This window comes from Echiichthys vipera (assembly GCF_963691815.1).
Source record: "Echiichthys vipera genome assembly, chromosome: 18".
NCBI lineage: Eukaryota > Metazoa > Chordata > Actinopteri > Perciformes > Trachinidae > Echiichthys > Echiichthys vipera.
Window position 1 is genome coordinate 18,197,610 of NC_139843.1, and position 72,089 is coordinate 18,269,698.

At 41.7% G+C, this 72,089-nt stretch overlaps 1 protein-coding gene across 1 annotated transcript; it reads right to left on the bottom strand.

The window, feature by feature from the left end:
* Window positions 1-25,143: 25,143 nt before the first annotated feature.
* LOC310961102 (protein Tob1-like) lies at window positions 25,144-28,534 on the bottom strand. Its single transcript, XM_083933061.1, has 2 exons — window positions 28,319-28,534; window positions 25,144-27,281 (listed from the first exon to the last, which is right to left on the bottom strand). Exon 2 carries the CDS (start codon window positions 27,114-27,116, stop codon window positions 26,100-26,102), a length of 1,017 nt encoding a protein of 338 aa, XP_083789187.1. The 5' UTR covers window positions 27,117-27,281; window positions 28,319-28,534; the 3' UTR covers window positions 25,144-26,099.
* Window positions 28,535-72,089: the final 43,555 nt, after the last annotated feature.

Consider the following 72,089-nt stretch of genomic DNA (forward strand, 5'->3'; position numbering starts at 1 on the left):
TCTGGTTTCCCTCCTGTTCACTTGAAACCGGCTGTCAGTCACTGCACAAGGAACACACACATGCATGATCCCCATATGTCCCGCTGGTGAGGAGGCCGCTCTCATTCATTCCACTTGGACTGTAACCTCAACCTCCGTCACATCCTCCTTGCTCCAAAACAAGAGATCAGCTTACGTTCTATATTTCTGACTCTTTATCACAGCCATATAGGGCCTCCACAGGCTGGATTAGTAGGGAGACAAATCGAAATATGAGCTCATGGAAGTGTTAAATTTTCTTTTTTCAATATTCAATAATAATAATAATAATACATAGGACTTATATTATATAACTGTGGAACAAAAAAATAAATAAATAAAGTTTTATTAGAGACAGTAAGACAAAATGAAAGGTAAGAAAATGTTGAGAAATGTTGGAAATAAAAACAAGGGGGTTAGCTGGGGAAGGCAGAGTCGGGTGGGTTTCAAGGGCTGTTTTGAATGATGGCAGTGTGGGAGCACAGAGAGGGGTTGCAACTGAAGAGGTGCTATCACCCTAGGTCCGGAGCTGATATTAATATCTCAGGCTTTAAGCTGTCAGGCTTCAAGTAATGAATTTGTGTTCAGAGCAAAGGTGAACCAGCCAATCAGCATCCTGTGAGGAGCTACTGGCAGTTGAGAGAGGAGCTGGGGGTGACGAAGACAAGGAGAGGCAAATTTTCATTCAAAAGAAAAACGGTGCCTCCTAAATTATCAGCAGCAGCATCAGCTATATCAGAACTGCAGAGTATTTCTTCATTTAAAGAAGAGAAAAGAACGGCACTAAAGGCTTTTCTCGATGGAAAACATAGATGGTTCATCCAATAACCTGCCAGGTATGTTTTGAAAGGGCCCTTTTCCAAACAGTTGGCTATGTCATGAGATCTTAGCAGAGATGTGATTGGATCATCTATGGTAGATCAAAGGTCAGTTTTACGTCAACATTACTGACGATCAATTATAAGGCTGGTTCCCAACCAGCTCTCTGAAATTCAGCCACTTTGGAAGTCATGACAAAGTTATCTTAGACTTTGTTTTTTAGAATTACTGAATGTACGGAAAAATTGTTGTCCAAAAAAGCCAATAATGGATGTGCAATTATTCAATTATTCAATTTCGGCTGGAAATCTAATGAATTAGCCACTACAGAGATTGCTCTACAGCACAAAACAGGTTAGGAAGCTTTTCTAGTACAATAAACAATAAATAAATAAAGATTATTCTAGAAACATTCACTGTTGGAAGGAGAAAATAGATGATGTTGAGTCCAACTACGAAACAATCAGTTCAAATATGCTCAATCTCTGACAGTGACAATTGATGAAATACTAATGTAAACAATGCTAGTGGGTTAGCAGTAAGTAGTGAAGTGTGTGAGCAGTTTACTCCAGGCTGAGCTCAGCAGAACGATTGAATTAGCAGCAGTGAGAGGCTGAGTGGGGCTAATTGGGAGCGACAGGGCCTGGTCAGTGTATTAGGGTCCAGCTGACTGGAGTAGCTCAGGTCAGCTACACAAGCAATCTTTACAGTTCACCTTCCTCACAGTGTAGTGCATTCCACTGTAGCAGGGCTTACTGATATTATCGTACCAATTCTATTTTAAAACACTCAGCTGATCTATAACTTTTGTGTTTCATTCATTGTAAATATCTTTTCTACTTTTTAAAATGTCCATTTTTTTCTCTCAGGCAACTCAATTGACGTAGTATTCAAACTTATATATATATATATATTATATATATATATATATATTTATATATATATATATTTATATATATATATATATATATTATTCAATATATTAGATATTTATATATATTTTAACCAGTTTTACGTTGGCCTTGAAGGTAAAAAAAAACCAAAACATTTCACAAAACACGTCATTCCAGGAAATACAAAAGCAGAGTTGAGTTATTCTGTGGAGCCCGTGGTGTGTGTGAGTCTAACATTAAAATAAACTAGCTAGAGAGACTCCAAAGCTGCAGTTGGCAAGTCTTCAGATCGAGCTGACAACTTACAACTCTCACGCCCCTCCCCCGCTATCACCGAGCTCCTCTGTTCTCTAACATCGAGTTCTCGTAAGTGCATGTGCACCAGACTCCTGTGAACGCACCCGTGTCTTCTCTCATTGATAAACGGCACGGAGTACACGCTACATGGCTGGCTAACTTACTCATAGATAGCAACTGCTGACGTCATTTAGCGCATGCCTAGCTTGAAGCCTATGATATTGTAACATGCGAAAGCGGGGCGGGGGGAATCTGTGTTGTGTGGGCACGAACTGTGCCTGAGAGTCAGCTCTGCGCTTAGTGGACAGGATGATACGGGCGCTGTAGATTTTTGCAAAACAAACAACAGGCTCTACGTGCACGTAGAGGCGCATTTTTTTTTTTTTCAAAATCGGATGATTTATGTTGTTCTATTGGATGATTTCTTGGAAAGTAGTATTGCTTTAATTGAAGGGTATGGTCTAAACCTCTGTGTGAAAAGTTTTATGAGATCATTTTTGTTTTGATTTAGAGCTTATTTAAAAAATGACTTGCTATAACTGCTATTTCAGTTACTTTAAGTGTTTTTACTGTGACTATGTGTTTGAATTATTTTAAACAGAAATATTTTCAGCAGCAAGCAAATATTCTTCAAAAACCTTTTTCTGTTATGAGACTTGTCTGTTACCAACCCTTAAAAACATGACAAAAAACAATCCATATGTACAGTGTAAAGAAGCATCGGCATGACATTGAGCTAAAGTACAACGGACAAGGCTAGTGATCGATACTCAGAATGTTGTGAGGCTGTAGGCATTAGGCAGAGCTTGGTACTTTGTTGGCATTTTGTCCATTAGGTGACTCATATATCAATTTAAGGTCAGGCTGCAGAACTGGCCTAATAGGACCTATGCAGACATTTTTAGCTCACGCCATAAAACTCCATCTGTTAATTGAGCTAAGAATAAACTCAGCGACAGAGAGCTACATAACCTTAATACATTCAACCTCACAACATAATGGTTTGTTGACATCTCTTGTTTTTCGGATTACTTCCTTTTCCTACATTTGACCATGCTCACTACCTGTAACCCCTCTGCTCCACTGGCTACATGCTGGGCCAGAATGCTAATGCGTTGCTGTTCAGTGTGAGAAAGCGGAAGTGGAGCTGAATGCGATCATTAATTGCGAGCCACAATGGTGTCCATATGGAGAGGGCATGGCTGTGCATAAGAACCTCAGTGCACAATGGGCTAAACATCTCTCACAATCAAAGCCTGCCGGGGGGGTGCGGAGAGAACTCTCTACTGTAATGTGCAGCATGACAGATTAGGCAACAAATCACACATTAACAAAATAACATTGTGTGGAAAAAGAAGGAGAGGAAGAGGGGGAGGGAGCGGATACTTTGACCTGGAGAAGAGAAGGGGAGCAATCCAGTTTAGTGTGTAAATCATTCAGGTTGAATGGCTGCCAGGTAGGAGGGCAGCTTCTCATGCACCCAAATACAGGAGGACACATGCAGAAGGAGCTTAATATCATCAAGTAAGAAGGGAAGGCGGCGCAAACAGTCCTCTTTTTTACCACAAATGCGAGTAAAACACTGATCCTAACCCATTTCGTTATCTAAAGGAACTCTCCTTGGCAAGAAGCATCCCTCTGAGGATCAGAGTTTGGAGTCAGCATGGAAACAAATCATTCCCTGGCTAACGGGTAGAGGTTCAATTAGATGCACTGCCTCGAACGGACTAGAATTCAATTATGTAAAGAACGAGTTACGGTTGAGGGGTGGAAATAAACAAGGTGCTCTGATGTTTTATTCATCCCACACCCCAAAATACCTCCTGCATTAAACAAGAGCAGCAGCCAGAGTCTGGAGTCTTTTTTTCCAGAGCTGTTTGCCTTTTAGGGCTCTAATTAGAGGAGTAACAATTTTCATATTTGCAGAGATTGGTGTGATTTTAATTATTTTACTGCAAGAAGCAAATTGAGCTACACGGTGACTGCAACATTCTGATAAGTGAACATGTTTTCTAAAACGATTAACCCACACAATAATTCAATACAGCGACAGCTTTGAGTAAAGGGATTCTCTCTGCAGTATTTATCAACCGTAATGACCAAGGCATACACTGGCAATGGCTCTTGTAAGTTAGATATAGTTATTTAAGTTAATTTATAGTTTATAAACAGAAAATTGGCATTTAAAACATGGTTCATAACACACTACAATTACACCATGATATTGTTATAAGAAGATCAATTTCTGGTGACTGCTTCACAATGAAAGTCACCCCATGTTTCGCAAGTTAGTCATTTTATTTTGAAGGAACAATAGCAGGAAAATGAGGCTGATATATAATAATATAATAATAATAATAATAATAATAATAATAATAATATATAATTAGATAAAATTAAAAACAGTACCAAACACTTTCATACTGCACTGTTCCACTCCGCCACTTTAAACGCTAATTGAAAACTATTAGTAACTAGTAACTACAGAATGGAAATACATTCTAACGGCTACTGATGAATAATGTTGAAAATAAATAGGGTTTTTAAAATGTGGTTAAATTTCATGGAAATCTAAAGGATTATAATTTAATTGTAATATTCATCACCAAATGCAACTGACGTATGAACAATGAACAAATAAAGAATGATTGAAGAAATATTACAGTTGTGACATATAAAATTATATATGAAATATGAAACATCTATTTGTTATATGTAGTCATTGTTTACTATCTTATTAAATTTACTTATTTATTTAAAAACAGAGCAGACTCCATTCATTGGACATTGAGTTAACATTTCTTCATGAGCTTTGTGTGTACATGATTACAATCGAATACAGGCCATGGCCATAAGACTTGGCATTATGTGTTCACAACTATATCATAGTGTCTCATAAACCCTTTAGTTAGTGTTTCCCTTTGTTTAGAAGTGCAGGGGTTGTTTTGAAGTGCGCAGCTTGGAGTTGACAGAAGTCAAGCTTCTCCTTTCAACCATGGCGTCCTTTTCCTGAGCTTAGTGCATGCTGACCCTCACAGCCTGCGGTGTCAGTTTAGCATGCAGAGCAGCAGCTCTCCAAACGCCCACCACCAATGAATCATGCATACTCTTACACACACACACGCACACACACACACACACGCACACGCACACACACACACACACACGCACACACACACACACACACACGCACACGCACACAGACACACACACACACACACACATAAATACAACATTTAATCTCATCCGCATAGCCGACAGCTCATTAATTTTACACTCCGTGAAGGCGTGAAGAGCATTGCATCAATATCTAACACAATCACTTTGCTGAGACCAGCAGATAAAAACACACACACACACAGAAGTAAATACAGTAGTTCATCATCATAAATGGTGTGTGCTGCGTGTTGTAAATTCTCACATTTGTAAGTACGAACAGTATGTACACCTGCAGTCTGGTTAAGCTTGAACCTCAATAACGTAGAGGAAGTAAATGAACCACACTGTCAAACATGTTCTCTGTGTAAGCGTGACGCAGGTGATTTCCAGAACAATTGGAGCAGCCAATGATAATTAAACATTTCCTGCTAAACACTCAGCAGGTTGATCAGGTCCTGCAGAGACTAAAACCAGTAAAAATAAAGGAACATTTCTGCTATGAGGAAGTGAAAAGCCACATCCTTCTCCAGAGGTACCGTGGGATTTGTTGTTTTTTCACCCGTGACCTGTATTTTAATGATAATATCTATTTTCTTACTCTTAATACTTAAAAAATACAATACAGTGTAGTATAGTACACTGCATTGAAATCTGGTAACTGTGGAAGCTATAGCATCTGATGCACATCATTTTATAGTCATTTGACCATTCAGTGACCTATAGTCTGCTTACAGGCACATAGGTGCATATCAGACATGTGACTAAAGTCATTTGATCAAGTCTCAAGCAAGTCCCAAGTCCTATTTTCTCAAGTCAAGTCACAGGTTATGTAGAATAACATAAATAACTCTAGTGTGCAAAATACCCGGGCGCAATCAGGGGGTCCCCTAAATCTTAAACTGAAATTATACTTTCGAGTCCACTTGTCCACATGGCAGCAAGGGTCCCTGGACCACGGACCTTGTCATGTGTGGAACACATTCTTTTGTCCACAGCTGTCCATGTACAATACTGTCAACAAGGCCACTCACAGTGGCAATGTAAGAGGAAACACCACCACAACATTTTTCTGCATTCATATTTTTGAATATGTTTTGCAGTGTCAATAATGAACACTGCTTGACATTTTCAACGAGATTTATAGTGACAATTGCAAGTGACAAATCGTTTTTTAAGTTTTTTTTTACAGGAACCCCCCAAAGTGTTGCTGTTTATGTTGTTCTGCCAATGATTAGTGATGTCAGTCGTTATCAGGCTAACGTTAGCTACCATCGGTCCTCATAGACACAGGGTAAAGTTACACACACTTGTGAAGTCAACATTGACGAACGTTGAACATTGAAATTTTTTCTTATTTAATATTTAAACTGAAAACAAAATGAACACAAGTCATTATATCTCAAGTCACAAGTTTTTAACTTTCAGGTTGAGTCTCAAATATTTGATTTTCTATAAAGTCCACATCTCTGGTAAATGTATATCAAAAGACAAATTAATAAGCTCCAGAGAAAAAAGGGTAGATAGGAGCTTTTTATTGACAAACATCAAGACAACATATTCTCAGCTGTAGCTTCTCACTTTCGGCCTTGGCAATCCAAGTGTAACATTTAGTTGGATTGCCAAGTCAACCTCCTTAATAGCAACTCAATAAAGTTTAAGAAGACCTATTATGCTTTCCCGTCTTTTCTGACATACGAATGTAGTTACAATGTTTAATAGTCATGTTTAATAATTCCAAAGCGTCAAATAATGAAGTACTTGTATTTAGACGTGAGCCCTGTCGACCATCTGGGTTGGCTGTGCTCAGCTCTGAAATCTAGGGTGTCGGTCGCTATTAGTGATTTCTTCGAATTTCTGGAATTTGTCTACGTAGAAGCATCCTGACATCCCCGTTGTTCATGCTGATACACACAGGCTCAAACTGTAAGCTGTGAGTTCGGCCACTTTTATGCTTTTTTGGTGTTTATTTGGGAGGTTAACCTGTTAAAGCTAATGTTAGCATGTTGCGCAGCTAAGGTGGCTAGCTTCCATATAGAAGTCAGTCTTCAGCTGCTGAGGTCAGTGTTTCTGTATATCGTGAGGGGCGTAACATTTCCCTTTATAAACAGTTGACCAATCGCAGCAGAGCGGACCAGACGACCAATCACAGCACAGTGGGCTTTTTGAGTATTATAGTAGTATATTGAGTATTTTTGGAGTTTTTGCCTTTTAGTATGAAATAAAGTTTTGATGTTGACATCCACACCTTTGATTTTGCCTCTTTGTAAGAACGGGAGTTTGATCCAGCCAGATAGATGGGCTTCTAACGGATGAGTCTTGATTGAAAACCTACAGTTGGCAGAATCATGAGAGAATTGACCTTATCTTGGTGCTCTCTGTACCTCAAAGGCATCTTAGCAGCCGTCACTGCAAATGATTCATTGGTTCATAAAGTGAGACCAACACACACACACGAATGAAGAACCAAGCCAAGCTGAGCGCGTCATCTCATAAGGTCAGTGCATGGAAAGATGGAAGGTGACACCTCCTGACACAAGCCCCGCCCTCTCGTCACCGCTCTGTATTCCTTACTCACAAAAGAGCTTTACAATGAGGTCAATGACGAGGTACAGAGCACACACAACCTAGAATGAGTCCAGGTCAGTAGCCACATGTCATCCCAACATGCAATCCTGTCTCCATTACATCGTCGGGCAGATGTAAGTAGCTGTGCACAGAGCTTCACAGTTTCCCACTGATCCACGCGGGCAGAATGTAACTCTATTGATTTGCTATAGCAGAAACTGTAGGCTGTTAAAAAGAGAAAATATCCCCGCCCTTTGAAAAGGCCAGCACACGCGAGGACAAGGAGGGGAGGAAAAAAAACACTAATTTGATGCAAACAGTTGATATGCAACGTGATCTCACCAAGTTGCTGATGAAAAGCCTACTAATGAGAGGCAGAGCTGCCTGAGTGCACAAAGCAGGCGCAAACGCTCTTCCACCACTGAGTAAATAATAGAATCACAGTGTTGTATTTAAAATGCTTCTCAGCTGGTGTTTGGTACGCAGCTCTGTTCTTTACTGGCAACAATTTTTGAGGGAACATAATGCATGAACGCAGACTTGTGTGCTCATCCCTACCAATGTGGTTACCTAAACTAGTCTTCACCCAGTGTTCTGTCCGCCGTTCAACTACCTCTTGTACTCTCTACGGGGTTTCCCTCTTCCTCCTCACCTCATATTCCTCCCTCATCCCTCCTTCCACTATGCTGTGTCCCTCCACTCCCCTCTGATCTCCTGCTTCTCCTCTCCCTCCATCAAATGGTAGTATATATCTTCTCGCCCACTGCCGTTGGCTAGGGCGGCGCTTTGAACCCAAGGATGAAAGAGCTGATCCTGTAGTGAGAATCTTAATGCCGAGAAACAGTTTGGCTCTAACACACACATACACACACACACACACACACACACACACACACACACACACACACACACACACACACACACACACTCACTCACTCACAGACACAGATACACACTTGCAGGCTTTGAAAAAAAGTGAATTTTACAGTGCTACTCTGCTCACAGCCCCGGCTGCATGTCTAATGCGAGCTATTTTGAAATTCTGCTGCCGCATGAAAGTTGAGTTAAAGTGGTTATGCAATTCCAAAGCATCACTCTCGCTTGTGGCGGATGGATTGCATGCGTATATTTAGATGACAGAACTGGCCTTTTTACAGAAGTAAACAACTGACATGGGTGTAATCGATGCCTGGAAACTTGTAAACCTTCTCCACACTCATTAGGCATGACGATATCCACTCACATGTTCTATTAATTTAGCCTCGAGCACACACAGACAGCAGTGAAGGTACTGCAAAAGATGCACAAGGATTGGTTAGAGTTGGTTTTGGTATCATTTTTCATAAATGATACATAGTGTGTCTGACCAACAAGAAGAACTCCTGTTTTTCAAGGTCATGAAACCTTAAAGGACAATTCTGGTGTATATCAACTCGGATCTTGTTTGGTAATCCTGTCAGTAATAATAGCATTGTACCCCCACCAAGGCAAGATTTGGGTATATGGTGACATCACTTTGAAGGAGTCTGGGGCAAGAATCATGGTCGAATGTGTTTTAAACAAACCCTCATGTTAGTCAAACTGTTTTAGTAACAAATATCTCGTTCAACGTATTTGCCGTGGTTGCACATGAAAAGTTTTCCGGAGCATCTGTGAAACAGGGTACTGTTTTTACTCCCAACACCCACCCCTTCCCTCCGTACAGAGAAATACCAATGATATAGGGATTAATGACCATGCATGCCTTAACATATATAAAGACATACTGTATGTATTCAACTCATAGATGCTCATATTGTTACATAGACACAAATAGAACAATTATAACATAACACTATGATGTATATCGAGGTTGTCTAGACTTCAATGTCTATTTGAAGAGTTTTGACATGATCTAGGAATTGTTGCCATATTTTATCGAATTTCTGATCTGAGATATGCGGAGAGTATTTAGTCTTCTCCAATCTCATAAAATTTTCCCCCGCGGCAGAATGGCACGTCTTGCTAACAGTGTGAGGAAGGCAACAAAATTGGACGGTAGTGAGAGGCCAGTGGGTAGGACACCAAACAGGGCGAGTAACGGCGAGGGTTGGATGTTGGCCGATGTGACGGGCGAGAGGGAGTCAAAAATATGAATCCAAAAAGGAGCAACGGTAGGGCAAGACCAGAACGTGTGACTGAGATAAGCTGGTCCTTGGTTAAACTTGTCAAAGTTTGGATCAATGTCAGGGTAGATACCTGCCAGTTTACTTTTAAACCAATAAACTCTGTGAACCAGCCTGTGAATATTCTCATTTGTCCAGGTCATCGTTATCCCCAAAGAAATTTAAGTTAAAAGCAACTAGTCTTCCCAGACAAACAACCAAGTCCAGTTGCTTCTGATTTCTTTTGGGATAACTCTGTGAACCACTTTGCACTGAAAGACTCCATGGCAAGCACAGATTGATGATGAGTGAACCCAATTCAGGACATGGACCCAGGCGGCAGGATCTATATCCTCACCAAGCTCTGCACACCAAGCATTACGTAAAGCATCAGAGGCTGTTGTCTGGCTTTTGAAAAGAGTATTGTACAGTGTTGAAATTGAACCTTTGAGATTGGGGTTAACACCAAATATAGTATCAGCGAGAGTGTGGGGGGGCAGGGAAGCCGGGAAAATGAGTCCGAACTAAATTTCTAACTTGCAAATATCTAAAGAAATGAGTGGGCTGCAAATTGAATGACTGAGTCAGCTGGTCAAAGGAAGCAAATATGCCAGTAATGCAAAGCTGTTTTATTGACACAATCCCTAGGTCTTTTTCAGATTACAAAAGCCTTGTGACTGACGGAGTAAACAGAGGGTTAGAATGTACTGGGGCCAAGACAGGTATTGCCTGTAGCCCAAAGTGCCGCCTGAACTGATTCCAGATTTTAAGACAGTTTTTCAGCACAACACTACGGGAGTGTGCAGTTGGTGACAAAGTTGGGGGGAGGAACAACTGGGACATCAGAGAAGGGACTACATGAGGCTTTCTCAACCTGAAGCCATAGTGGAGATCAGCTATTGGTGGGGCACCAATGTTCTAATGTTTGCAGCCCAATAGTAAAGCAAAACATTGGGGGAGAGCAAGGCCGTCCAACTGTTTAGACTATTGTAAAAAAATATATATATATTTTTATTTAATGTGATTCTAAGGGGGCTTTTGTTCCATATAAATTGTGAGATTAAGCTATCAAGAGAGTGGAAAAACCGTTTAGAGAGGCAAAGGTATACACTGGAATAGATATAAGAACTTGGGCAGTACATTCATTTTAATACAGTTTATCCAACCAGCGAGAGACAGAGGCAAGAGGGACCAACGCTAGATGTCTTGGGACAGCCTAGCTAAAAGAGGAGAAAAGCTGCATTTAAATAGTTCCGAATAGTTTTTAGTTACACAGACACCCAAATATTTACTCCACTCCACACGGTCAAAAGCCTTTTCGACATCCATAGATATGACCAGCTCAGGATCGTCAGAGGTTGTGGGTGAATACAGAATATCAAACAGTCATCTGACATTATGAAAGGAGTGTCTGTTCTTTATAAACCCTGTTTGGTCTGCAGAGATAATAGTTGGCAGGACACACTCAAGTTGCCTAGCCAGCATTTCAGCCAGTATTTTAACATCTGCACAGAGCAGAGAGATTGGGCAATAATTACTAGAGAACAGTGGGTCTTTATCCTTTTTCAATATAAAAGAAATAGTAGCCTGACGTAGAGTGAGAGGAAGTGAGCCCTTTTGTAGTGATTCATTAAACATGTTAAGTAGAAGTGGGGACAGTGAATCCGAGAATGTTTTAAAGAATGCAGCCGGGAAGCCGCCAGGGCCGAGGCATTTCCCATTCTGCATAAGCATTAAAACACTCCTACGTTTTTTTTTGTAAATGGTGCATTCAGACTAGATGCCACTTCAGGGTTAATGGAAGGGATATCTAAGGAGCTAAAGAAGTGTTCGTACTGTGATTTGTTATCTGTTCAAGTCTTTGGACTAATTGTTAATGGATTGAGGGTCAATTGTTGGTCCGATATCTGTGTTAATCTGGGTGATGTGCGTTGACGAGGCCGATTGCCAATTTGGTGAGCAAGCAATTTACATAGTTTATCTCCAAATTCATAGTAATTATGGTGTATTTTTAACAGGGACTGTGCTGTTTCATTTGAGACCAGAATGTCATATTCTGCCTTGTTTGTGAATAATTCTTTGAAAAGATCAGAATCACGTGTGTCTACAGATTTTGACTGCCATTCTGCTATCTCCTTGGAGGGAGAGAACTTTTTTTTACATAGCCATCTTTCACTGATAAGCAGAGTAAGATGTTACTTCTCCTCTTAAGTAAGCTTTACATGACTCCCATATGGCTGCTGCAGATACATCTGGATTGACATTGGTAGATATGAAAAGATCAATATGACTGTTAATTGGGCTAATAAAGTTAGTGTCATAAGGTAACAATGAATTATAGCGCCAGGGAGAGCGGGAGAGAGATCTGCCTGGGAAAGAGACATCCATGACGACGATTGCATGCTCTGAAATTAGAATGGGATTGTAGGAATACGATATGACAGAGGAGAAGAGTTTATTATCAATAAGAAAGAAATCTATTCGTGAGAACGTTCCATGAACAGGAGATAAAAATGAGAACTGCTTGGTGCTCGGATTAAAAAAAGCGCCAGGCATCTGAGACGGCATTCTGTTCCATAATTAGCTGGATTACTTTAGATGATTTAGATGGAGCACAAGGCTTGTTAGATGGGCGATCAAGCAAGGGGTCAAGACAGCAGTTGAAGTCACCACCAAGGATAAGCTGGTGAGAGTTTAGGTCAAGAGGAGAGAAAAAGAAAACTTTAAAAAAAGTTCTCATTATCCCAATTCGGCCCATACATATTTTTCAACACCAGGTTATTAGCTCCAATTCTACCTGTAACAATTATAAAACGTCCATTAGGGTCTGAAATAACAGTCGACAATGAAAAGGGGATTCATTTATGAATTAGAATTACCACCTGCGCGCCTTGCTTGAAAATGAGGAGTGATAAAGTTGGCCCACCCAAACTCTGTGAAGTTTAACATGATCTAATGGCTTAAGGTGAGTCTTTTGTAAAAAGGCTATTTTAGTGTTTAGGGATTTAAGATGGTAAATCACTTTGTTACACCCTACAGGAGAGTGCAGGCCTTTAACATTCCAACTAGTGAATCGCACTGCACCACACAGGAAAGGAGACTGTACTAGCCATCATATGATGAGATTGACGATTGGAGACATGTCCTCCATGAATGTCCCGGCCCATCCAGAATTTTTTTTTTATCCAACCCGTGCTCATCCTACCTCATCACATATGACCGTTTTGTCAGGACCCTTTGGGCCATACCGCAATTTTTAGCGCCCTCAAATCTATTGTTGTTAAGGTAAATAGAGGGGAAAGGGGCGCTAAAACACAGGAGCGATTGTAACACGGGTGCGACATCTGCGCCCTGAGTTCAACAAAGATCAACTTTTGGAACAAAGCAGCACCTGGCCGAGTCTTGGGTTTTCAAGACGTAGCCTATGTACCCCCTCTTTGGCTTCCCTTGTTGTTGCACTGGGTATGTGTGTAAAACTATGACAACTGCGGTCACAAGGAACATGTGGTTAACATTGTGAACTGAAACAAAACTATGTGATTGGGTTTAGGCAATAAACCCACTTGGTTTGGGCTATGAAAAGATTGTGGGTGAGGTTAAATTAACATTAATAACATTTATAAAGTAACTACAGTGATGCACAGGACAAATTGGACATGAACATGACATGAACTGCTGTCTCCTGGGAGTCCTGTGTTTGTTTTTGATCCATCCATCACCCTGACCTCCGCCCTACACAGCCTTTTTCATGCCTTGAGCACTGCTCTGAGTGTGTAATAATGTCGTGGAACGGGTTTACAGTTGAAAGCTCGGTGCATCTCTTACAGACGCTCAAGGGTGCCTCGTTCTTCAGTATCAGTTGTCGAGGGCTGTGCCAAAATGCCAGAATTTGACGCCCGGGGAATGAGGACGGGCTGATTCACCACCTATGGTAATGTCATCGTGTCGCAGCAGTGACTATACACGATGTTACTAACTGATCATTATGAAAATGAGATCCAAGGTATGAAGTGGAATTAGTACACATACACTTGTTGCACATAAACCTTTAGTTATTTTCTCTCTCACATCCTTTTTCACTCCTGTATAATAATGTCCCTTGTGGTTCCCAGCAGCAGTCAAACATTGTGCGGTTGCTGAAAGGTCCTAATCCAGACCAAGTGGGAGGAGAAGTGAGTGTTGGCCTTGAATGTGTGTCATCTTTTGAGTGTGTCAAACCATCAGGTTTCAGGAATCAGAAGAATACAGGAGTGCAAAATAGGATGAGTAGTAACCAGCGCACTTAGAGTCAAGGAGTGCACGTCATTGCCTTTGAATCTGAGCTTCTGTGTTTCTATCCTCAAATAAGATGGATACTGAAGTATGACACTGAACCCTTTTTAAAACATGTGCACAGTCATGGTCAGTACAAGCAACTCACAACATGATGATGTATCCAATGTGACAACAACGTTAAATATGTGAAATCATGTTACAAAGTTAAAAACTAAAGAGCAGGATTTTTGTACATCTTCAGGGCCAGAAGTCTAAGAAGACATCAGATGGGTCGATACTGCTGAAAGGCTTGGAGTTGGAGTAGTGGAATGAAAGCTGTATCGACCCGTAGAGCAATGATCTGAGGCTGATGTTACTCCAGCCGACAGATTTCCCAGCAGCACTTGCTCTTGAGGAGTCCTAAAAACGGCACAGATGTGAATCTTTCCATTCCACCTTGACCTTTCGCTGAATATCGTGTAGCGTATCAGAATGCCATTTGCTCTCTCGGCTAGTAAAATATTTAAACCGTGGGAGAGGGCTGCTTAAAGTGCAGTGCCGACTCCTCGCTCCTCTTTTCTGAAGAAATATGACAGAGGCAGGAGCCAACTGTGCTGCAAATATTTGGATGTGAGCCATAAAATAAACATGGTAGTGGGGCGATGGAGCCTCAACATGGACAAACAAAGAGCATTTTAGTAAAGTCTTTACCTTTATGATTTACTGCCACTGCAATCAGAACTCAAACAACCTCACCTGCTCCATTCCGAGAGCAAACACTGATATGTTTGGAAGCAGGCAGCTTTCACATCTGTTCTATGACTATGTGCGCTCCTAATCACTTCTCATTCCATCAGCAGTTACAATCATGAGAAAAAGGAGAAGCACAGGCAGAAGGAATAGTGATGGATGGTTTTCTTAATAGTCCTTGGAGCCACTGACCGACAATTTAACTGGCCTCTATCTATCAGAGAGAGGAATTCTCCAATGGTGAGTCATCTTTGGGTGGTTCGCTCCCTGTCTATAATCTCACGTCACATATAGAAACACATGGCAACCAGCACACAAGACTGAAATGAATCAAAGCTCAAGAACTGACCGTTGACTAAAGCCTGCCACACTTAGATACTCCTGCTACGCCTGTAAAGCTTTCGCTGCATTGTGCAAGGTTTACTCCATGGAAATAAAATGGATAGAAAGGACATTCCGATTTCTATTTAAAGCAACCTAGCAGAATGGTCAGAGCAGTGGCTGTTTTTATCGATTTCTTTTTTATTTCTATGTGTACCGCTGCAATCACAACAGACAAATAACTGTGTAAACCAAATCAACCGATTTGCAGCAAGTTGCAGAGGTGAGGTTTTTCAGTAACAACCAAACGAGCTGTGAAGTAATAGCATTATGAAGCATAGAGGGCCAACGACTAAATTAATCAAAATATCAACTTCATCCATCCACTCTTTTAACAGCGTAGTAAAGCACATTGTTATCGCCAGATGACTGACAACTTTGTTTGGCGACCGATGTGACATGGAGAATGGTGACGTTTGCAAGCTAGCTAACTAGCCAGCCTTCTGCTGGTTGGTTTGCTGATTCCACCGGGCTGGGTCTGCCGTGCTTCTGTGCTAACTGGCCGCTGAATCACTGCCGTTGGAATCACGTCTCCCGAGCTGCATCGGTTAACTCTACTCCCAGTGAGCTGTTTCACACTTTATGGCTTCACTGATGTGTGTTGTCAGCATGACAACTGCAATTTTGTATTGTAGTGGTCAAATGACCACAGCAATGTTTTTTCTATTAAGTTAATTTCTAGCTAGCTAATTAGAGCTAACTCCATGAGTTGGCCCAGAACTCTGAAACTCCCAAACCCCTGTCTCCGTCTGACCAGTTGTTTCTGTAAAGGGGTTTTAAATGTACAGTTGATGGCTGCTTATATGATATTATGCTAGAGGATTTAGGCTAAGCATTGTTCTGTTCTTGTATTGCTGTGAGTATTATGGTGCTGTATTATAAATGAAAATGTAATGAAAGTGTTATTTTTCGTTCAAATATTAACAGCTGATGTTCTATTTGGCATCAGAAATTTGTTCACTGTAGATTTTAAGATAGTTACGTAGTGAGTTAGCTAACTTTAGCTGTTTTTGCTACAGCTGACAAAACACTGTTAAATCATTGCTTATCATTGCTTACAGTAAAATCTTGCTCTTTTGATATTTATTTTGGAAAGGCGATAGGATGCCATCCAACAGAGCCCAATATGGTCAAATCCAGAGATTTGCGGGCACGCAGTCTCTGTTTGTGGTCGGGTTTAGCGAAATAGGGAACAGGAAGTTTAAACCTTCCAAAATGTGATTTGCTTCAGCACATAACTTATGCAACTTTGGGGGGAGCAGTCTTTCTAATTTCGTATTTTCACCGTCTTATGCTTCAACAGTGTTACGACGAACTGCAACTTTCTTGACTTGCAAAATGATCTTTTAAATTGATCAACATCATGGCATGATTTGGGACACAGAGGGACTTCGCCTCTCTATCACCATGGATGCTGTTTATATATTTGCATTTATAACTTTTTTTTCCCTCCTTTGTTCAGTTCGCCCAGTTCCATGTAAGACCATGAGGAAAGACATGTTTAAATATTTCCCAAAGAGGCCATGGCTGAGTGTGGGAAGTAGGCTGCTCCACACATATGAAAGAGCTTTGACAGCCAACAGAGCCACTTCTTAACTGTTCAATCAGTTAGATTTCTTTCTCATGTCTTAATGCTTTACTTAACACTGGTACCATGTAAAAATGTGTGTCAGTCTCCTGATAGCACACACAATAGAAAGCCTACGCAGCGAAAGCAAAGTTGCACTAAACTTGAATGGCTTAAGGGTCTAGTATTTATATTAACCACCCTCCATACCTCCCTCATTCTTCCCAGATTTGGTATCACTAAAGCTATTTGTGAGTGAAAGTTAGCCTGGCCAAAACAAATGCCGTCTTATCTCTACAGTGCAGAGCACTTACACACAAAAATCCAAACGCAGGCAGAGATTAGAGAGGAGACTGTTCCTGGGCTTCCTATTATTAGAGCAGAGGTTTATGGTCGTAGAGAGCTGCAGGGAATCACTGAGATTAAATTACACAGACAGTGAACATCAAATACAGGAGAAACTTCCCAGGCTCTGGAGAGAATGATGGGGTTTGGATGAGTCAGGAATAGAGATAGAGAGATTATGGTATTACACCAAGCCCATCTCCATCATCTACTCTAAGCTTGGTTGTCGTCAAACACACCAAAAGGAAAGGGGTAATGGAGCCATGGAAACCATACAACTATGGCTCATTACAATAGATAACACCCTGTGGTTGGAATGATACTGAAGCAGTCTCTAAAATGTCTTAAAGGCTAATTGGTTGGTTAACCTGAAAGTGTGTTACAACTGGGCCTACAATTTAATACTTCCACTATTGGCTAACTTATCAATTATCAATATCATCCATCATCATCCATCATCTTTGACTGCTTGTCTCTAATGGGGTCGCAGGGGGCTGGAGCTGATCCCAGCTAACATTGGGCATGAGGCAGGGTACACCCTGGACAGGACGCCAGTCTATCACAGGGCACATAGAGACAAACAGAGACAGACAACCATTCACACTCACACCTACGAGCAATTTAGAGTCATCAATTAACCAAACACCTGCAGAACGCGGAGAGGACCCACGCAGACACAAGGAGAACATGCAAACTCCACACATTTGATGAGCTGGATTAAAGATTAATTGATGATAAAAATGTATTTTTGATACATTTTCTGATGACCAATTGATTAATTAACTAGTCATTTCAACACTGGACTTTTTGCATCCTCTGTGCCCGTTTTCCCAATCAGTAATTGATATCAGATAATTGTAAAGTTGCTGTAAAATACCACCTGACCTTTTTTTTCTTTCTCAAATTAATGGAAACAATAGAGATGAAACAAACTGAGTGCTCACAGCTCAAACATAGCTGCAGTACAGATAACTGTGGAAACTCCTGACGTTGCCATTTCCTGCTGATTATTGTATAGGAGTCAATACCATAGGGACCCTAATGTGTTTTCTCAATCTCTCACAAGGTTATTCCTATGAAGGCAAGACATTTCCAGTGCATTTATTTGCCTTTGGTGAATAGCCTGGGCCTTATTCAACAGCTAGTGCACTCCTTTCTGCTTCAGCAAGCCATTATCAGCATGAAAAGGTGAAGGAAATGTGTTTCCATGACTACATGCTTTGCCATAAATAATGTCCCTCCTTTGTCTCACAACTTTCTTCTGCAGACCTGCCTGATTTTCCAGCTTCTCTTCATGCCTCTGACTTAAGAGGGCAGGGTACCCTACATAACTCTAAGGCAGGACCCACCCAGGTTCTTTAGTAAGGTATTCATTCCTCTTCAGGTGTGACGTTGGCGCAGGTTATGATGCAGGTGTGGGGGGAAAGAATTGTTCCGTACATGCAAGTAGTCCCTGCCGTGAAGTCAGGCATGGTTGGCTGGTGGGTGGAGGAGGAGGAGGGAGAAGGGGTGGTATGAGGCGAGGATTCTCCTACAGTGACGCAGAAACCCTGCAAGGTCTATTTTTAAACCTATTGAAGTGTGCAACACCCTTTCGATACTGTAACCTTCAACTGCGCCTTCAAACCAAAACAAACAGAGAAGGAGAGGCGGGGGAGGAGAGAGAAAGAGCAATTGCAACAATTCTTCCAGCTCTTTCTTTTTTCCTCTCAAGCTTATAGAGCCACAATGAAATATGGATTATGACTCAATATTGCTTAGATGTGGTTCTTTTAGGTTGAATGATTGTCTGGCTTGGAATCAGAATAGGGTCAAATGGATGATCCCCACTCAAATGACTTGGCAGCACTTAAAAGCAAGGCTGACGAAGGTTCTGTCCTGGCCAAACACAGCACAGCCTGTATTCATTAAAGTCTCAGCTTCGGGTTTATCATCGAATAACACAGACTAGATGGGCCTTTTTTTTATCCCCTTTATCTTTTCCTCTCTCTGCTCTTTTTTTTCTATTTCAATCAAGTGAAATGCTGAGCTTCCTTGAATTACAGATGTGATTCCTGCTGCGTGGAGGTATCTCTGGCCCACAAGCCTCTGAAATGTCACCGCCAGGCTGTACATGCCAAATTCAATAACCAGGAACAGGTGCTAACCTCACTTCCTAACAGTCATGAAGGCAACACCTCTGAACAAGGCCTTAATATAGAAGTGTGAGTGTTGGTCAAGGTCAAAACCAACCAGCACCTATTGACATGAAATGACAGGATGGGACATGTGTAATTTTCTTCATGATTTTACACCAGATTACATGATTCACTTACTGATCTAAAATCCTCATCTGGTATCAACTATAATCCAAAACCTGCTGGATTCCTCTATGTTCCCTGGCGTGGTGCTGAATACTTGGACCCATCTGTCTTTGCTGGAAGCCTTGTGATACACAGCACTGTGTTGAAACACAATTGAAATGTATCATGTGCACTTTAAGATGACTCACTCCGGCTTGCCCTTTGCCTCGTAAACACTGTGTTTACAGCTCATCAGCCGTCTGTATCTATCTTCAAATGGGGGGGCTTAAAATGTGGTCTTATCTGAACAAGTGAAAAAAGTTTGCCAATGCGGCAACATAATCCAGCTTAAATTCTATCAATTGCAGTTTGCTTCAGTAATTGTAAGCAGCTACATTTTGAGTGTACAGATTTGAGAGTGATATCAATCTTCCTCAGTCTGGGCAAGCAAGAAAAGTGTTTTTCCAAACTGTTGAACTATTGACCAGTGGGTCATTTCAAGTTGTGCTTTTTAAAAATGTTGATATTAAGAAGGCTATTATTTTTTAAAGTTAATAGATTGAGTCACAAAATATCTGCCTGGGAACCAGACAAATCTGCAAATCCGTTTTATTTTCTCTGGCAGATGCGTCTGGTTCCCCTCGTCTGTGGACGGATTTCCAGTGGCTGTATATACCCCCTAATTAGAAGATGGCAGTATAAAACTGTGGGCTGGGGATTAAAGGAGGTGAGAAACACACTGGTGTTATCAGATTTTAAAATGTAATTGCTAAATGGGTGAAAGTGCTAGAGTCCATATTTGACAGTGCCCTCAGTTGGTGCCACATGACAGCTGAGGTCAAGAGCTTTCTTTAACAGCTGGTCCTATGTCTGTAGCCCCTCCTGTGGCTGAAACATGCACCAGGTTCAAGATTCAGAGGTCAGTAATTCAAAGCAGGTGCCATGTATCATCTTCAGACTGACATTATGTCACTCTTAAGGTTATGACCTTTCCAATGATGCACTCGGTTTGGTCCTATGACAAAGATTTAAATTTCAACAAATTAAACTTCATTTGGGCATAGCTTCACAGAACATTTTGAAAGTTTGATGGTCCTACATAGTTTTATTCATTTTTTTTCTGTTTTTGTTGTGTGAATAAAATAATGACAAAAAAGATTTATGTCACAGGCTCGATAAAAAATCCTTGAGCACTAATTCAACAACTGAGAAATGCACGGGCAGAACCGAGTGAGAATCAAACCATAGGGACAAGCAAAGACTGGCAGCTGTGTCCACAGAGAAGCCCTGTGCATGAGAGAGTGTCTGCTTGGCGAGCACTGGAGGGCATACATGCTCTCACAGGTTAACTCTGATCGCAAAGTTGATTTCTGTTCACGCTAACTGACCGGACTTTTGAAAATATGGGGGTTGGAGACCAAGGGAGGCACTGCTTCTATTGTTATTGGTCACTTTTAACGATCACACACACATGGACGTCCTTGTACCTTGATTGACAGTCAAGTTGATGATATAGTAAGCCCGGAGTTGATGCTTATTGCGCTGCGGATGGATATATTAAAGGGAATAAATGACCGGAGCAGTTGCTCTGAGCATCTAATATTGCTGCGGATGGGTTCACATTTGAGTTAGTTGTTCTAACTCGCAGAAAGAGATCAAATAAAAAAAAATTCCAAAACATTTCAAATTTTAATTTCAACATTGTGATTCTGTAATTCATAAAATTCAAGGTATTAGGCCTGTCTTTGCTTCCATAGTTATCCTTTGCAGCTTAGTAGTCACATTACGTTTACACACTGTATTCCTCTGGGCTGAGAAACACCCTCAAGAACAAACACACGTCCTGCGTGTTGAGCGCACTACACTGCTGGGTGTGTGAGAGATACAGTATGATAAGGACCTGTGTGTAATATGTGAAGCTTATGTTAGGAATGTATCTCTCTGAAGCGGGGAAGCGCACACTCTGGAACAGACAAGATGGAGTCACAGCAGGGCAACACCCCTCTCCCTTGGAGTCTCCCAGCTGGTGTGACACCAGACCATCTGTAGGCCTGTTTATCCCAGAGAGCTGACGTGGTCATGTGGAACTGTGTGTCTTTGTGTGAATATGTGCATGTTTGTTGCTTGCAATACCGCAATACCTCAATAAAAGTGACCATTTGACATGAGGAGTATACAAATAGTGGATTTGGTACACATAGCAACTTGATGGATACTTTAGTACCACAATACTAAATAAAGGGGTGTTATCTGACAAGAAACCTGTTATGAAAGCAAACTAATGAACAACTGGCATCTCTATACACAAAGGCATTGACATTACTCACATCATGAACTAGGTATGCTTTAAATACGATTGTGTCTTTCAGGGGTGGAATGACAACTTGCAGAAATGACTTTTCCATCTACTCCTCCACAAACCACCCTTCCGAACAGAAATTCATTTTCAACGCCTGGGATTCTGATATTTATTGTTTTTTATTATTTGATTTATTTACCACACTAATCTAAACTGAGATTTAGGTTACCTCAAACAGAATTCAGAAGTTTTAGTAGTACTTCTAAGGCCTTAGCCATGCCTACCAACACCTCCATGGTGATGTACAGGTACATTTAGTCAAGAACTGTACTTAGAGGCAATATTGAGGTGACTTTTCAGATTAAGAGTTAACATAACAAATATATGACACATTACATTCGTTTAGCTTTTGTCCAAAGCGACTTACAATAAGTGCATTCAACCATGACGATAACACCTAAAAAATTAAAAAATTAGCCTACGCAGAATCCATCAATGAGCAAAGCTGACAAGAGCCTGGACAGGAACCTGCACCTTCTGGGTGAGAAACTGTATCCTCCTAATGTTGTGGAGCATGAATCCTCAGGAGTTTTTGCAGCGAAGTTGGCAGCAAAAGACAGCTGATCATCCAGTGTCACCCCCAGATTCCTTGCAGTCTGAGCTGGTGTCACCACAGAGGTCTCAATGTTGAGGGAGAGGTTGTGGATGGGAGATGCCCTCCTTTGAAGGAAGAGCAGCTTAGTCTTGTCCAGACTAAGCTTCAGGGGGTGTGTCGACTTCCACTGAGAGATGTCAGTCAGAAATGCCGAGATTCGTGCTGACACATGGGTTTCAGGTGACGCAGCAGAATTAGTTGGGTGTCATCTGCATAGCTGTGGTAGGAAAAGCTATGAGTGAATGACAGAGCCTGGTGACCTGGTGTACTTAGAGAAAAGGATGGGACCCAAATCAGAACTCTGAGGGACCCCAGTGGCTACAAGGTTCAGACAGAGATTCTTCCAAAGTTACCCTGAGACTCCTACTTGCTGGGAGGGAAGAGAGAAGGATGTGGCGGTTCACTGTATCAAAGGCTGCTGAAAGGTGTGGCAGGATGATGACGAAGGAAAGGAAGGCTGTTCTAGCAGTGTGAAGTCAAGACCTCATTTAGAGAGAATGATGAAAAGAAAGGTAGAGCAGGAGATAAAGAGGTGGGTATAGGAGGTGTGAGCAGGTGTGTAGGGAAATGGGGTGCATATGTCATCTATCTTCCGATCTAAGTCGCTCTGTAAAAAGGAGGTGGGGGGTGGGGTGTCAAGCAGGGTAGAGAAGATGGAAAAGGTTTTGGGGGTTGGAGAAGGAACCTTGTATTTTAGATTTAAAAAGAGACTTTAGCTCCAAATAAGGAGATATGAAAAAGAGGAGAGAAGAGATTGGAATTGCACAAAGGTCCTCGGAGCGCTTTGATTTGCACCATTGTCTTTCAGCAGTCTGTAGGGTGGTTCTGTCAGCACGCACTGAGTCAGACAACCACGGAGCTGGAGGGGTCGGGCGAGCCTGCGGAGATGTGAGAGGCAGAAAGAGTTCAGAGAAAAGTGTCTGTTGCGAAGTCGGTGGCATGGGCAGATGGGGGGAGAGCCAATAGGACAGTTGAGGCAAAAGAGAAGGGAAAGGTGGAGCGAACATTGCAGTGGATAGAGACATCATATATATGTATGTGTGGTGGAGGGAGGTTTGACAGTGTCAGAGAAGGGGAGAGAGAAAGAAATGAAGAAAGTTGTTTACAGTTCCATCAAAACGTGATTTTCGTGATTTAGAAACAATGTGATGCCCAAATATTAGATAGAAGACCACATGATACAATCGTGAACTACCCTTTGTTTTTAATACCTTATATGTTGTTTATTAGTTTATACACAAAACAAGTATAAAAGCAACACACTGTCACAGGAACAGCACATTTATTAAAAATAAAAACAAGATCTTAATTAGCAAGCTTTACTTGTAGCCAAATGTTTTTACCTTCTGACAGAGGCGGCCTGTTCCCAGTCTTTATGCTAATCTTTATCTAGACGCACGAGAGTTACATTAGCATGCTTTTCAAAACTGTTGACGTATTCCATTGAACGGCAACATTGTGGTTCAGTTTCACAAATAAATAATCAATTGCTTATTCTTTCAATTCAGACATTAATAATCTGCATACCCTCAGATTTGTTCTGAAATGTTATAACCAGCTCCATGTCCGGCTACAACAGTAAAATGTCTATTACACCATTATGTGTCAGTATTAACTAACTAATGATAGTATAAAAGGATAGACCAGTCATAAAGGCAGATTGAGTAAATACCCCATTCAAATATTTTATGATTTTTTTTTTTTACATTATTGTATTGGCACTTTTACTCAAGTTCATCATGTGTATTTCTTCCAGCGCTGCAGAAATGTAACAACAGTTACTCAATTGTTTCCTTTTCATATAAACCAAAAGACAGCATTACAGAATGTGCAGAATGAAAGTAATTACATTTTATAGCACACCAGTGCTTTAAAGAGCACTTCAGTATTTGCCATTAGAGCAGGCATTAAAGCAAATAAAAACTCTAGTCATTTAGGAGCATCTACAGTATAATAGGCTTTAGGTGTGTTTAGTTGGCTCGGTTTGCTCAGCCATAATGACACTTCTGTGTACATAACAAGTCTTTGACAAAGAAGGGAGGAGGAACCATTTAAGCATAAAACCACACAAACAGTTTCCTCCTCAGACCTTTGAGTCGTGCAGAATTGCAAATGTGATTATATCTTTGGGAAATTAAGATGTTGGAACTCTAAACAATGGTGAATGTTTGGTTTGTTCTTACTGTTGCTCTTCCTTCACATGACATTCAAACTCATGATAGCCAACCAGTGGGACATTCTCCTATACTGTTGTGTGTTTTCAAGCCTGTAAACATGCCACTACACCAGAACATACCCCCCCGAACATTAACAAAGGCACGCTAAATAAGTTGGGAGGGTTCGTGCTGCTCTGGTAGTGCGAGTGATCATAAATGGCTCTCCGCCTGCTTTCCCAGGCATGATGTCACGTGGCTGTTATTGAGACAGTAACCTCCACCTTTAAACCCTGAACTGATCCAAAGTTTACAGTGTGTGTGTTCTGGGATTTATGTTGCCACACAGACGGACAGATTACACATTCAAGTCTTCATTTTTAACCTCAAGTAGCCCTCATGACAGGGGCAACTCCTAGCATATGACGATCAATACTATTATCTGCCGGGCAGAGGATTACACAACTGCAAAGTCAGCTTCTGGTAATTTTTTTTCTTTTTTAAAATTGTATTCCCCGTATTTTAAAAAGGCAATAAATAAGTCAGCTTTCCACAGATCATGTTCAACTGTAGTTTATTTTATTAAAAAGACCAGGGTGCAAATATGAAATTAAAAAAAATAAAGACAAGCATATCATTTTTAAGCATTTAATACAAACTTAACAATATAAACTATTTCAGTCCCTCTTGACATGTAAGACACTGACTCAAAATACTTTGTTATACCGTATTTTTTATCAAGTATTGCACAATGTAGGTACAAAATTAATATTCATACGATTACATTTTGTCCATTGTATAGCAAAATCTTTTTAACCTCTTAACAGAAAATACAATTCATCTTCCAGAAAAAGCAAATATTCCTACGCTTGAATTCCACCACTAAGGAATACTCTGTACACAATCTTTAGAATATTTGATGTGGTTTTTTTTTTAAGATGGATTTCTTTAACAATTATCTTTTAAAAAAAGAAAAAATAAGGAAAAGCTGCTGCAGCCATCACAGATCACTGGAGTAGTAAAAAGATATAAATGCAACACCATGTCATAGAAACAATATATACTCTGATATCTTACAAACTCTGTACTAAATTAAATTATACAATTAGAAAAAGACCAAGTAACCCCACTTAGTAGTGCCAATTCATAAAAATCAGCCTTGTCTTACCACCTGTAAAATACTGTAAGAGGCCAAAACTTGAAGCTTGTATTTTTAGATTTTTTTTTAACATTTTTTTTGGAGTATTTTCTCAACATGGTAAAAAGTTTTGTGCTTGGTTGGCAAAAAGGAAAAAGAAAAACAATGATGCATGTTGAATTGAAGTAACCAAGCTTGGATGTGTTTGTACAACAAGCTTTTAGTAGAAACAAACTCAAGGGGGCACAGTAAAAACACCCTTGGGCACATGCGCTTGACTGACTAGACACTATATCCTTGAAAGTCCAGTTTCTAAGTGTGCGTTTTGTTTTTCCTTCTTTGAGCCACCATCATTCATAAATAACATCTTGATGATGAGTTTAGTTAGCCATCACTGGCTGGAATTGCTGGTTAGAATACTGCATGTTGCTCAGACTGAAGTTGAGGCCATCCATAAGGGACTTGTCGTTGAGGCTTCCGTAGGCCGCAAACATGTCAAAGGCATTGTTGTACTGCAGAGGGCCGAGACCCAGGGAGCCTTCCCCAGGGAACGCAGCTCCAGGGCTGGCCTGACCCTGGAGGCTGGGGAACACAAACTCCTTGGCGTTAGGGGAGAGGGCAGAGGCCTTCTGCTGCTGCTGCTGCTGCTGCTGCTGCTGACCCAGGCCCAGCCCGTACAGTGAGTGCATGGAGGTGGAGATGGCTTTCTGCTTCAGTAAGGTGTTGACATTCAGACCCAAGTTATTGGTAGGGGAAGTGCGGGCCACCTTGCTGCTACTGCTGTTGTTAGTGTTGTTACCGCGGCCACTACTCTTCATCTTAGTGGAGCCGAATTTGGTGGCAGCAAAGGTGGCAGTGGTGAAGGTTAAGGGCTGGGTGGAGCGTGGCATGAAGGAGGGGCTCACGGCAGCAGACTGCCCGAAAGGAGGGGAGGGAGAGCTGGACTCTGAGGAAGCCCCAACTGGGTCACTGATTGGCATGAAGACCTGGGCCTCCGGATTAAAGCTGTTCTTGATCTCCTTGTCCAGCTCTGACCCGTTCTCATTGTTATCATCCACATATAGCACCTTGACTGGTCCTTTCTCCCCAATCTGGTAGGAAACCTCAAACGGGTCGATCCACACACTAAGGTCCTGAGGGAGGTTATTCCGGACGTCTTCAATGTCCAGCCCGCTCTCTTTGGCTGCTTGCTCCACCACAGGGTCCACCTTCTCCCCTACATGGATGCATCTGAACCCCGACCCTTTGTATGGCTTATCCGGATACCAGTGGCCTTCATACTTTTTCTTCAGCTGCCTTTCGAGCTCTTCGCCGAAGATATTCACACGTCGTCGAGGGAGTTTGTTGTATAAATATGAAATAATAAAGTTGAGTGCTACTTGAATTTCAAGCTGCATAGCTGCTTCAGTGGCGAGGGCAATTCTTTTTCCGTCACAGAGGTGCCTTTTCTGAGCGTTGCAAAAACCTCCACAGTAGCAGTGATCAGTTTAATGGAGAGACTTTGTTTGAGTGCTTGTGGCCAAAACGAATCTCCTTCGTGCAGCAGGGTTAGGTTTGGGATCCTGGAACAGAGCAAAAAAGGAAAAAGCATTAAGTTTATGAAATAGTTTGCAGTATAAACAACCAAACAAACAAAACATTATGATCAATGACATTTCATCTAGTTCTCTCTATTCACTCCCCCGCCCCATGGTAGTGCTGTATATCAGCTGTACAATATAAACAGCTATAAATAAACAGAGGCCACTGACTCAGAGACGGTGTCAGCAGTGTGTGTGTGTGTGTGTGTGTGTGGGTGTGTGTGTGTGTGTGTGTGTGTGTGTGTTCCCCAGCGATCTAGTGTGACAGAAATACGCAAGCGTGGTTGACCTCTGCGGAGGGCGGTGGATCTGAAGGCAGGTGTCACGTCACAATGATTTTTCAATTGCCTCGTTTTGGCACGGGGACATGTCCAGGCAGAACCCCTTCCTCAGTGTGTCCAATAGGGAGACTGTTGTTTTTCTACCTAAACCAGGCTATTCTAGTGCTTTCCCTTGCACCGACTGAGCTTCAGTGGTTTAGAGGAGCACGTAGGAGCTTGTGACGGAAATTGCAGTTACATAATCCACATCGAAAGTCTAGCCGTGGTCATAACGCTCTTTCTTATTACAGGGGTTAAAAACACTCGCTTAATTACACGACGACAGCGACAGTACGTACATACATACATACAAGGACCTCCCGAGTAGCATTAGCTGGTCAACTTAACGAAGGGTGTGAACAGAATTGTAGCCTGCTAGCTTGTTAATGTTAATGTTTAGCTCGACCGGCCGGTTATCAGTGTCAACGTTAACCTCGCGACACGCCAAAAGGTATAAACGTTACGGGCACGGACAGCGAACGGCAACGTCACTGTTAACGAAAAAGAGCAGAAAACGCTTTAATATGGACTGGGATAGCAAGCTACGTAGCATTTGAATTAGCTACAGCCTGGATATTCGACCAACCTTCAATAACACCGTTGAGTGGCAGGTCGACAACCCATAGCATAAGAAAATAACGCACAACCATCTTAGTTAACGACAATATTAGTGCTATTAAGGCGACGTTATTTACTTACATGGAAATCCACAGCAGGTCCCTCTTGCCGGAGCCAGAACCCTCTCTGGCGACCGTTACGCTGGTACAGCCTCAAGTGTTGCTTTCTTAAAGGAGATACAAAATTATGTCGCCGTCGTTGTGTCTTTATAAATGTTCCAGGCGATTTTCCTTTATGTGGGGTAATAATTGATATCCGATTTACAGGCTTGCAATGAAACTCCCCACAGCCTGGGAGTTTTTACAACTCTGCCCTTTAAAACTTGGGCTGATTTGTTTATATAGTAGTCCTCCGCCACGGACATGGAGGAGGTGGTGATGCGGCTCACAGAGGTCAACACCCAGTAACGCGTTTCTATTGGTCAAGCCCCGGTTTCGTCATCAACAACCACCTTAACTATCGCTGTGATTGGATGGTTTTGTGCTCAATCAACTGCAGGGTTCTATTTACGGTAGTGGTTTGCCTTTCATGTGCTCCGGACTACTTTATTCGGGCAGGTTTTTAGCAAAACATTCTCTCGAAAGCCTTGTTTGAGGCAAAATATGATTCCTGAAACACTATTGGAAAAAAATCACAAAACACATATCAGGTTGAAGGATGAAAGACATGCCTGCACTATGTGTTGTTTTTTTTTGGGTGATTTCAAGCCTCCCTAAAGGTCCTGTGTGCTCAAAGGTTGTGCTCAGTCATGCATTAAACATATGGCTGAACAAGGAGTCTGTTGTCATGAGAACGCACAATAGTCAATTACAATGAAATAAAACCACATTTTTCTTTCCCCACTAGAGGGTTAAACAGAGTTAGAGAGTCACTGTGGCGGAGGGACACACCTGTCACTGGTTGTGTTCCTGCTCTTCACCAATAACATTCTGCTATTCCTGGAGCCAGCTGTAGCTGTGTATCTAACAGCATTAGCTTACTCAAAGTGGTGATCTGTGATACAGCACAATTCCACCACTTTTAAACAAAACAGAACATAACTGCCATCTGTGTAGATATTTCCATTATTCCTCCTCTGTGAACCTGCGATTCATTATAAGGTCTGTGGACTAAAAATGCATGATTACACAATGGATCCCTGCAGCTCTCCGGCGCCTGTATGCTGGCTTCTTTTTTTTTCAGTGCAAGGCTTAAGCTTTCCCCTGTCAGGCCTAAAGTGTTTGACGCCACAGCCTGTTCTTACCTAACACAGGCTCCTGCACTGTGTGTTTGCACAATAAATACAAATACGTATGAATTGTACAAGGTGACAGGCCAAGGGAAGGACAGGCTGCTCTTTGGATTAGGGAACTAAGTCACAAAAGTATTGCTTGACTCTAAAACTGGTGCATATCTGGTCATATCTGTGCACATTATATTTGAGCGCTGATTTATTACGAGAGCTGCCTGCTACTTACAGGCTCTACAGAGGTAACAGCACAGGAGCTGATATAATTTCAGAGGCATATGGTCTAAATCAATAATAATTAATTTAGATAGTCTAGTGTCAGAGTTATGTTCCTCACTAAATCATGATATCAGAAATGAAAAAAAATGCACACATTCCTCTCCTCTTTCTGCACTGAGCTAAAATTAACATTATCCTTCAAAGTACATTATACATTATGGCAAACATCAGAGTGGCCTTGAACAGCCTACTCTGCGGTGAGAACATTTGCTTTAAGAGAATAGGTACCGAGTGTGATTACAAAGAGAAGAGAAGCAGTAAGGGAGTGTTTCATCTGTCCTTTATTGTCATACTTTACTCTTTAAGTGTGTTTTTTGTATTAGCATTACTTCCTTCTCACTCGAGTCTCTAGATCTCTTAAAACAATAATTCATGTATCCATTAACCCCACACTGTATGTACTACAGAGGTTAATTGTGGTTTATCCCAATGCTACAGCTATAGTTTAGCTCAGTGACATGTCCCAATGCCATGAACAAAGTGCTACAAAATGCGGTGAGATTGTAGCTGGAGGGCTGCAGGATGCTGCAGGCACAATGGAGAGTGCTTCCAGCCTCCAGATTGAGTCTCAGCAGGTGTGAGAGATGACTCCCTCCACCACCGAGGATCTCGTGTGATGGATGACCCGAGCACATACTTAACACACCATGGGAGCCTTGGAGACACACCAAGGCCACCAGAGCAGAGCCAGATTGTTTCTATCCTCACAGCACAGGAAATGTGTGACCATCACCAAATGTTCCAATATGTTTAAATTTTCACTCGGCCGCATCACTCTTCCACAGAGATACGTTTTCCCAACAATGTAAGAAATACCATGAGCACATCCAGAATCCCTCTGCTCATTCTCCCACTGCGTCAACCCGGTAAGTAAGTGTTAGTCTTGGCTGTGGGTAGGTGGTGCCGCACAATGACTTATTTGTTGTTCTCCAGCAGAGTATGGATCTGGTGAGTGGCGAACGTTTCCTTCTGTTGTTGTTGTTGTGAGTCTGCCTGGCTGGGACCCGGAGGTCAACACGGCTAATGAAGTGAGATGTTTTAGCATGACTCATGCACATATTTTAGTGAAGTCAGTTCACATAGACATTTTACCCCTTCTCTTCACAAAGCTGCGAAATCCCTTTATCTTCCCCGGGGCTTTGGAGCTGCACACAAGCTCTGTTAAATTCCCAGATGTGGTCACTGGATATGAATGTGATATGTGTAACATCACATGTTCCATGCTGAGGGGGAGAGAGGAGTACATGTAGGAGTAGATACGTGCCACTGTGTGTTTGCTTACTACCAAGAAAAGAATGGAGAAAATGCTGTCTTATTAGGAAATAAATTGGGTTCCTGCATACTGAACTGAAAGCAGTGGCAAAAAAGCATTGCTCATGTGAACATGCTGTATAATGAAAGCTGCCAAAGGCAGCATTCATTTCTTTTGGTTATTTGACCAACACTAAGAGAGCTCAGGTAGACTTATTAGATCCCGTTCTTTTCAGTGGACTTCAGGGCTTCAAACGGAGTTCGGAAAGGGGACTTCACTTTTTCTCATTCACCGTGTGAGCTTTCTTCATATCTTGAGCTCAGATCAGGTCATTTTCACCTGCAGAATAAAGCAGAGGCTTCTTTATTACACTTTTCAGTTCTACCTTATGCATGTAGCCCTTTCTTATCTGGTTGATAAAAGATAAATAAGTATAATTCCAAACACAAGCAAAAGATAAATAAACGACTTTAACAAACGACAGGCTCTTAGCTTTCCTGCAGTTCTTCATTAAACCAAGCGCCCGTCTGAAGACAGGTTCACTCATTTTCATTTCTTTTAATTTTAATATTTTGTGACCTCTAACCGAGTGCAGCAGCATAAAGCTGTGTGTGAACTGTAAACAGTAACAACAAGCAGAACATGGTGGATCTTTTCTCCCTTTTATAGCTGCTGTAATCAATATTTTTATATTAACAATTCATCACATGACTATGATCTACAGAGGGGGAAAAAAAGAGAGAGAGGTCTAGTTGTGCTGGGAAAGTTTTATATTGTTCTTTCATGTCAGCTATTGGCCATGTTTCAAGCTGTCTGGATACGAAAACTCATTATGGGAGTATCTGCGGGGACGCCAAGAGCAGAAACACTGATCATTCAAAAGTGAGTTAAATATTCGCCACGTCAGAACCTTTTCAGCAAAGGTGTTTTTATATCCTCAAAGCAATTTCAGTCAAAAACAACTGGACTGGTTGTTTGTCTAGGATGTTTTTCCTAGACAAACAACCAGTCCAGTTGTTTTTGACTGAAATTGCTTTGAGGATAACGATGACCTGGACAAATGAGAACATTCACAGGATTAGTGTTTTTATATCCTATTTAGCACATCAACCCTGTTTTGAAAAAAAAAGGCAAAAAACACCTAAAGTGAGCGTGGAAACTTTTATGCGTATTTGAGGAAACGTAGTTTGTCGTTTCTATTCAGCTTTTCTAATGCATATCTTCAAAATGTGAATTAAAATACATGTATGGAAACCTGACGAGTGTTGTGTTTACAGCTTGTTGTACTGCCCTCACATGGCCAAAAATCTATTGTTTTAAGGCTGAACTATTTGGGGGAAATTGTGCCTTTGAATCAACGTTGGACAGTAGAGAGCTGAGAGGAAATCAAACTGGGGCGATGCAATCACAATCTTTAATGTGGTGCCACCTTGTGATTGACAAGGCACTACCACGGTGTTGTGTCTGGATGTTAAGTGTGTTTTCATCTTAGAACTTTGACTCTTTCACATTGTGTTTTCAGTTCATTTTTAACAGTTTAGTTGCCTAATGTCTCGTGGAGCATTTGCTTGTAGCTAACAGACATTATTCTTTTGGTATGGGGGGCTTTTTTTCTTAGGACAGCTCAAGATTAGCAGGAAACAGAAGAGAGAGAGCGGAGGGGTGACATGAACCCGAGTCGCTGCGGTGGCGAGGACTTTTTAGCCTCTGTATATGGGGCTCCTGCTCCAACCACTGATCCAACGGCCCCCTACTAGCATTCTAATGGACGGTGCTGTACACATGCAGTGGACTTTTACCAACTGGAAAACGCGACGCGCATCGGTCGGGCACTACTCTGTTCTAAAAGGTGAACTTTGCTTAACTAAGGGGGCTGCTGTTGTTCCCTGAAAAATAAGTGTTCAGCGTGCCACGACAGTGTCGCCTTAACGTTTGGATTTGAGGGCTTAGGAAATGCGACATGTGTACAGGCCCAGGAAATAGCTGCTCATATTTGTACCTTGCTAACCCAACTAGAAAGCTAGCACTAGCGACCATATCGGGTAAATTAGCCCCACCCTCTCATCCAGGTATGCTCACTTCTGGTTCCAAAAAAACAGAAACAAGACAAAACATTCCACAGACTTCTTTAGAGACTCCGTCCACTTCTTTAATAGTCTGTGGTCGTACCAGACCAAGTAAGGCTGTAGTCGAAAAAAAGCACTGAATGTATTAGGGTGAGTAAAGGTGGGGTTTACTGCTCATGAACTCAGCTTTCCATTTATTAGAGGAAGACTTTGTTGATTTAATTTTTCAAAAATGGCATGGTTCTCACATAGGCAGCTGACATTAATAAACATATCTAAGACAAATGTCAGAAGATTAAATAAACATTTTTAAGTGTTAAGGATGTGAACCGAGGATGAGTTATGACAGTGTAAGGTTTTTGAGGATTACTTTTACTTTGATTTGATCAATTTCCTGCATTTGCTAATGAAATTCTCCCCACAACTACCAGTGAATTTTACTGTTAATTATACTGTCATATTGCCTAATGATCTCTAGAAATGCTAATGTGTGAGCAAAAATACGGAAAATTGAGTGATTTTATATGATAAGCTGACTCCCCAAAGCATAATATTATAATGTTTATGTTCCATTTCAGTGCAGTTTTGGTAAAATTGAGTATCCTCACTATTTCTTATCCTCTCTCCAAACACAGATTTATCTTCGGCAGGTATCCCTTTGTTATTTGAGCTGTACAGGAGTTCAATGTGCGTATATATCATTTACCAGCTGAATAAATGTGATCCTGTGTGAAACACAAGTTTTACTGCTCTCTTATTGAAATACAGTCTTAGCTGTGGAAGAGGAGGTGGTGCTCAATTAGTATTCATAGCAGATCTGTAGTGATAGCAATCTAAGATTACGCTGTTCACTAGAATTTATAGCTTCATGCACACATGCACAAGCACCTGCTTTATTCTCCCCTTAAATTCAAAGGAACGATGGTCTTTGAACGCTCGACTGTGGTGATCAAAGCAGACCGAAAGGGATACATCTGCAGCACGTATGAGCTGTTTGCACAGGAAAATCATTTAAAAGTTTAGAAAATGAGTCTTTACTCGAGCACATGACAGTCCTCCTGTGTGTAGGGATCAGGAATGACGTGCTCTTGAGTTGTTTACAAATGCTGTGGCTGGCAGAGGGAGGCCAGAGAGCTCTTTTTCACACCAGTGCCAGGAATGTCATTAATATAAGCAGCGGTAATATTTGCCACCACAGTCCCCAGCACCACCGACACACTCTCATACCTGCACGCATGGTTAAGTCTGAGCTTGAGCTTACTTGCCATACATCTGCAGAGGGGGGGATGAAGCGCTGTTTATGTGGAATAAAGGGCGTATTCATGCCATGTAGCAAACAGCGGCTTCACATTTGAGCCCGGTTACAGTGTTTTGACCCCTGGACAGATTCATATCAAGCCATCTGGAGGAGAAGGAAGGTTACGCAATAGGGGATCAGCTCTGCTCCTCCTATTTAAATACCATTCTGCTTTACTATTTAGTTTCACATTATGGGGGATTATGTTTAGCATGCCGGGTGCTGTGTCATGAATCAGCCCAACAGAACAGAGCAGAGTCGCATTATGCTTAGTAACGGAGATGCATGGCACAGAGACAAGATCACTCGGTGTTTTCGCTGCTGTCCCGCCTCAGACGGCACAATACATGGCAAAGCTGTGCCCTTGCAGTCCGATCGACTTTTTGAGAAATTCAATTACGCTCTGAAATGAACAGCCAGTGCTTGTGGACGGAATGGGTTTTAGAGTGAGCTCCATCCATTGCAGTGGGAATGTGTCACATTTCCATGAATACTGAATGGAGTATGCTACAGTAGGCAGGCTGTCCCTGTCATTGTGATTTGTATTTTCCCTTCCATTTGGGCTATAACCTTCTCTTGTACGCTCCTTAAAACAGATTTCTGTCTTCTCCCCTCTCTGTGTGGGTAAGATCCGTCCCTGGGGAGGCATTGCAATGGATGATGTCAGATTATGTGAACAACATGCATCATCAACACAAGATATACACAGAAACATTATTAGCATACACAAGCTCGAATGCATCCTCAAAAACGTGGCCGTTTCACATGAACTCCCATCAAAGTGTACGCACAGCCTGAATTTGCACAGACCCTCTATTGAGAAGCCTTCAATTCTGTTTGCCAGAAATGATGTCAACGTAGTCATGGCAACTATTCTTACACATTACCCCATGCTCTTCCACATTTAGAGTATACTCAAGTGTTATTCTTCTGGCAAATGTCAGATCTCATCTATTCAATGGCAATGAGGATTTTTTTTCTTATACGGTTGGTAGTTGAAAATGCAGAGGAGGGAGCGTGGTGTATGGGGCACACACGATAGAGAGGAGAAAGAGAGGAAGCAGCTCACTTAAGGTTAACACTTTGCTTCGTTCTGCTTTCATAAACAGCTGACTGGGATGGGGAAACAGGATGAGAAGGAGTAATGAGCTAGAAGTCCTGATTATTCATGTGTGGAGAGTGCTGCTCACTAATTTACTCTATATATGTATTGCAAACATCCTTATGGGAAATCACGAGGCGCCCCTTTTTTATGGTTAACAGTCGGTGAAAAGTGACATATGATTTTGATGGAGACAAATGTGTCTTGTGTGTATCTCCCCTCCACCACCACCAGCCGCAGCAGCAGCAGCAGCAGCAGCAGCCGTAGCAGCAGCAGCAGCAGTCAGTGCTCTCTGGTTCAGACAGCTGACACAGTGCTGTTAGGGTAACAAGAGAAGGTGGAGCTCTATTTCGCTGATGGATGTTCTCTGATAGAAATGGAGAAAGGCGATAGGCTGGGCGAAAAAGAGCGTGAGAACACAAAAAAGAGCCGCGGTGCAGAAAAACGAGTGTTTCAGGGGCCACGGTGCTGTATGCATCTGCATCAGCAGCTCAATGCTGTAATCTCTGGGGAGGGGAGAAGGAGAGTAATTGTGATATCGCTCTTTGGCTGGGAATTGCTCCTCAGTGCAATTCAGCCCAGTAATCAGAAAGCACTGGGGTGAATACTCAACACGGTCAATTCGGTCAATTCGGTCGTTTTGGATGATAAATGGAAATGGCAACATCTAACTGCAATGATATAGGATAGGATTTTCACATAGGCTCCTTCCTGGTGTCACGTGCAGATCATGTCTATATTGGGTCTGTCGGTCCATGACCAATTCTGGACATCTATTTGACATCCAAACTAGGTCCACTATTTGGACGTCCAACCATGACCCAACTTGGACGTCATATTGACGTTCATCATTTGACCTTTGAAATGGGTACTTTTTTTGGACATATATCACAGGTGCAGGAAATGTAAATGATGTGGGGTTATTTTGGTTATTTGAATGGCGGCCATAAGGTCTGTGACCCTAGAAAAGTGCTAGAAAAATGTTATAAATATTAAAGAAGCAGCCTAAAATTGGTCTAAATTTGATGTTAAAAAGACATCCGCAAACGAACACTTTTGGACTATAAATAGCCCTTACATGGATGTCCTACGGATGTTTGGGAAACGTAAAAAAAAAGACGTCACCTGGCGGTACAAAACCACCCCTTCTGTGGACCGAAATGGGACGTCCAAAAATGACATAGAAAATGCGTCACTCCGACGTCACATTGCACAGTGGGTTATTAAGATTCTATTTCAAGCTTGGTGTCATATAGACTTTTCATATAGAGCATCAGGACTAATTACAGTATATGTTCATATTGAGAACATATTGGTGTATGTCTCACTTTATACTGAGGCTTTGGTTGACATCACTGCTTACATTTCATGATGTTACATTGTCAAAGGGTCAGTTTGTACATATTACAGGAAAAACTGATTTCCCCCAGTAGTTGGCAGCTAGCCATGTCGATAGTTTTTGTTTATGATTATTGGGAGTTCTTACATAGTTCCAAAATGTCTAAAGAACCTTAGATGAAAGAGCTATTATTGTGATACTATTTTCACGTCTGTGTGTGAAGTAGCTGGAGCCAGATGATTAGCCTAGCTTATGGTAGACGAAAAACAAGGAGAAACTCTAGGTGGCTCTTCAAAGTTCAAAAATAAAACCTGTCGACACCTCCAAAAGCTTGACAATTAACATATTGTATGTTTTCTGGTGTTTTCTATAAAAATGACTCAAAACGATTAATCGATTATCAAAATATTTGGCGTTTGATTTAATAGCTGACAACTAATCGATTAATCATTACGGCTCTAACAGCATAAATAATTATATCAATTATTGATTAGTGATGAACTTTTGTTTGCACTATCCTCTTAGCTGCTGCAACACAATGTCCCCGCTGTGTGACTAATAAAGGATCATCTTATCACATTTATTTCATTGAGCTACAAAAACTGAGTTGGTGAAGCATTTCTCCCAAAGTCTATGAATTTGTCATATATATATATATATATATATATATATATATATATATATATATATATATATATATATATATATATATATATATATATATATATATATATATATATATATATTTATTTTTTAAATTAATTTATTAATTTATTAATTTATTTTCTGGAGAAGGACCCCATAAGAGAGGGGGGCTCTCTTACCAAGCATCAGTTTAGTTTTACCCCTAAAAACAGCTTGTACAGATGTGCGGATTGTAACTGTTACAGCCAAAGTAAAATAAGGACTCTGGGTCGACGGCTTGTTGACCATGTCGCTCACAGTTTGACAGTAGATAAGCCTCTACATAATCTGAAGTTTGACCTTAGTGGGTCAGCTCCCCTGCTCCTATCTCTCACTATCCAAAACCAACGTCATGTGTCCCTTTGTTACGCCACCTCATAAGTACAATACAAAAGGCCACACAAGGCCTCTCCGGTGCTCGCCACAATAGAGCTGAGCTGTGTCAATCCCACAAAGCTGCTGGTGTTGGGAAATATCCACAGCCTAGTGGGACACAGAGACTCAGTCTCCACACCAACAGCTTAGCTTACAATGTGAGATAGGAAAATTCCCACATCCTAGTTATTGATGTAATACGATTTGTAGTAAATACTACTGTAGACACACCACAGCTCACTCACAGCTGTTATTCACGTAGGATGTGTGGCATAACTCAACATTAGGATTTTTCCATTCCTTGTGAAATCACCTACTTACAGTGCTAAATATAGTTGTTAGCCATGCTAGCAGTATACCTCTATCTTCACCATGCCCATAGTATAAATTCAACAGGTTTCACTTATCTTTTCAAATATCTCAACATCTTTCATGTGGATTGGTACAAAAATTTGGATGGACATTCATTATCTCCAGAGGAGGAATAACATGAGGAAGCCCTGGCCTATCCTCCAGCGCCACCATCGGGTTGACCTTTTAGTCTTTTGTGGAAAAAAATCTTTTGGAAAACTATTCGCTGGATCGTCATGACATTTTGTCCCCATGTCCCCAGATTGTAATCATAATCATTAAAGATAATAGTAAAGAAATTGATATACCATGATACCTTTTCATCTAGCGCCATCGTTAGGCGTGCTACACTGTTACACACCGATTGCTTGTATTAAAAAAATAATAATAATGGGAGTGCAGCTGAGCAGCGACATGTGAGGACGTGTTTTTGTGAGCTCTGCTTAGATGGAACATTAACTTAATATTTCCCACCACCTTCTTGTCTTTCCTGGTGCAAACGTGTCTCTAAAGAACTAACCTCCTCGATTTTTACGTGTTTTTTGTATTTAAAGCTGCTCATAATGCCCAAATCTCAAAAAACAAAGCCTGGGCCGGAAGCCTCAGACCAGCCTGACATGGATCCGGCCGCGGAAGCGGGGCTAGGGTCGTATCTCGACGCGGCCATGGCTGCCATGAAGCAAACGGAGTGTGCTGTCCAGGATCGACTCGTCTGTGGGGGCAGCTACAGACTACAGGTCCGTTTTGGACCATACCAAGGCTGACTTGGATAAATGGTCGAAGCTGCCTTTCTCACTGGCAGGACGTATAAATGCCGTGAAGATGACTTTAATGCCCAGGTTTCTTTATTTGGGTCAAATGGTTCCCATTTTTCTCCCCAAATCCTATTTTGCCCAGCTGGATCGCTACATTTCTTTGTTCATATGGAATAAAAAACCTGCACGTATAAAGAAGGCTAGCTTGGAGAGACCTAAGCCTGATGGTGATTTGGGTTTACCTAATTTTTTATTCTACTACTGGTTTACTTTCAAGACCTCTTCGCCGATGATGGCTTTGCCTCATTTACATTTTTACGTGAAGAGCATAGTTTACCAAAGTCTCATTACTTCAGATATCTTCAAGCCCAGAATTTTGCCTCTGAATCTTTCCCAGGGTACCCGTCTCCACCCCCCAAAGACCTACTGTAATTAGTCCTCAATGTAAATCTATTCAACTAAAGAGCATTATCAAAAATATATACATACATTCTGGATAACCGTCCTCATATGTGGGAAAAAATCAAGGCAGTATGGCAAGGAGAAGTTGGAGGAATAATACCAGAGGACACCTGGAAAAGTACCATACAGCATATACACACATCTTCTATTACTTCTATTACTGCAGTATAGTTCTGTTTACGTCTTCTATTACTGCACTATAGTTCTGTTTACGTCTGCTCATTACACACATGTATCATGTCTGACCCCATCTGAATCCGATCACTGTCCACTTATATCTTTTCTGCACTACAGTTCTGTTCATACCTGTTTTTAACAGTCTACTGCGTGTTTACATCTCATACACCCGTTCACATGTCTGCTTACATCTGATACACACATGTCTTTCTACATCTCACGCCGACGATGTTCTCCGTATCTAACCTGTACTAACACACTAACATCCTGACACTTATTCTACCTGTACTAACACACTAACATCCTGACACTTATTCTACCTGTACTAACACACTAACATCCTGACACTTATTCTTCTTTTACACTTTATTCTTGTGTTAGGTTAAAATGTTTTTGTATAGTTGCACTGTCGTTATTTGCTGCTCTGTGTGCCCTCCGGGGACAAATAAAGTTTTTTGAATTGAATTGAATTCCTTTTGTGTTAGACATGGCCTGATTCAATTTAAGATTGTTCATAGGTTGCATTATTCTAATGACAGACTGGTGAAATTATACCCTAATGTTGAAGCAAACTGTCCTAGATGTCAATATTCTCGGGTCTCTCTGGGACACATGTTTTGGTCATGTCCATCTTTGTATGGTTTCTGGTCTTCAATCTTCCAATCGCTTTCAGCCATACCTGGCAAAACACGGCAGCCTGACCCTTTGATAGCTATCTTCGATGTAGTTAGTGGTGAGTTAAGGCTGTCTCACCTCCATAAAAATGCAATTGCCTTTGCATCATTACATGCCTGCCATTTGATACTACCTAGTTGGAAGGGGAAGAGCCCTCCTGCCTATGTTCACTGGATTAGAGAGGTAATGTCGGGGTTGGCCCTGGAAAAAAACAGGTTTGCAGTACATGGGTTGGAGGACAAGTATTACAGAACCTGATCACAATTCATAACCCATATCAGGAACCTGCCTTTTGCCTGACTTCCTGTATTTATTCATTAATTAACTTATTTTTCTTTCTCTCTTTTTGGCTACTGTCCTAGTCTCCTCAATGCACATGTTCTGGCTGTTGGGACCTGGTTCTTATACCAGTGGTCCAGAATGTTGGTTTAGCTCCGCAACGATCAACAGAGATTAGTCTGAGTTCCTTTTTTGTCCGAGTGTTTTTTGTTTTTTTTGTCTTCTTGTACTGATGTATGTTTGTTTCCTTCTCATTTGCCTGTTGGATACGTGAGTGTTTATGTAGATGTGCTTGATGGGATGCCACCTGGATGGGGTGGGGGGTGGGGAGGATGGGTTCACAACATCGTTTAGAAATGCTTAAATAATTACTTGAATGTTTTCAATATTGAAAAATTATAAATAAGGTTGTAAAATAATAATAATAATAATAATAATAATAATAATAATAATAATGATAATAATAACTAAAAACAAATCTACTTATTTTTTCATATCAGTGCCCACATTCATCGCATAAAAAACAAATTTATAAATTACTGAGGGTGTTATCAATGCTTAGTTGGATGTCAACACAGACAAGGTGATGGCGGAGCATTTGTGTTAAAGCAAAGCAATATTTTGGATTAAACCATAGACTGTATAAAAAATGGACGTAGCCTCTACATCAGGGTTCATCCTCTCAACTTGATTCAATCGTCCTCGCCTATGGGAGTCGCCATCTTGTCTGACTTTGGCTACGCCTCATTTCCTCTTACTAAAAAGGGCATTTATGTGACGTTTAGGGGATGGAGATACGTCCGTCTGGCTGATGTTTAACTCCGAGGTGAAGTGAGGGCCAGCGCTAGCTATCCCCTAATTATTCATAAACTTTAACCTCCAATAAAATAAAAACTAGCCCCCCCTCAGTGTTGTCATGGAGATATGACCTAAACGTACAGCCTAGAAAGTTGTTGTTTTTTTGTTTTTGTACAATTTTTGTCACTTCCGTATTGGATCAACCAGGAAGTCGCTGTGGTGGGGGCTTGGTTTAAACCCAATGCTAACAGGTAACCTGATAATATTAATAAGGCAGTCTATAACTTTGGAGGTGGTACTGTATAGATATTGACCATCATTGATGTCCGGTGTAAATGTCAGTAACACCGGTGTTGTCAGAAGTGTATTAAGCTGTGGGAAACGTTCCTAAGCGTGGCATCCTTGGCCATCATCAGGTCAAAATGAATGACATTCCAATCAGCCTTAGCTGTTTTTGTGTTAACTCCTCATAAAAAAAAACCCACATCATACCCAGTGTGCAAGGTTTCTGTACTACCTTTATTTAATGATGGATTAAAAAATAATAATAATAAAAAAAATATGAGCAAAGGCCTTCAGTCTTGTTTGTATATTATTGAAAAAACAGCTTGGCCTGAGATTTGTCCATAGTCCAAGTGTAACAGGTGATAACTGTATGTGTATAAGTGTTTAGTGTTTGCCCCGGTTTACAGAAGTGCAAATAAACAAGCGTCTGTATACCCAGTGCTGCTAACCTCCACTTTCTGAGCCGAGTCCTGTCAGGCGTATACTTAGCAAAGTGTTTACTGTCTGCCATGAGCTGCGCTGTGGGCAGAGAGACACCCACAGCCCTGAACTGGGATAAGGCCTGGTAAGAGCCGACAGATTGGGAAGAATGTCACAGGGAAGTGGTGAGTGATTCTATGTCGGTGTGAAAATCCATTAATCACAAATTTGCCCTGATGGAAATGAGAGGTCAAAGAATGAACCCAAACATGCCTCTGTATGCTTCCTCCCCCACCGCCGACCGTTTCTTCCTCCATTCTTTTCTCTTTCTTCACTGTTGTGTAATCGTCTTCTTCTTTACACTTAGATCTCAAATATTTGCCCTTTTTCCCCGAGACAGTTTGCTCTTCTTATCTGTACTTCTTCCATAAATCGTTGAATATTTTTTTCCCCCTCTCTGCACTCACAGTGCGAGTGGCTGAAGTCTGGAGCAAAGCCAGTACAAACAGCTTGGGCAAACCTGCTTTCGGAGCAGGGTCCATAAGAGCACAACAGTATGTGTGTGTGTGTGTGTGTGTGTGTGTGTGTGTGTGTGTGTGTGTGTGTGTGTGTGTGTGTATGTGTGTGTGTGTGTGTGTGTGTGTGAGAGAGAGAGGCACTCACATGACTAAGTCCAGGACACGGTGCCATGTGTCTATAAGGTCAACATGAACATCCTAAATTTGATCTTAATAGGGCAGGATCAACTAACCACACAAACACAAATATGTATGCTTTCCCTTTTCACAGGGCTGGTACGATCTCTGCTTATTCTAACACTGCGACACATCGCACACACATGCTGCATTAATCAGATGTGTTATTGATAATTGCTCTGAGGCATGCTCATTACCTACCAATATAGCAGTGTGGTGATAAGACAGCAGTACCAGCAGCACACAATGTTAAATGCCTCTGAAGGAAGGAACGTTTCCCAAGATAAGCTGATATGCTAAATAGGATCAACAATGAGGGCAATAATCTTATCTTTACATTTACAATCCGCTTCTTTGTTTTAACAATCTAGTGCTGACCGAGACGGATTTTTGACTTAACTCATCTAAAGGTCACATGCCTTAAATGGATTAAAAATCACATCGTAGCTACCAACAGATTATTGGAGTCAGTTTTCAAAACAAATCAACTTATTTCAAGAATTGTCCAGGAATTAGTTCCTTCTTTTAAGATGATTTTTGGGGGTTTTAATAATAGTACAGATGGACAGGAAAGTGGGGAGAGAGCAGGCATTATAGTATGGAGCAGAGTAGAAACCTGGCCGCTGCTAAGGGCTCAGCCTTGAAAATGAGGTACATGCTCAACCAGGTGAGCTACTCAATTAGTTGGTTCCTAGAAGCAAGATGGAACATGGCCCATTGAGCCTGGCACCACCGAACAAATTCACAATTAGTCAAGCCCCCAACCACAGACTTCCTGGTTGATCCAATAAAGAAGTGCCAAAAACTGCAGTTCCCATAATAGAGCAGTTTCACAGCATAATTAAACCTGTTTAAGGCCTGGGACAAAAAAACATTCTAGTCTGTATGTTTGGGTCATATCTCCATGACAACACTGAGGTGGGTGAATTGTTTTGTACCAGGCTAGTTTTTATTTTATTGGAGGTTAAAGTTTATGAATAATTAGGGCCACTGCCTCTTGAATGACAGCTAGCTAGAGAGGTAAACGTCAGCCAGATGGACATATCTCCCTCCCCCCAACGTCACATACATGCCCTTTTATAGTAAGAGGAATTGAGGCGGAGTCAAAGTCTGACAAGATGGCCACTCCGGTAGGCGAGTACAACTGGATCAACTTGAGAGAACGGGCCTTGACGTAGAGGCTACATCCATTTTTTATACCGTCTATGGTACCGTCTATGCATTTTGGTCTGGAACCAGGTGTCCTCCAATGCCTCCGGACGCAATTAGACCTCACGTACAACCAATCACACCAACGAAACAACATCTGAGCGATACATGCAAGTTGGAGGCGGTGCTTGGTCCATTATTAAAGCAGGGAAAAAAGCTTGATCTGAGTAGGCTTCGCTCGACAGTGAACATGAGAGGATCAGTCCATCAGATCTCAAGCTGCTAGAAATCTGTCTGAATGTGAGATGGACCGGACACACCTGCCAGAGCAAATGAAACATGATCTTCGTCTGGTTCCCAGGCTATGGTAGATTGCTTCTGAAAACAAAATCTTAAAAGAGTCGGACTGTGACTCATTCTAAAGCTGCAGTCATTTAGTTTTCCCACCCAATCATGGAGCTAGTGGCATCTTGAGGACACAACATGAACATTTTTCCCCATACCTGTCATATTTTACTACCACATGCTCCCAAGCAGGTAAAAACATTATTTGGCCCATGCACAGTTTACACAACATACTCAAAATACTGGACAAAAAGCCCATGGGGTGTTTTAATTATACATGATTTATATTTTATTATTTTTATTTCTAGTATCCCTATTACACCCATACATTATCAGACATCACATTACATTGCCAGAACAGTTCAACCCACCAATAATTCTTAAAATAAATTATTATGCGTTATATTTATTACTCATTGAAATTTACAATTTATTCAAATAGTCTATTACTAACTTTTTAAAAATGTGTTAATTGAGTTGATATTTTTAATGTCATTAGGTAACATCGCTGTCACAAAGTACATCACCTTTGATAGAGTTTGCTTCTCTATGCTCTGGCAATATCCGGCATATTTCTGAAAGCTTCACTACTTCTTTGCTCTCTTACTTTATACAAGCAGATATGACTAGACCACAACATATTTTTGATTGTGTCTACAAGGAGCTTTGCAGAAAGCTCAGATGTGTGCCCTTTCATCTTTCCCCGGAGATATTTCAGCCTCTCAATCAACCTGTTCTGTCTATCGTAGAAATAATGATAGAAATACACGAATGTGGCTCCAGAGAGTACTAATCACACTGAGCAATGTGCAGCTTGCCTCTAAATCCAAACCTGCATCTGTGCTCCTGAACAAAACAGATTGCTGTCGTTAATGTGACACGCCCCAAAAACAGATGCCCGGTTGTCACTCAAGCTGCTTAAAAAAACCCACCTCCAACGACGTTGAGTCATTGCGTCAAAATCCGGAGGAAAACGAGGGAGATGAAGGAAGAGAGAAATTGGAAGTGAGACGGATTGCACACTCTCAATTCCAACGCAAGATTTTGATTATTATTTGTTAGTTAAAGCTTGAGATGTGATTTCTGGAGCTGCATCTGACCGTTAGTTTTCCTGACATACCATCCCAGAGGCCAACTCAACCCACGAGCTGAGACAAAGCTTTAGTCCTCTTAGCAGAGATGTTACATCTTCTCAACACTGGCCGTGTTTTCAACATTCATTGAGGAGAAACTAGCCTGATGAAGACAACGGCCGCTGTCTAACAGTGATGGCGCACTCTTTCTCAGCAGGACAGTGAGCACTGGGCAGTTTATGCAAGCAGAGCTCCACATTCAACATCAGCTGTTATCAAATGCTAATTCACAGTCCCATCTTGTGTTTGTGTATCCATGTATTCATTATTGGCACAGGGCAGCACAGGATCATAATTGTGTGCAGCCACTGGTGCTGTGAATGATTTCAGGCGGCCTCTTCAGTGGAGTGGAGCTGAGTTGCCACAATGCTGTATTGTTTAGCTGATATGAGCTTTCCCGTTATCCATTTTCACCTTAGCAATAACAAAATATGGAGGGGTCGCAGAGAGGAATCAATAATGTGTTTCTAGTGGGAATCAGAATCTGTGATAAGAGGGGTTTGTATTTCACCGGGCCAGACCGGGGTGAAACTCCAGCCAAGGCCTAGTCTCAGTGGGGAAGGAGGCAGAGGCAGGGCTGAATGCTCCCTATTCATGGAGGACGCCCCCTCTCTCCGTCTTTCTTTCTCTGGCTCCCTGTAACACGTTAACTGTCTGTTGCCTGGAGAAGAACTGATGGAGATGTTTTGTTTTTTTTGCTGAAAGTTGGGGGGAAAGTTCAGAGCATGGAAATAGTTGCCATTTGTTGACCAAACTTAGAAACTTTCGGACCATCCCAGATGTGAAGTGAAGTCTGAGGGCGTTGATTAAAGTCCCCCTCCCTCAAAAATGTGTTGTTGTGTTATTCTTACATCCCCTAAAATGTCTGACCTTGACTGTACCGACTTGTATCTCTACTATAGAGGTGTTTTCACACTCCTCTGCTGAAGGAGGAGATCTGATCTGATCTGATCTGATCTGAAATTCAAACGTATCCCGGGCAAGCTTTCGTCGTACCGACAGATTAGAGCGGACTGTCAGCACAGAGAGACAAAACACATTGTCAATTGACTTCAATTTTATAGTGTCAATTCATAAGACAAGTTATATCAGGACACTTTCCATATTGAGTAGGTCTAGACCACACTAGACCAACAATTCCCCCATGAGCAACAGTTGGAAAGACCCTCGGCTCAATGGTGGGCGCCATCTGTATACTGGTTGGGAGAGAGAGAGACCCAGAGATGCACAGCAACCACAATAATAATATTATCAACTATGATAATAATAGAAACATGACTGATTATAATTATAGCCGTGTATATAGTAAATAGGCTTGGCTGGTATCTTTTTTTTCATACCTTCATACCGTCTGACATTTCGCCGTATATACAGTAGACCCCCTGACAGTTTGCTCTGCCGTTGGCTCTGGCCATCTCCATTGGAGCTCATTAACTACGCCAGAAAATCCCAAATCACCAGTCATACTATAAATATACAGCAAAAGTGTCATTTACCCCGGTGGATGCTAAACGTAGATATGTCACCTTGTTCATTGCTCTGATTGGTCATAGTGCTTGTATTTTGAGCTGAATGTGTTGTTGCCGCCGTTCCCAGACCCTGCGTCTGGATATATGTGGGTCTGGATTTCTAGGTCAGTGTATGAAAGCATTTGTGGAAAAAACGATGTGGATTAGTGACTCATTCCCTGGTCTTGCCCAACCAATGCATATAATTCCCCTCGCTGACTGAGAAACATAAGCATTTTTGTGTTTCTGGTCACCTGATGTTGCTGTTTTGGTCAGAAATATCTGTCTATCTGTCTGAAAGTTGTGGGCCATGAAAATCAAACAATGAGCTAAAAGCTGAAATGCTAAAAATGTTGAGGGGAACTGCAGTCTGGTGACAACTCTCTGTGGGTTTCAGAGTGACCTCTTTCATATTGCCATCTCATTGTTATAGAGGGGGAAAAGGTATGTAGGTGGCTTGTGCAGCATGCGCTAGGTGCTGCACAAGTTTATTTTAGCTCTTAAGTCCTCAAGAGTTTCACTAAGTGCATATGACAAAAACTGAAAAGAAAAGAAGAAATATTTGAGCATACTCCACACTCTTTTGTATGTGAGAGCTTGTGTGTGTCTGTACACAGGTCTCAGTATGAGACTGGCTACCTACTGAGTCCCTCTTTAGTTTCCACCCTGTGCTCAGTTTCACTCTTTTTCAGAGTTGGCTAATTAATCATGCATTATTGAAAGACAGAACCAGGGAGTGTAATGGCCTTCACTGCAGTCAGTCCCAGCACAATACAGAACCAGGTCTTGATGACTGCTGTGTGTGTGTGTGTGTGTGTGTGTGTGTGTGTGTGTGTGTGTGTGTGTGTGTGTGTGTGTGTGTGTGTGTGTGTGTGTGTGTGTGTGTGTGTGTGTGTGTGTGTGTGTGTGTGTGTGTGTGTGCGCGCTTATGTGTGAGGGGTGCTCAAGGTCAGGCACACAGTAACTTTGAGTGCCTTTGTTTTTCCTGGCTCTGTTTGAAGACAAGTTCCCCCAAACTCCATTTAGATTTGGCACCCTGCATAGTTATTTTATTCTGTTCTGTATCAGGGGTGCTGCTCTGCATCTCCCAATGATGTGTTTGCAGTCTTCTGCTCACACAATTGGCTTGTGATTGGTTGTCTGAGGTGACTGAAGAAAGGATTAGACAGTCGTCTAATCCCTCTTCCCCGTCTTCCAGAGGGATGCTGGTTAGCCGCGGTTATCGAGTTAGCTGTCTGTGACGAGCAGCCTGGCAGCGCCACAGGTCGCCTGCACTTTCTGTTTCAAAAGCCTCCTTCATCTCTCTCTTTCTCTCTCATCCGACAGCAGGACAGACTGACAGACTGCCAATGTCCTGTCGTGCCCCACACCCCATCTCCGCCCATATCCCTCCCTCCTCCCCTTTCCCTCCTCCCCTCTTTCCCGGTAGATAACGTGGGGCGGCGTACACGTGCAGACAGAGCTACACCACTGGCCCCAGCCCCCCTGCTACACACACACACACACACACACACACACAACTACACATGGGTTCTTGCCAGGATAAAGCCCTTGCTTCAAGGGTGTAATCAGACGTAAAGGGACTCTCGTCTGCAGGCAGCCATTCTGAGAAATAACACATAAAGCGAGCGGCAGTGAAGTGCAACAGCCCACTTTCCAATCAGACAACATTTTGAATACTAATCAAATATGAGGCAGAAAATCTGAAGGAGCCATCTGCCAATTGATTAGCAGAACACCACAGAGATCACTCTCCTCTAGGATGGTGCACATGACATGCATATTGGAAACAATATTGATTCCACTATAAGAGTGTAAGTCTTATAGATGAGGGGCTCTTCCTGTTTTTGTAGAATATATATGAATTCTGTCTCTGCATACCGGGGACATTTTACACTGGCAGTGTCACTGGTCTCTGCATTCCCTTAATATAGCATAAAAGATGAAAGTTAGTTGTTGCTGATGTGTAGTTACATTATTTTTGTTTTGTTGGGACATCACCTTAAGTGAACGCAAGTTTATTCAAATAATGCAATTATAAAGTCTTCAAAATGCTTCAAATTAAGTGCTTGTTCGTCTTAACTCATCAGTGATATTTAATATATGGTTTATTATGAGTTAAGTCAACTCATAGAAACACCAGCAGTGAGACGAGAGGCTCTAAACAAACCTCCAGGTTAGTCAGACGTGTATTTGAAATAGAAAAAGAAGACTAACAATAAAATAAAATTGTTCTAAAAATAGTCCATGTAGAGCCCCTGAGGCCCCAAAAGATACATTTCTTTAAATCTTGTGCACACAAGTTATTATCATAACAAGTGATTACATTGTGCCTACATGCTAATAACTTGTGCACACAAATTTACGGGCTCCATATTGTTAGCATCTATCCAAAAATTCTAATAAAATATGGATAGGAAGCAAGTGCTTACCAAAACAAGTCCCAAGTTGTAAAACTGCAAAAATAAGTTGTAATAAACTGGAATTATCCTTTAAATATGATTCTTACACACATTAACACTATCATTGTGAGTTGGAGAAAACAAACCATGATCCCTGTTCATTTCCTTCGACCATAGACTGTATAAAAAATGGACGTAGCATGCCCGTCGGGGTCCGCTCTCTAAACTTGATCCAATAGTGCTCACATACGGGAGTTGCCATCTTGTCAGACTTTGACTCCGCCTCATTTCCTCTTACCAAAAAAGGGCATTGATGTGTGTGTGTCTGGCTGTTAAGTCGTGACGTGAAGCCCTGTCAAAACACGATTTCCGGATCCAAAATCAATGTCATTGCACCTCTTACTTATGGATGAAAAAGCTGTCTAATGTATAAAAAGCTGACATTAGAGGTGATCGTAACTAGTCACATGTTTGGCCATTGTGTCTGTTTTATTTAAATGTAGCATTTGGACCCAGAAATTGTATTTTGAAAGGGTGTTACGTCAGACTTATCAGCGAGATACCTCAGAGAAGTGAGGGCCGGGCCCCTAATTATTCATAAACTTTAACCTCTAATAAAATAAAAACTAGCCTGGTACAAAACAATTCACCCCCCTCAGTGTTGTCATGGAGATATGACCTGAACAAACAGACTAGAATGTTTTTTGTACCAGGTCTTAAACAGGTTTAATTATGCTTTGAAAATGGCCTGTCTAACATGGGGGTCAATGAGAAACTGCTCTATTGTGCAAACTGCTCCTAGTGGCCGATTGGGGAATACTGCAGTTCTTGGCATTTCCTTATTGGATCAACCAGGAAGTCGCTGTGGTGGGGGCTTGCCTTCAACATAACATACAGTATGTGTAATGGATGGCACAATTCAAACAATCATCTGTTTCCCGCTCAACGTGCACAACAGATTTTTTTTCCAATATAAGGTCACATGGGAGACACAGGAAAGGGGAGACTTATCCTTTTAAAGCCCAAGCTCTATTTCCACCTCAATCTGTCCACCACGGCTGTTTCATCTTCCATCTGTATGTGTATGTGGCTATGATGTGAGGTCAAGATAGCATTAAGAGAAATGTTGTGTTGTGAAAGCCTCACCTGACCTCACAGCACGCTCAAGGCTTTCTCTGCCCTGTGTTATCTGCGGTAAGGAGCAAAAGGGAAAAATGTCAAACCCAAAACAGCTCAACTCGTCTAATGTATGTCAGGGTCCAGTTACACGAGAGGTGAGCTCACTTAACAGTATTTCTGCCTTGCTGCTCTTCATTACAGGAAGTGGTCAAACAGATCACTGACAGAGGGAGTGACCTGGAAAATGTGACTGGCTAATAAACACGCTAGGGTGTTTGGCATATATAACCTTAGCCTGTCATTTAATATGCAGTGACTAATTGTAAGCTCTGTTCTCCAGCTGAGGAAATTCATAATTTAAAGGGAATTGATTTAAAGGACGTACAGTTTTCTCAATTTTAGAGCATGATAGAGTGTTTTTTTAACAGCTCAGGGTGGAGATGAAGAATCCTGGTGATCAGCAGAAGAGTATTCTTGCGGTTGATCTCTTGGGTTATAGCACAACATACCGCCAACTGACTGCTGACATGCAAACACGGGGGAACATCACCCTCAACCAGCCGCTTGAGCTTCTTACAAGACCGTGAAAGATATTTTACAAGGACTTGAGCAATAAAGCTGTTAAAGTTGGAAGCCTGAGTGGTAATCTGCCCCCGTACAGCCGTGGGCAAAGCTTCAGACATTAATGAGAATATGATTGATCACATGGGGGGTAATTGAAATTGATTAATCATTTGAGAGCTGGAACTTAATCTCTCCAGTCTCCAGGAGTTATAGAGGTTATGAGCGGACAGCAGTGAGATTCTGCGTTATCATGTGCCGTAGGCAGCCCAACAGGCCACTGGAGCAGACCCTGATCAATACTAGCAGAAACAGACTTGGGAGGCCCGGCCCTGACAGCTGATTTCTGCAGATGCATTGATATCGGCAGATATTCGCTATGTTGACTGCCATCGGCCTACTGGCAAATAAGAGAGCAGTGGGGGTTTTTAAAGGTCAAACTCAGATAACAGTCCGTGAGCATATGATGGACCGGACATGGCGCTGGCACGACGTAGGAGGTCAAAGGGTGCTGTGTTCTATTTGGTTTGTTTAAAGTGATTGTCATTGAAATAATGATTGTTGTATAAAAGGGCTTTTGACGCAGTTATTTTTCAGGATGATGTATTTAACGTTGATAAATACAGGGTATCCCAAAAAAATGTATACACACTTAATAACTGTTAATAAAGTGTTTATTAAAATTCATTTAAGCGAAGCAATGAAATCACACACATCACCAAACAAATCCCTTGGTATTTACGTTCAATGGCTGCTCTCAATTCAGCCACTGTTGCAGGTCTCCTAGCGTAGACTTTGTCTTTTAGGTATCCCCATAAATAAAATAAAAATTACATATAAATATATATATATATAAATTGAGTTATCAGCTGCTAAAGTATGTATACATTTTTTGGGACACCCTGTATGTATGATTTGGGCGCCTACTAGCTCACCTGGTAGAGCGGTCCTCACCGCAGTGACCCAGTCTCAAGTCTGACCTGCGGCCCTTTGCTGCATATCGCCCCCTCTCTCTCCCATTTCCTATCAACCTCCAGCACTCCTGACAAATAATGGCATGAAATAGCTCAATAAATAATCGAAAAACATCCCTACTGATTTCCATTCCATAGATGATTGAAAAGCAGCAAGTGCTGAGGTACTTATTATCATTCTTGGGTTGTACCCACGGGGAACGCTTGATCTGATATCATGCTTGGTACAGACAACGTGATGGCTGTTTTTCAAAAGTTAAAAGTTGTGTAATTTTATGCCGCATGCCAAACTTGAAGATTTGAGTGATAAACACTCACAGTACGCACGCCCGCCACATCTGGCTCATCTGGCTCAGGCTGCACACTCTGACAGGAAGTGGATTAGAGTGCCGGCTGGCCCGATGAGGACAAGCCCACTGAGAATCTCTATAATCTGCACATCCACAGATCTAATGGAGAACGTGGCAGCGGCCTCCAGTCACAATGAGATCTGAATGAGGCAGCCAGATGTTGTAGAGACACAGCCAGAAAGCAGAAACCTGCTAAAGACCTGAGTTAGGCCCAATGACTCTGTCAGAAGGACTGGACTCATATACAGCAGGTATCTCTCCACAGCAGTGAACTCACAACGTTATGTCATAGCACACTATGACCATATGTTACCTGTGTGCAAACTCTGATAGCAGACAGCAATGTTCAGTGTCCTCTCGGATTGTTCGAGCATCCATTTGCGTTTCAGAGTTGCTGTGTTTTCTCAGTCCCAGTCTCCTGGCACATAATTGCACCATGGCCAAAATAAACCATCTGAAAGCTCTGAGGCTTATACCCCTTCTGTCGCTCACATATTAGGTGGAAAGAGGAAGCTTGACTTATGAAGATAATTCCTTTCCAATTTGACTACAGCAAAACCTCAAACCTAAATGAAAAATATTTGGAGGGAGAATGAGATAGAGAGAGAAAGTATGAAATAGGCAGATGCAGAGCAGAGAGTCTATGTAATCGTGTACTGTTTTTGGTGGAGTTGATCTTCAGCATGTTTTATTTGAAGTTGAACATATCTTTACTTCTACTTTAACCAAACTGGATTAAATTAATAACACTATGCTGGAGAATGCCTGTGTAGTTGGTTGCACCAATAATAAATCCAAAAAGCTGCAGACCAGACCGGTGTTGCGTCAAAGTTTGTTTCCCCGTCAAAAAGTGCCAAAAGTGGGGAATACTAAGGGGACATGATGGCTATCAACCTTCATTAAGGTAACCTTTTTTTCAATCACTCATGTTCAGGCAATGTTGTAAAACAATTATTAATTTATGAAACAATTGTTTAACAAGAAAAAGAATGATGATGCAACTTAAATTGCATTGGCATCTATTGGATCTTCTGCAGCCGGATTGTTTTGCAAAGTACCAGTATGCGCCAGTCTGATGTCATTCATGCAGTCAATATTTATCATTCAAAAAGGGTTACCCGCAAACCAACAGGACAGATTTAAGGCGCTAGTTAGCCAGTTAGCTCATTAACGCGACTCGACGTTAAAAGAAAAAACTATATTTACAGTGTAAGTGCTAAAAATAACACAAACAATTATGAACTATTTATATTTATACTTTCACAAGTTTGTTTTCAATCTCAGAGCCTTTAGACTTTAGTCGTTTGTGTACTTTCCTCACTTCCAATCCTCTTCTCATACTCTGATTTGCTTAAGGTGAATTGCCAACCAGAGTGATTTCTCTCACAGACAGGATTCATCATGTTGAATGGGCCAAAGGGCCACTGACAAGGGCCACTTTGTGCCAACAGAGCAGGACACACCATAAAATCTAGGGCAATGGACGCTCACCGTCAGCCCAACTTCGACCGACATCAACTGTCGGTCTGATCTGTCCCTGCCAAAGTGACATTGGAATCACACTCACATGTTTTTGCATTTACGCAATAATGACCACATTTCTAAAATCATCTCCAGTCTTTGTCACTTCCTCTAGTAAGTCACAGTGACACTTCTCTTTGTCATTTCCCTAAAGCATGTTCCTCAAAGAATGATTCCTTCCCGACATCGCACTCATGTCCCAGTTTTTAATGTTGTCTCTTCTGCTGCGTTTTAGCCAGAAACCTCAGCTTCACACTCCAGTCTCCTACTCAAAATGCAAAGATCAAATAACCCAGAAAACGCTGCAACCAAACATGTTCAGTTGTCCAAGGGCACATAATCTCAGTGATATTTTTTTCTAGACCTTTCTCTTCCAGCTGCACACTTAGTCACAAGGAAATCAAGATTTTATCCGCCGATAAAGGTCTGCTGGAGCTGAAATAAGGATCCCAATGACAGGAAATGACTTTGAAAACATTCATTTTTAAATAATAATGTGCTCAGTCATGTGCATTTCAACAAGTTTCATTTTAACACAATATGCCGCAGTCCCATTTACAAAAACTGCTGCAGTCACACAGCATGAGAAGCCAGGCATGTGGCCCATTAACTTACACAGTTCACTGCGTGGTAGGATTGTTGTTTTCAGCTAGAAACAAGCTTAATGTTTATTACCTGTGTTACGAGTTGTTACAAGCTAGTTTAGTATTTTGTGCTGTCAATTGCTATTGAAAGCTAAAAGGCATCAGTATGCTTCAAACACTTGCTGAAACATCCTGCCCTGACACTTTCTGATACTGAAATCCCCTTCACAATGATTAGCCAGGTGTGTGGAGGTGAGAAAGTTAACACGGTTTGAACTCTATGGGGCAGCTGCCTCTATCATTTTGTGTGTGCAACATCATTCAGTGCATTGACATGCGGTTTAAAACCCTGATTATAATTGGATTAAGGCAATACCCCAGTTTCTCAAACACCATGTAAACACCGTACCTCGGGTAAAATCTGAGTTTTCATACCCCGGTTTACAGACCTAGATAACTCCTTCAGTAATCGGAGTTCTCATGCATGTAAACAGCTTATCCAGAGTAATATCGGGTGTTACGTCTGTGCATGCTCCCAGGGTTATAAATCCCCTTCCCCACTCCGCGACAGTGGCTTTTGACCCGGAAATAAAATAAACCAGGAAGAAACGGCGCCAAAACAAGTGACAAAAAACAACAACACAAGCATTACCTTTAAACCGAGGGAGGGACTTCACCATGGAAAGTTACATCACTACCAAGTAGACCTGTTTCTGTCCAAATGTTGTCCATTTGCCCCCTCCTTTCCAAATTGTTGTAATTCTGACAAAGGTGAACCCGAAGAAAAACCCTTATTCCGACCAACTGTATGTTGGTGGAGAGCCACGTACTGTACCGGAGGTCCAGTTACTCCCATTTTCCCCATTCTCCCCCACTCATGTATACGGGGGGAACTTCAATAATCTGTGGGATCCGGGGAAAGACCATTTTCCGGTTACTGCTGTGCATGTAAACACAGTAATGCCTTTGATAAGAGACTTCAACAGTGTGCTCTGTTATACCCCTTTGAACAATTGTTGTGTCAGATCATGGTTCTGTGAGGCCCAGAGGTCAGATCATGGTTCTGTGAGGCCCAGTGGTCAGATCATGGTTCTGTGAGGCCCAGTGGTCAGATCATGGTTCTGTGAGGCCCAGTGGTCAGATCATGGTTCTGTGAGGCCCAGTGGTCAGATCATGGTTCTGTGAGGCCCAGAGGTCAGATCATGGTTCTGTGAGGCCCAGTGGTCAGATCATGGTTCTGTGAGGCCCAGAGGTCAGATCATGGTTCTGTGAGGCCCAGTGGTCAGATCATGGTTCTGTGAGGCCCAGTGGTCAGATCATGGTTCTGTGAGGCCCAGAGGTCAGATCATGGTTCTGTGAGGCCCAGTGGTCAGTTTACCTTTTAAACTTCAAGGGGTCAAATCATAAGCTCTTAAGGGTCCGGGGGAACTTGGTTAGCTCATGTTATAAACACCCAGGAACCCAGTGGTCATTTTGCGTTGTGCACACTGAGGGCCACTGGCAGTCTGTCCCAGTCCAGAATCAAGCCAATGGCCTGTCCCTATGATCCTAATATTTTGAATAGCTATAAACACTTTTGCCTTTAGACATGGTCATAGGACATTTAATATGAACTAACTTGTTTTAAACATTGCCCCGGACCCCCCATCCCCCAGCACTGAACAAGGCTAAACACATTTCTCACCTAAAAGGGGTAATTAAAGCAATCTTTTCTACAGTGGTTGAGATACTTCTGAGATACATCTGCGGTGTGCCAACCAACCATCCAGCATTGCTATCCCTAGAGCCACACTCCTAGCATTTGTTTGCTTGCATGAAAATGAAGCTCATTAGCACACGGTGTGCAGCTAAATTCTTTTAAATCTCCAACGTAACTAATTCTTCAGTTGATACTCTAGTTGTAGTTTTTCAGTCTCGCCTAGTTGTGAGTCATGAGGAGTCCGGAAGTCCTGTGGCAGAGACGTTTAGACTATCTATTGAGTATTGCCTGAATTGATCAAAGATGTTGAATGTAGCCTATGGTGACTTGGTTTTCATCAATAATTTTCAAGTTGTCAAGTTTTATCTATCTGTACTGAAAATGTAGACAGGACGGGGCAGACAGGGAGGAGGATGAGAGAGAAGGAGCAGGAAACCAACACTAAAGAAGCACGTTGGGGTGAGTTTATGTTTAATATTCTGAACTTTAAGCTTACATCATACCTTCCATATTGTGACCTTCAGGTCAGCTGACCAAGCTGTCCGGTCAGTGTGATCTCAGGGGAAGTGTATAAATAGCATGCCACTCTCCACCATGTTTCGCATGTCATATCAAGCATTTTATCATCTTTTTACGCCCCATTCTCATTCTCAACTCCTCACGTTCAGAAACTTTCAGGATGTCACTTTTACGCACAAAACGCTTCACTATGGACGCAGTTTTGTGAATTCAAACTAAACTTAATTTTAGACAACAAAACTAGGTAATTTTAGTAAAAACATATTGGTCTGGTTTAAAATGAGGATGTTTGTTAGATAAATGTACCTATGTCAATTATATACTCAGCGTGAATAACCAAAATCAGCATTTACGTTACTGTATTTCACACAGATGTCAGTCTCTTGGGTCAAAGTCCTGTGTTTGTTGGATCCATCTAACCCCGCTCCCCATTAATGGAATTTCCAGTCTTTATATATCGGCTCCTCACTTCCGGAGAATTTGCTCCGAGGGTGCGATATTGATGGGGATGGGTTTTGAAAGGCATATTTCAAGCAAAGCTATAAGAAGTTCCTTCCAAACATGAGTGGTTTTACCTACAGTGTCACCAATCAAATAAGGTCAGTCCCCCAGTGCCACCTCCAAATACCAGAAATAAATATCAGCTGGCTCATGGTTTGATAAACAAAACAACAGTGGGCTCCCTGGAGGCTGAGAGTGAAGCTCTGTCACGTCCCAGAGGCTCACAAACACTGTGATTCAGGCTGACAGCCTTCTGTGGCAATGGTCTAAGGAAAAAGAATGCAGCAACAAGGTGAATCACAAATGTGACAGGGCACTGTAAGGACGAGTAAATAATAAAATAATAAAATACCAATATGCACTTTTTCGCAGCCTTTCTGCGAAGGCCATGTTGTAATTGGATGAGGGAAAAGCATTTGAAGAAATGTTCCTTCTGATGTGTAGAGGATGACTTAAAAAGAGTTGTCGGCTAATTTAAACTGCACAGCTGCAACAGACATACTACAAAGGCTGCGTATTTTCTGTATTTTTCACCTGTCAAAAGAAATGAAGCCAACTTCTTTTTTCCTGCTATATATGTTCATAGTTTTGATCTACAAAGAGCATATTGACCCACTGAAACCCACTGTTGTGTGTTTTCATTGTCATTATTGCTTTTTTCCTTTCAGTCGAATGCATTACTTTTTTACTCTAGTCACATCATACTGCCAAACAACTCAGTTTACAAGTTTTATCCACTTACCATTAAAATCATCATTAGTGTCATTCAAAAAGTCGGCATAACAAGTGACCAGCTCAACACTCGCTGCATACCTGTCAGTTACAAGTCAGTAGTCAGTTACCTTTGACTAACAAGACAGTCAGTAGGGCTGACCGGCAGCAGCTGACACTAATTAAAGCGGAGTTTATGACAAAAAGCAACATGAATACATGTGACAAGATGACAACTAAAAATAGATTTGTAATAATAAACAAATACAAGTAAACAGGATTTAATGCCCCAAAGGTTTGTTTCCTTATGAAAAACCTTACTACAGTTAGATCCCTAAACAAAGTCCAACAAACAATTATGTCAGCCAAGTCCGGGATAGGACAGGAAGTCCATACTGAATGCACTGGAGTTCAGTTCAAGGAGGACATTTTTTAATAAACTCTGCATTTTGGATGCGTTTTGGATGCCCCCAGGGGCCTCATTTATAAAACTGTGCGTAGAGTCCTTCCCAAAACATTGCTTTCGCATAAAACTGTGCAGTGCACATTTGCAGTCAATATCTGTGCTCAGAATTAAAATTCCTATTGGGCAGCTGACAGCGCCCCTCCCCGACGCACACAGTTGTGTTGCGCTCTGCTCTTTCACACACACACAGGTTGTCGTGAACGCGGGCAAACTTACCAGATGTAGAAATCTTTGCGATTTCGAGTCCATGCCCTACCGCAAAGCACAAAACTACATGTAAAACAATGAAAAACAATCAAAAAACATCGGACACAATGCACAAAAAGTGTGAGCAGCAGACTTGTGTCTCTGCTGGAGCCTTGCACTGGGCTCTACAGGGACGGGACCTAAGCTGGTGTTTCACTACGGCTCTTTTTAGCCACGCACCCTCCTTCTCCTGCCCATAACTCGATTTTGGTAGGGTCTAAAATTATGCCAACATACATTTTTTTTTAGTAGAGGGTCTCAAGATAATTATAAGCCTTTCTATTGGTAGCCCAAAAAATAAGGTGATCGCCTCTTCCCTACATATATGGGAGTGAAAGAGCGAATGTGCTTCCGGGCACAGGACCGCCACTCAAACAGGCAATGCTGTAGTAACACACTTGGCCACCAAGCCCATGGTGGCTCTCTGCCTAAAATAATATACTGGTTAAATCGCCGCCCATTTCAAGACAACTTGACCCACTTCCTGATTAAGCCCCGCTCACTTCTGGGTTAGGTCCCGCCCACTCCACCAAGTACGGTTACGGATAATTCATATGGTTAACAGATACAGGTACAGATAATGCCTTACTCGCTCATCCCTACTGTCTACCATAAATGGCATATGCTTAATAGCTCATGAATATGGACGCTATCTTAATGAGGATGTTAGATCGACTGACACGAGAAAGGTCACAGAAGAAGGTGGAAAAAACAAGGTTCTCCCCGAGAGGAAATGGAGGCGCGGTTGAGCTCCGCAAAAATGTGTTGTTTGGAAGCGTCAGGCGAGGCATTTCAAATAAATACAAACAAAGCGAGTGGCAACATAACCGTAGCTGTAAATCAAGTTAACTCCACCGTTATTATTTGTAAGGAAGTTTAGCATATTCATATATAAAATATCGAGGGCTATTTAAAAAATGGGAATAATATGCCAGGTCTTAATGGGTTTATGAAATGAAGAAAGAAATAAAGGATGATATTCCAGAGCATTATTTGCGACACTTGAGATCTACACATCAACTCATTTCTTTCTCAGCAGGGTCAAATTTGACTGAAAACAGATGAATGTCATTTTCTAAATTTAAAAAGTGATTGTATCTAACGAAATTGACCTTTTCAATTCATAATTGTAAGCCATAACTTTGCACAAAACTTTTTCACAACTTCGGCCAAACGGACACACCTGATCTGATGATGAGGCTACATGAACAGTCAGGGGATCCCTGAAAGTTATTATAATTCACACTATGGACAACATGAATGTCTTCTCCAAGGTTGATGGGAATCTATCTAATGGTTGTTTAGGGGTGTCCAATCCTGCTCCTGGAGGGCCGCTGCCCTGCCTGTTTTAGATTTCTTCCAGCTCTAACACACATTAGACTCAGGTGTGTTGGAGCTGAGAGAAACCTAAAACATGCAGGGCAGTAGCTCTCCAGGAGCAGGGTTGGACACCCCTGAGTTAAATTCAAAGGGTGGACTGGCTGATCAATACTGCCATGACTAATATTATTGTAATCTTGTAGCCACATCGGCACAGCAGCACATAGACAGTGTCGCCACTGTCAACAGTGAAAGCAGAAATATGAGATAAATGGTAACAAGTAAAGAAATGATTATACTTTTGAAATAAGTTGGTGCATTCAGTCAAAATGAATGCACTACCGGAACCCAGTTTGGAAAGCCTGACCCAGTAATCCCTCACCTTGCTGACTTAAGTGTCTTTGAAGAAGATCTGCAAAAGTGGGTCACAGTCATTTTTAGAGCCGCAGATGTTCTCCTGACCTCTGACCTCGGGGTGCACGTCTCAGACACTCTGATCTTTAACGAGCCATAAATCGCACAAAGAAACCCAAAACATGCGACCACACAGAGGGTCATCTCCGTATGTGTGCTTTTGGTTGTTTGGTGAACACAGATATGTGATATTTCTTGTTTGCTTGTCAGCTCCTCAAAATGCAAAACATGTCAATTAAGCACATGATGGAAGAGTGATGACTCTCAAGCATGTAACTCTCTCCCGACCAGTTCATTCTCACACACTCACTCACACATCCTGTATGTGTGGTGTGGCATTATATCCATAGAAGGTCATATTAGCACATGGGTGGGCAACAAAACAGGTGAATTAGAGCCCTCATCGTTCTTTCAACATGTCATGAAGGAACGAAAGGGACAAGGGTGACGGGAAAAAGCTATTCCTGTCAGACTAGAAGAGAGTGTGTTGCTGCTCCGTGGCTGTGCAAGGACAGGATTTTGACTGTGTTTTGCTCCTATTCCCAACAATACTCAGCAGCCCATGAGCGTTCAGTAAAACAAGGAGGGGGATTAAAAACGCAATGTAGAACTACAGAGTGAGGAAAAGTGCATGGTAAATGAGAACATAAATCATCTGAATGAGACACATGAGTCAGTAAGCAAAATTACGCCCTGAATCTTACCATCAGCAACTTAGTGCGGCCATTGTTTGTGGAGATGCTACCGTGCATTAGTGGGGGGGGGGGGTATCATCAACGTATGGATTGCCCACTACCATAAGAGACGAGACAATATTTCAGGATGACCAGGTTTTATGCAGTCTGGGCAATTGCTGAGATCTGAGAACGGAGCAACATCATTACAAAGGAGGAACACGTTATAACCATCCATGACAGATTAGATCCTGGTTCAGAATTCCCATACTTGCTGTAGTTGTGCGTACACACAGTTTTCCTGTACCATTTGGGATAGGTACCAACATGCACTCACTGCAGGTTTGACCTCCAAATAACCAGAGATGGATAAGAAGCAGGCGGTGCACAATTTAGAGTAATTTCCTGTGTCTGTGTAAGTGTGTTTCTCCACCGCCCTGCCTCTTAGTCATAGCAGACTATGTTGCAGGTCCTGAATGTATTGATTCCAATGGGAGAAGTTAACGGGAACAAAGATTATGACTATACCCATAGCCCCATAGTTACTGAAGTAAATATTGCACACATTTTTCACAAGTCACGCATCTTCGGAACATTTAGACACCAAAAAACATTTTTCAGAAGGATAAATCAGGGGGAAAAAAATGTTTTTGGATCATATCATTGAAACCATCACTGAAACCGACACTGTGCTCCGATAGAACAACATAAAACATCCAGTTTTCAAAAAAAATAAACGCATATCTACATGCACCTAGAGCCTGTTGTTTGTTTTGCAAAATTTGACCGATGCACACGCTTCAAGCTAGGCATATGCTGAAGGAAGTTAGCAGTTGCTATCTTTGAGTAAGTTAGCCTTCCTCCGTGTAGCGTGTACTCCATGCTGTTTATCAATGAGAGAAGACACGGTGTGTTCACAGGAATCTGGTGCACGCGCACTGACGAGCACTCTATGGGAGAGAGCAGAGAAGCTCGGTGGTAAAGGGGAAGGGGCCTGAGAGTTGCAAACAAACAGTCAACTCGATCTGCCAGACTGCCGACTGCAGCTTTAACTTTGTTTGAGATCTGAAATGTGCTCTCTTTAGTATAGATAATCTAGGCTAAACTGTGCTTGTTTAAAACCAGCATGACCATCTGACTGCTGTTTTTGTTCTCTGCGTGTGTGGTGTGTGTGTGTGTGTGTGTGTGTGTGTGTGTGTGTGTGTGTGTGTGTGTGTGTGTGTGTGTGTGTGTGTGTGTGTGTGTGTGTGTGTGTGTGTGTGTGTGTGTGTGAAAGAGTAATTCAGTCAACCATATCTGACCCTAAGCAACTGTCCCCACCAGAGACAAGTCTATTTCCTGTCAGTCGGTGTAATCCTCAGCCAGCGGGGAGAGTAAGATCCCACACTCACCGGCATCATAACTTTGTGACCTGGAACTTTTTGATTGACCTCTGGGGACCTTTGAGATTAAAGTGGAGGGGATAATGTGTGATGGTAGGATGAAGAGGGCGTGTGTGTGTGTGTGTGTGTGTGTGTGTGTGTGTGTGTGTGTGTGTGTGTGTGTGTGTGTGTGTGTGTGTGTGTGTGTGTGTGTGTGTGTGTGTGTGTGTGTCTGCGTGTGTGTGTGCGTGTGTGCATATGTGATCTGGGTGTTAAGGTAATCCTGCTGGAATCTGTATTCAAAGCTGACGGCCAAGCACAGACGGACAGAGAGAGATGATCGAGGCTATGTGGAAATATTAAGTCAGAAGTTACGTAAGAGGTATATGAAAGTACATCATCACACTATCACTCTCACATTCTCTCACACACTCTTACACGTGCAGAGTATGCAGGACCTGAAGCGCTGAGAGAGGTTAATATATTATGACCGATCGCCGTTCCAACCCACACATAAGCCTCAAATAGACCCAGGACTTGTAGGGTGTGAATGTTCCAAGAATCAGAGCCAAATGGACGCTATAAGCCTTGACAAGATATAATCATATGGCTTCCTTCTGCATACGGACACTGTAGAGATATTCAACAGATTTACGACTTGTTACGTGTAAATCTTTTAATCGTTAGAAGTCATTGAACACTGGGGCTGGCAGGTTGATTGACAAACAAATGGCTGGGCTGGCTTTCTCTTGATTAGTGCACTGCGAAAATATATAAAGATTTACCGTATAATCCTGTCAAGCAGCAACTGCATTAAATTATGACACAAATTAATTTATCTTAATTATCGGTCAGACTATCGGCATGGCTCTAATGATGCCTGGTCTGTTGCCCAGTTTGTTGAACAACTGGATTTGTTTTTTTGGATTTGTTTATGATGACATTTTGAAACAGACATTCATGGTCTCCAAAGGATGAACTCTCTGACTTTTCATTATGTATTATTAGGTTTTTTTATTGAAATGCCTTGACTTTTTCTTTTTTTTCTTTTTCGCCATCATCAGGTCAAATTTCCACCTTCAGCTGTAGCTTGTGGCAATAGGCCTTTTCACTATGTGAGGTCCAATAGCTGATGTAGGGAACATCAACGTACTTCGTATACGTACAAATTTTCTATCCGTAAGTTCAGCAACCGACGATTGCCAAGCCCCCCGTCAGCTGATCTTTGTGTGGTGAGCTTGCTACGCTGATAAATAAGCAAGCTAAACGCACTGACTTTCAAGGAAAGGCTTATTCTTAAACTTATTTTCCTTATTAAACAAAAAAAATACAACCACACCTTCTGAACTTTCACCAAACTAAGACGTTAGCTCACGCTTCATTCAAACTGGACAGAAACAAATCAAATTCACCAAACATGTCTTAGTTAGTCTCTCCACCGTTCTAACGATCACCAACTCTGGTTTGGTCGACATAAATCCTTCATTCACTGAGTGAGATGTGAGAGTGTATGCTCTCTTTAAAGCCACCAGACTCCATTGTGGACCACTGTAAAAACACACTTCTAACTTCTGGATGGATACAAAATAAAAATCACCATATGCATCTTAGTGGTCCCGTTGTTCCATCGATCACCAACTCTGGTTTGGTCAAAGTACATTCACAGAGAAAGCTGTGAAAACATGCTGGTTCTAAACATAGTTTTATCTGATGAGCAGTGACCACACGTAATTCCCAGCATAACACTGCTCGCCTTCAGCCTCAGCAGAGGTTTTATCAAAGTTAATAAAAAACACCTGTGAAGATGTGCAGAGCTTTTAAAATAAGTCTATAATTTACTTAGCAACAGCTACTGTGCCCACAATCGGCAATAATAGGACATCAATACATGCTAAAATCTAGTGTACTTGCTATAACTTATACAGTACATCTAAATGTTTGGAACGTTATAACTCACTGAACACAGGCATTCAATATGATCCAACATATCTCTGCTCAGAATTGATTTAAGGCTGATTACTGACAACGAGAGATTTGTGCCACATAGAAAATAAAGATTATTAGTTTAAATTAACACTACCAGAGCAGAGAGGGGGTGTACTGTATGCCAGTGTCAGAGGAGATAATACAGTATTTACAGTGATCTGTACAAACTGGAGCGAGGTGAACGTGCCTGACAGCAGGGTAAGAGAGACAGATAAAGGAATTTCACATTAAAATATGCTGATTTAGTGATTTTCACAGGAAAAATGACTACATCTGCTTCCCAAATGGCCCCCAAGAACAAAAACATTATTGTACAATTTCTTATATACAACCACATTTAAGACCCCCAGCTGTGTGAATCAAACACGATTTGTCACTAAATACGGTGTTTAACTTTTGTTTTTTGACTCTCGCGGTGTTTGATTTCAGTGAGCGGAGCTCTCACCAAGATAAAGATGTTTCTTTCTTTGTGTGAGAGAGTTAAGGTTATATCTCTCTAACAAATCTCTTTTTATCGCCCTCCTCTAACAGGTTGATTGACATAAGGGGAGACCAAATATTGAGCTAATCTCCTTGACCAGAAAAAGATGCTTCCATCAGAGGACACTATTTTCAGCTCCTGTATCACCATCACTTTCTCATTCTCACGTTTTTCTCTCTCTCTCTGCAAGACTGTGTTCGTGGGGGAAGGGGGGGGTTACAGGCCACTTAGCGGGACAGCCTGCGATGCTCTGAGCCTCTTACACAAGTCAATTAGCGAGCTTGTGCACGCACACACACGTACACACACACACATACAGATTAGGTGTCGTCACACCAACAGGACACCGTCACAGCTGGTGGAATGTGGACAGGGTTGCCTCATGAGGCGGCTCAAATTAGGAAAGGAAATGAATAGGGAAGTCAGGTGGCGCTGCGTCTGAAAGGTCAAATGTACGAGAGAAGCCCTCACCAAAAGACAGCCCCCCCCTTCACACACACACACACACACACACACAAACACGCACACACACATACAGCAGCTGTGCATCATAAACAAGTATCTGATCCTCCTGTGACCCACGGAGGGGTCAAATCAAAAACGGGGTGACTCACACACATACAAATAAGGTAACACTTTCAGGACTTATCTGTGCTTCTGTAATCACGGGCTTCAATGAACTCCCCATGTTAATACATTTAGCAGAGAATAGCCCCTGTCTGAGCTGATGGGAGATTGATTTTTTTGTCCCCCAGTTCTTTACAAAGCTTGATATCTGCTTGTGTATTCAGCGCAGTTCATCTTTCTCCACTCTGTGTCTTTGACCAAGGTGAAACATGACTTGATGGGATTTTCTACCTGTCCGTGTTGGACTTTGAGAGACATGGAGCCAGCTTGTCCACTGGAGATCAAAATTAGAGAACAAACTTTAAAGACTTGATTTATTCTTAAATACTGTTATTTTTTATTGTTCATAATTTGATAGAATATCAAAAGCTGTGGCTATACCACTGCTGTACTACCATGCTTTTTTTTTTAAATAACCAAGGTACTTCAACAAAAACTTTTATTATGTAGCATAAGCATATAGCCACATCAGATATTCTATCAAATTCTGAACAGTACAAAATAACAGTATTTCAGAATGAATCAAGTATTTATAATGTGTTCTCTAATTTTGATCTCCAGTGTATGTTCAGCTGGCTAACATGGATGATGCTCTGTGGATAAAGACAATACACTACAGCAGCAGCAGGTGGGATTTAGCCTCAAACTCTGTGTCAGATGATAAAGTAAAATCTATGTTGCACTTTCCACACCGCCATCTTTGTGATTGAGTGCGTTCATCTTTGGTTGCTACAGTCATTCTGTCATAAGCTGAAACCTGCTCTAGAAATACCTCACGTAGTCCTCTTCTCACAGAGAAATGACTCCTCTGTACTCACTCGGCTCACTCTCTCAAACTTAAATCTCCTTCATCTTTCTTTTCTAACACTTTGTTCTTTTATGATTGCTCTTCATTGGGGTATTTTAGGGCATTAAAGCCATGACCCTGTTGGTTCCTGGTAATGTTGTCCGTCAGTCAGTCGGTCTGGCTATCTATCTATCTATCTATCTATCTATCTATCTATCTATCTATCTATCTATCTATCTATCTATCTATCTATCTATCTTCTCACTGTCGTGGTTGCAACCGTACTCCATGCATATGAGAGCTTCACTTTGTGGTATTTTGTTAATTCAGAAAAACAGGACATTCATTTTAGAAACACCTCACTACAGTGTGTAATTCGGGGTGTCTCTTAGTGTGGACGGAGTAAACCGTTTTACACCGTCCTCAATGAGCAGCATCTCCTGGACAAAAGCACATTAGATGTAGGGGTGTAAGGAAATATTTATACACTTGAGTATCTCGATATTGTGTTTTTTGATACTGTATTGATTCTAAAATACACCGGAGCGACCTCTAGCTCAGCCGGTAGAGCATGTGCCCCATGTAGGCTGAGGCTTTGGCAGAGTGAATTGACATCATATGAAAGTAAACGGCCTAAGGAATCCACTGGTACCAGCCATGTCATCCTAGCTTGTCAGGGAGGGGGGTGTTGCTAGATTTTGGCAAGGGAAACACTAGCATGGCCATTATATAAAAAGGGGCCCTGTGACCTCTCACCTCAAGATATCTGAAAGAAAATGGGATCTATGTTTACCAACGAGTCTCCCCTTCACAGACATGCCTGCTAGATAATCCTATACAGTTCAAATCAGTGCAGATACATGCACATCAGTAACCCCCTTACCCCAGTTAAGGGAATAATCGGATTATTGAAGTTCCCCACGTATACATGAGAGGGGGTTGAATGGGAAAATGACGGGAGTAATTCGACCTCCGTTACAGTATGTGGTGCTCCGCCAACATACAGCTGGTCGGAATACGGCTTTATTTTCCAGTTCACCTTTGTCAGAATCACAAATGTCTGACTTTCGGGTCTTCTTGGTAGTGATGTTACTTTCCATGGCGAAATCCCGCCTCGGTTTAATAGTAACGCTCTGTTGTTGTTGTTTATTCTTTTTCCAGGTCAAAAGCCACCGCCGTGGAGTGGGGAGTTGGGAGTTCTAACCCCAGCACATGCGCAGACGAGAAACCCGATAATAATCCAGGTAAAGCGTTAACATGCTTCACCTGGAAACATGCGGGTGCACTCCGGTTACCAAAGGAGTTCTCTAGGTCTGTTAACTGGGGTATGAGTTTACATGGTGTTTGAGAAACTGGAGTATGCCCTTTACCCGATTATAATCGTGTTTTAAACTGCATGTAAACGCAGTGTGAGTTTGTTTTTTCTTACATACTGTATTCTAAAAATGCTATATTTGGTCTATAGCAGCAATTTCACTATTCTACTCCAACGCAACAAGGTACGATGGTGTGTTCTTTGTACTATGACAGTTTTCCTAAAGTAAGATTTAAGAAATTGCCTTGTTTACAGTATCACAATATATTGAATTGTTATCCATGTATCATGATACGTACCGTATAACCAGATTCTTGCCAATACACAGCTCTAGTAAGATGCAAAGGAAGTCTTAGTTAAGTATCCTACCCACTTTGACAGAAGTAGTATGACGTGAAACCATGTGACACTGTCATCATGGATAGTTTATTAAATAATCTAATATTAACATCGGACCAGTTCAGTGATATATTATTATAAAAACCAACTGCTGCACTGGCCGTTCTTGCATCCTTCTGTATGTAAGCTAATTGCTTACCACAAATCAGTGATTCCTTGTATTATTGACTCACAGCCCTTCGCCTACATGCAAGAGACTAATTAATACTTTGAAATTTGTGAATGCTTACTATTTTTGTATACTGCTACAGCAACTGTGATGATGAATTATATAAGGGACCACATGTTTTTCTTTCTTGGTATAATTCAATTTACTTCAGCAGGTCACTTTGCAGGCAATAAAGGATAATACTGAATTATTGCGCAGCCCTAACTAACCATGTAGTTTTGAAGAGCTATACCTATGTTATAGTTTTTGTTTGAATTCACAACATTGACCATATGTTTAACAAAAAGTGGGCGAGCAGGGAACAAGAACAGGTTGGTTCAGAAATATATCTGTGGTTTGCAGAAACATACAATGACAACATTCTATCCCGGCGATTGGGTTAAGTTTGATGATGTGAGCATTATTTACACACAAATAAAAGGTTTGCATAAAAACTGCATGAACTGGGGTTGACACTGAAGGAGAGTGAGGATACTGTAGTGTAACAGAGTGTCTGTGCAGTGTGTCTGTTTTGCCCTGTTTTCTCCGACCTGCTATATAAACAGCACGGTTGTAGGAGGCGAGGCGGGTCCCTGATGCGAAGGGGGTAGTTGTGTCGGGCGCTCCAGCAGACTGCTGACTCCTGGAGGACAGTGCAAGTCCATCTCATCTCTTAATTACTGCTGTCCCTGAGACCCAGCCGGCTAATAAGTGCCCCTCTACACCAGCAGGCTGGAAACTCCGCTGAGCACGAGCAGATGGAGGCAGAGAGAGAACCTCTCAGCTTCACTGACAGCCACAACAGATAGGGCTCAGCTAGGCCTTTCTTGACCATCTGGACTAATATTCAAAGCATGGCTCATACACACACACACACACACACGCACACACACGCACACACACACACACACACACACACACACACACACACACACACACACACACACACACACACACACACACACACACACACACTTTATTTTTGTAATAACACAGGCCATGATAAACCCTGTCCCCAGTCACAGCTGATTTGTAAGAACATTTGTCATCATCACCTCTGAAACACCTCCATTAGAGACACTCTTGTCACAGAGCCAGCAGCGTGGATACCTGGTAGAGAAAGTACAGTACATATGTTGCTGTACGCTCAACCAATCAGGGACCAGTATTAGTGTTAGGCCTATTACTGTACTGTCCATACATGGCTGGCCAGATAAAGTAGCATCCACACTGTAAATAGAAGCTTTAACCTGGTCAGCGTACGTAACTGCTTTGGTGCTTCCCTCTCTGGGAACATATGGGCTGATGAGGATCAATGGCAGATATGGGCCAGTAATAGCACAGACAGTAACCCGGCTAATCACCCCCAACTTTCTAAGATGTTCTTCTCACACACACACACACACACACACACAAGCTGACCTCAATCTCCCTTCTCTGGGACTGTGGATCCAAGGGCACAGGTTGTATTTCAAAGCACTCTTGATCAAAGTCTGGCCAGCACACCAGCCAAAATAGTGTTGGTTTTAAGTCAACTAGTGACCTTTTTTTCCCCGTAGTGTCACCGGCAAGATTAAGACAAAAGAAACACATTTATGTGAGGAGAGTTGGCAGGTGAGAGGGAAATACTGTGCAGAGCAGTGTGAAATACTACAAAGTGCTGTAACCCTGCTCTGAAGGGCTTAATCCACGTCCAAATACACATCGTGATTATTACAGAGATGGGATCCCGCCAGGTGTGTCTACCTCTCCCCTCCCAAACAAAGATGAGCTGAATATCACTCAATCTTCCCCCGCTGTGAGAACTCAGCATCTGTATACGAGGTACACACTCTACCAGGTCAGCTAACAGGGCACCCTGCCTTTTGCTATGTAATTGGAGCAGTAGCAGCAGATCCCTCCCTTGAATCCGCCAGTTAAGAGGAGCGGGGAGTCAGCACTCAATGACGGTATGAAACAGTCAATAAACCACAAGAGGTCCTTGTGCATACAGTCAGGAATGTGCACAAGGAATATTAGGCTGATGGATCCAGTATTGTGCAGACAGATACACAGATACACAAATACACAAACGCGACCAAATCACCTTTCAGGCAGGGATACTGGTTTTAAATTATGTTAAATTGCATAGTTTTGAGTAAAAAACGTCTTGAGGGAGGAGCTCCGTGTAACCATTATTATAGGGTATAGCTTAATATTGAGCCTGATATGTAGGGATAGAGAGGTAGAACGATTGTTTCTTGCAAGTTCCACAACTAAACAAACAAGCGATATAAGGCATGTACGGATTATGATACAATGGGCCCCTGGACCCAAACACGTAGGAGGCCCCCGATCCTTAACTAGACACCAAAGCTCAAAGTCTACTTTTCTTACAGTTATTTTACACCTCCTTGTGGTCATTTTGCGATTGTTGTGCATCTGTTTTTAGTTAGTTTTTGTAGTTATTAAGTTTATGTTTTTGATTGATGTCAATCATTTAGCATCAATTCATGCTCATTTTGTATCCCTGTAGTCAGTTCGGGTCATTTGTAGTTTTCTTGTGTTATTTTCAGAAAAATATTGTGACTAAGAGCCCCTGACCCTATGGGCCCCTGGGCGTGTGCCCGGTAGGCATGTTCAGTAATCCATACACGCATGAGGGAGGTAATGACGCTTCACATTTATTCTCACATTGTGAGAACCATCAAAACACCAAAAGCCTCAAAAGCATCTTTTCTTTTTTTTCCACTCCTGGTTTCTTAGCCTGCACGGTTTTATCTTTGCTTGTTATATGTAACCCTGATCAAACTATCAAAATTATTTATAAGACCCTGGCAATCGAAGAGACGATCCCTCAGAGAGAGAAGGTTTCATTTTTAATCACATTCCTTCAGAGGAATTCAATGTAAGCCTTTTCAGCTGATGTGAAGTCAGGTCACTCAGGCCTGTCCGCCCTGAATGAGTCATAGAGTGTGGTCGAGGCCTACTCTATATGTTGAGTTTCTTGAGACAACTTTTGTTATGATATGGCACTATGAATAAAATGGAAATTAGTTTGATTGAATTGAATTAGATTGGATTGAACTGGATTTGATTGAATTGAATTGAGTTGAGTTGAATTGGATTTGATTGGGTGGAATAGGATTGAATTGAATTGGATTGACTTGAATTTAATTGGAGTGAACTGGATTTGACTGAATTGAATTTAATTGAATTGAATTTAATTCAACTGGATTTGATTGAATTGAGTTGGATTGAATTTAATTGAATTGGATTGGATTGAATTGGACTGAATTTAACTGAATTGGACTGAAGTGAAGTGGATTGGATTGAGTTAATTTGGATTGGATTGGATGGAATAAGATTGAATCGAATTGGATTGACTTGAATTGAATTGGAGTAAATTGAACAACAAAGTGCAGAGTCTTGTTTAGTGCCTCTTTTTTAACAACTGAATGCTTCTTTTCATGTCCCTGGTGTCTTCATTCCGATTCAGAATTACTAATACATGATTTATATTATTTGCAGAAAACTTAAAAAATAAAAGAATGCATTCCTCTCTTTAATAAAAATATTGATATTTGACACCAGTGTAATGATAATGTATCGCAAGAGGACCTACCCCTACTCTAAATAGACTGGTGAAAGTATGGAGATCTTGCCAGCTGCTGTGCAGCACTGTTAAGGCGGTGTGTATCTCACAGTTATATTGCTGCAGACTGGACGGAACAGAAGCATCAGTGGTGACAGAAACTCGATTGCAGTTCACCTCGACCCACGTCACACATAAGAATATACACACAAACAATGGTAAAAAACAACAGCAGCTCAGAGTTAATGCAGATAAGTCCCATTAACCTTTGTGAGCTCACATCCTCCATCTCTGCCTCTTTTTCTGTATCCCTGGGTCCACACTGTCCTTCACAGTCTTTCCATCTCTCTCATGAATGTTTGATGGTGCTGCCAGCTGCTCTCTAAGTCTGAGGGCGGCACGTGTTCCCGCTCACAAACACAGGCCCTGCATTGTTTTTGCCCTCAGAGGACTTTGAAA

Coding starts and splice junctions, on each gene's coding strand:
- LOC310961102 (XM_083933061.1), bottom strand. CDS start 27,116: ATGCAGCTTGAAATTCAAGTAGCACTCAACTTTATTATTTCATATTTA.